Genomic DNA, 70075 nt, shown 5'->3' on the forward strand with positions numbered 1-70075 from the left:
AACAGGCTGATAAGAACACTCTCTCTTTGTTGTCTGTGAAACTGTCCTTGAACATGGGTACATGGAGTACAGTTAGTGTCTTTTGGGTGCTGACTGTTATACCATTAATAAAAACGTCGATAGAATTAACTACATACATTAATGTTCAAAAATTAGGCAATTGGACACAACAAGGTTTTGAGGAGGTGCATGGCCAGTTGGCTGCAACCTCTCTCATGGCTTTCCAAAATCGTATTGCTGTCGACATGCTCCTGGTTGAAAAAGGAGGAGTATGTGCTATGTTTGGTGAACAATGTTGTACCTTTATTCCCAACAATACAGCCTCAGATGGCAGCTTGACTGTCGCCCTGGAAGGGTTACGAACTCTTAATGGCAAAATGAAGAGCCACTCAGGGGTGGATACTTCAATGTGGGACTCTTGGATGGATGCGTTTAGTAAATATAAAACGCTTGTTCTATACTTGTATCCATCTCTGTTTTTGCTGCAATTCTAGTGCTTTGTGGATGCTGTTGCATTCCATGCATACGGACGCTGACAACCAGGATTATAACCACCGCTATTGATCCAAATCCTGCAGATAACGGTCAGATGTTTCCTTTGCTTGCTATTGACGATGCTGACCAAGGATATCTGGATGATGAATAGCATTTAAGCTTTTTTGTCACGTCTCTTGTGAGACGTGAAGAGGGGGAATGTAAAACTTTATCTTCTGATAAAGTTTTCCCTATTTTGCCAATTGCAGCATTTAAGCTTTTTGTCACGTCTCTTGTGAGACGTGAAGAGGGGGAATGTAAAACTTTATCTTCTGATAAAGTTTTCCCTATTTTGCCAATTGCAGCATTTAAGCTTTTTTGTCACGTCTCTTGTGAGACGTGAAGAGGGGGAATGTAAAACTTTATCTTCTGATAAAGTTTTCCCTATTTTGCCAATTGCACTATTAGCTTGTGTCACGTCTCTTGTGAGACGTGAAGAGGGGGGAATTAAAACTTTATCTTCTGATAAAGTTTTCCCTATTTTGCCAAATTGCAGCATTTAAGCTTTTTGGTCACGTCTCTTGTGAGACGTGAAGAGGGGGAATCAAAACTTTATCTTCTGATAAAGTTTTCCCTATTTTGCCAATTACACTGTTAGCTTGTGTCACGTCTTAAGTTTTCCTTCTTTACTGTTACTTGGTCACGTCTCTGGGGAGACGTGAAGAGAGGGATTTGTCGTAGTAAATATATAATGTTATAGCTTGGTCTGACTAAAATCTTGTGCATGACCCATTTTGTGTTGGGCCTTTGTATTCAATACAATGGACAAAAGAGTCCTATCTTGTCAGCCTTGTCAGCAGGTGGCTAAGGACAACACCCACGCCATAGGTCTCTCAGTTCTTCCAACTCACGAGTTCTTGCTCTGAGGACACACACACACACACCCACACACACACACACACACACACACACACATCATCACTGATAAACACACACACACACACACACACATCATCACTGATAACACACACACACACACACACACACACACATCATCACTGTTAAACACACACACACACACACACACACACACAAATCCCCTTCTCTTAGGCTGAACATCTGAAGACAGAGAACCCGACTCAGAGCCAATGCAACAGTGATACTAACCTGGAGGGGACCTCGCCCAACTCATCAGGACCAATCAGAAGATCAGAACTACTAGATTCAACCTACTTCATTTTATTGTATAAAATGTCAGCACACAATGTTTCGGGGCTCTCTCAGATATCTCCCTACGAGATTGACGAACGGGTCCGTGCACGCGATTCCAGATATCTTTACCTCTGAATAAACTGCCTTTATTATACCATATCCACCCTGTCCAAAGTCTCTACTTGGTCTCAGTTCTCCAGTAAACTTGTTTTATCAACACGCTGACCATAGCTCAAATAAACCTTAGCTCGACGATCAAAATACTAAATATAGAGATGTTAAATGCACATGTTTAGTATTAGTTGATTGAATACATCTCTTTGCTTAGATTTACTTCCTAAAGTGTTTCCATTCCCCTTTAAGTGAGAGGAGAATGTTCTGTGGGTGAGCTGAGCTGACTGCTGGAAAGACATCTCCTGCATTGGCGAGAAGCACATCCTTTTAGGAGTTAACAAATCCTGAGAAAGAGAACAAAAGAAAGACGGTGAGAACAACCCCGTGTATTTTAGAGTTATGTCCGTTCTACTTAACCTTTGAGCTAAACCCATCCGACGTCATCACTCAAATAAACCCTATTGGGGAGAGCTGAGGCAGGGAGTTCTGGCACTCCATCCATACCCCACTTCAGTAGTCATGGATTAAATAGGTCACCATGGCTGTGGGTTGGAGCCCTTCATATGTCACTCTGGATGGGTAAAAGTGTCTGCTAAATGACCATATTATGAACATATACTATAATTATTATCATATTAGTAATGGGGGGACGACGCCGTCACCCACTGGTTTATATCTGTGAATCATGAGGCCCACCATTCTAAAGGACAGTTTCATTTGTTTGGTTTGAAGCTGAGACAAAGTAACACTTCACTATACCACCCCTATTACTAACACACACACACACACACACACACACACACACACACACACACACACACACACACACACACACACACACACACACACACACACACACACACACACACACACACACACACACACACACACACACACACACACACACACAGGATTATCTATTATAGTTCCTTGGTGTCCACATCACCAACGAACTATCATGGTCCAAACACACCAAGACAGTCGTGAAGAGGGCACGACAAAGCCTATTCCCCCTCAGGAGACTAAAAAGATTTGGCATGGGTCCTCAGATCCTCAAAAATTCTACAGCTGCACCATCGAGAGCATCCTGACTGGTTGCATCACCGCCTGGTATGGCAACTGCTTGGCCTCCGACCGCAAGGCACTACAGAGGGTAGTGCGTACGGCCCAGTACATCACTGGGGCAAAGCTTCCTGCCATCCAGGACCTCTATACCAGGCGGTGTCAGAGGAAGGCCCTCAAAATTGTCAAAGACTCCAGCCACCCTAGTCATAGACTGTTCTCTCTGCTACCGCACGGCAAGCGGTACCGGAGTGCCAAGTCTAGGTCCAAAAGACTTCTCAACAGCTTCTACCCCCAAGCCATAAGACTCCTGAACAGCTAATCATGGCTAACCGGACTATTTGCACTGCCCCCCACCCCATCCTTTTTACGCTGCTGCTACTCTGTTAAGTATTTATGCATAGTCACTTTAACTCTACCCACATGTACATATTACCTCAACTACCTCAACTAGTCGGTGCCCCCGCACATTGACTCTGCAACGGTACCCCCCTGTATATATAGCCTCCCTACTGTCACTTTATTTTACTTCTGCTCTTTTTTTCTCAACACTTTTTTGTTGTTGTTTTATTTTTACTTTTTTTGTTTAAAATAAATGCACTGTTGGTTAAGGGCTGTAAGTAAGCATTTCACTGTAATGTCTGCACCTGTTGTATTCGGCGCATGTGACCAATACAATTTGATTTGATTTGATTTGATCTATGGAGAGTGTACTGACCCCACTAAAGCTGATGTTCTCTTTCTCCTGCCTGTCTAATGTGTTTCTGGGTCCTGGAGTCACCAGTCTACTGCTGCTACCCTATCAGTTGACCTACACATTTTGTTTGTGCAGTTCTACAGATAATTTCCTGCAATTCTACACATTTTGCCATGACTCATGCCACATTAATAATAATTTCTGAGTGAGAGTGACTAACAAAATAAATGGGGGCCTCATGGAGGTCAGGGCAGGGAGGGGGGACTCAGATATTTTTGCTCATTTTATATCTACATTACATTTACTGCATTTCTATACAATTTAAAAACTTGAAAATACTATATGGAGAACAGCAAAATCTACTTAAAAAGACCCAGCCATTATCACATTGGTTGCTGTAGCTTCATTCACCTCAGTCGATCTACAAATGTTTCCCCTTAAACCACTTCAGTGTTGCTTTAGCAGTATGCTTAGGGTCATTGTACTGCTGGAAGTTGAACCTCTGTCCCAGTCTCAAATCTCTGGAAGACTGAAACAGGTTTCCCTCAAGAATTTCCCTGTATTTAGAGCCGTCCATCAATCCTTCAATTCTGACCAGTTTCCCAGTCCCTGCCGATGAAAAACATTTCACAGCATGATGCTGCAACCACCATGGGATGGTGTTCTCAGGGTGATGAGAGGTGTTGGGTTTTCCTTGATGGCCAAAAAGCTCAATTTTGGTCTCATCTGACCAGAGTATCTTCTTCCATATGTTTGGGGAGTCTCCCACATGGGTTTTGGCGAACACCAAATGTGTTTGCTTATTTTGTTCTTTAAGCGATGGCTTTTTTCTGGCCACTCTTCCATAAAGCCCAGCTCTGTGGAGTGTACGGCTTAAAGTGGTCCTATGGACAGATACTCCAATCTCCGCTGTGGAGCTTTGCAGCTCCTTCAGGGTTATATTTGGTCTCTTTGTTGCCTCTCTGATTAATGCCCTCCTTACCTGGTCCGTGAGTTTTGGTGGGCGGCCCTCTCTTTGAAGGTTTGTTGTGGTGCCATATTTTTTCAATTTTTTAATAATGGATTTAATGGTGGAATGTTCAAAGTTTTTTATAACTCAACTCTGATATGTACGTCTCCACAACTTTGTCCCTGACCTGTTTGGCGAGCTCCTTGGTCTTCATGGTGCCACTTGCTTGGTGGTGTTGCAGACTTATATACTGAGATCATGTGACAGATCATTTGACACTTAGATTGCACACAGGTGGACTTTATTTGACTAATTATGTGACTTCTGAAGGTAATTGGTTGCACCAGATCTTATTTAGGGGCTTCATAGCAAAGGGGGTGAATACATATGCAATCACCACTTTTCTGTTATTTATTTTTAAATATTGTTTTACATTTCACTTCACCAATTTGGACTATTTTGTGTATGTCCATTATATGAAATAAAAATAAAAATCCATTTAAATTACAGGTTAAATTGCAACATAATAGGAAAAACGCCAATGGGGATGAATACTTTTGCAAGGCAATGTAACTATAGAGATCATACAAAAATGATATGGTAATACAAAATGTAAGTTTACACACTCCCAGGAATGTCATACATGATGGATCATTAGCTTATACAATAACTTTCACACATCTAGATGGCCGGGCAGGATGAGTGTGGAACCAGAGACAGCAGGGGTTCAAACTGTGGAACCCAGTTCCTACATTTGAATATAAAAAGGGATTTTATCAAACAAAACTATGCTACATTTTATCTCTGGGACCCTTAGGATGATAAATCAGAGCAAGATTACTGAATGTAAGTATATTATTTACCTTCAGAGGTGAATGTATCAAGCCAGTTGCCGTGATACGTTTTTTGTTGTTGTGCACTCCACTCAAACAATAGCATGTTTTTTTTCATGGTAATAGCTACTGTAAATTGAACAGTGCAATTAGATTGACAATAATTTAAGCTTTCTGCCCATATAAGACATGTCTATGTCCTGGAAAGTTTGCTGTTACTTACAACAGCCATGCTAATCACATTAGCGCACGTTAGCTCAACCGTCCCGTATACGGGACACTGCTCCAGTAGATGTTAACTAAGCACTGGGATTAAAAACTAAAATTGAATACGTACAGAGGGATCTGTTAACAGAAAATGTTTTTTATTAACAAAAAGAAAACATAAGTTTGCTTTACAAAACAATTATTTTGTAGTTTTACAGCTAATTTCCTGCAACTCTACACATTTTGCCATGGGATGGGGAGACATTTTGGTAGTTTAAAGCACATTTCCTGCAATTCTACACATTTAGCGATGAATTATTCAATGTTAATATGATATCTGAGTGAAAGTGACTGCAAAATCAATTGGGGCCCCCTGTAGGACAGGGCCCCTGGGCATGTGCACTGCATACCCGGTCAGCAAGTCGGCCAAGATGTCAACAAGTTTAGATAGCTGACGAGACTAAGTAGACTAATTTACCAATCAAAACATTTTTAACTGACACGGGCTAATTGAGTGACTGTCAGTGAGTGACATATAACAGGATGAAAACTGCTGATGCACAACTACAGTACGTATCTAAATGTCACCTTGTGTATTCTACTATTCTAACTCTCAACAGTAAGTTGAGACCCCAAAAGTTTTTTCATTAGAAAAAATGACAGAGGTCCGGACCTAGGTGTCCTCATATGTAGTTACGGCCCTGTCCATATTAGTTTATCACTGACTAGATGGTGAGCCCTGGGGAGGGACAGAGAATTTGTGGAAAAAGGCTGCAAGTTGCTGATGAGGCACATTTAGAATAAAAAGTATGAGTATAGTTGACTAATGTTTCTCTCTCTCGGTCTCACACACACACACAGAGAGAGAGAGAGAGAGACACAGACACACACACACACAACTTCATTGGGATGACTTCACTGTCAGAAACACCTCTGATTGGCAGATCTGTACACCAGTGCTTTTGGCATCACCAGATGATCCAATAGAGAAGTATGGGTAGAGCGTCTCAGTGAATGTGTCTTTATGAGTGTAGATGAGTGTCATGTCTTTGGAGTCGTAGAAGGACACCTCCCCCCGGTCGTAGTCCAGCTGCACTCTGATCCTCTGGGGTATCCTCTTCAGGAGGAGGGTCTCTCCCATTACATTACTATACTCACCACTCCTTTTCACTATAACCCAGATTCCATACTCTGGTGATGCATTCTGCTCCCCTTTCTTGTCAACTGACTCTTTAGCCACGCCCATAACCCAGAAAGGATGGTCCCACACCTTCACCTCCCAGCTGTGTTTACCTGAGCTGAACCCCTTAGAGCCCAGAATAGATGTGTACATTGTGAATCTTTCTGGGTTTTCAGGGAGCTGCTGCTTTGGGCCAGTCTTACTCACACTTGTCAGATCATCAGACGGAGAGAGCCAGGGGGATGCAGTGTTGGGGTCCAGAATCACAGGAGCTTCAGAACAAATGCAGAGATATTCCACACATTATACCATGTATTCTTTTTTCATATACACTAAGAATACTACTTAAAATAGCCTACTTAATTAAAATCTATATTACATTATTCTCAATCATGTCCTCTCCTATCCAGTACTCACTGTGTTTGACGATGCCCTGCATCTTCTCCCAGACTCTGAACTTCAGGTTGCCCAGGTGTTTGGCCACGTCTATCAGCGCCCCTGACTCCAGTTGTGGATCCGGCATTGTGCACTGGGCTCTGGAATAACATTCAGGAGTCAGCACTTCTGTGGGGTTGGGTTCACAACCACAGAGAAGCAAGAGACGAGAAGCAGATCACTTACCTTTCCTTCATGGTCTTGAAGTTCTGGAAAGTAGAGTATATAGTCATCAATATAATTGATTAATAGATACATCTTTGAGTTAATTTATAATCTATGTTTGAGAGAGAGCAGTCCTTACCTGCAGGAATGAGATGTCTTCATCTTTCAGCTCCCCCTCTATGGCTCTGATTGTGTCTGAAAGTGATGAAATCTCTCTGTTCATCTGCTCAATCTTCTCCTTCATCTTCTGACTCTTCTGTTTCTCTTCCTCTTTCAGAGCAGCTATCCTGGCCTCCTCTTCCTCTCGTAGAAACTGGTGAAGTTTCTCAAACTCCTTCTTAATCTGCTTCTCTGTGTGCTGGGCCTGGCTCTGGAGACAGTGAGAAGAATATCTCATTCTATAATTATTGTCAGAATAAAATCCTACATGTAGGCTACAATTTATACAATATATGCTGTACTATTGCAACTTAGCATGGTTTATACTAACCTTAATGTGCACTGCTGTTTGATCACAGGTTTGTTTGACTTCATTAAAGACCTTCAGCTTCTCCTGTAAGGGCTTCAGGTCAGTCTGGAGTTCCTCCTGGAATGAGACAGAACCTCACTGAGGAGACAACCTCTGGACTCACTTCATAGGAGAGAGTTTGTCTGTACAACACATCTCTATCACTGCAGATACTTTTTATACTTGTTTTAAGATTCAATGACAGAGATACCTATTTTTCACTCAGGATCTCTAAAACTACACTGCTCAAAAAAATAAACGGAACACTTAAACAACACAATGTAACTCCAAGTCAATCACACTTCTGTGAAATCAAACTGTCCACTTAGGAAGCAACACTGATTGACAATAAATGTCACATGCTGTTGTGCAAATGGAATAGACAACAGGTGGAAATTATAGGCAATTAGCAAGACACCCCCAATAAAGGACTGGTTTTGCAGGTGGTGACCACAGACCACTTCTCAGTTCCTATGCTTCCTGGCTGATGTTTTGGTCACTTTTGAATGTTGGCAGTGCTTTCACTCTAGTGGTAGAATGAGATGAAGTCTACAACCCACACAAGTGGCTCAGGTAGTGCAGCTCATCCAGGATGGCACATCAATGCGAGCTGTGGCAAGAAGGTTTGCTGCTGTCAGCGTAGTGTCCAGAGCATGGAGGCGCTACCAGGAGACAGGCCAGTACATCAGGAGACGTGGAGGAGGCCGTAGGAGGGCAACAACCCAGCAGCAGGACTGCTACCTCCGCCTTTGTGCAAGGAGGAGCAGGAGGAGCACTGCCAGAGCCCTGCAAAATGACCTCCAGCAGGCCACAAATGTGCATGTGTCTGCTCAAACGGTCAGAAACAGACTCCATGAGGGTGGTATGAGGGCCCGATGTCCACAGGTGGGGGTTGTGTTTACAGCCCAACACCGTGCAGGACGTTTGGCATTTGCCAGAGACCACCAAGATTGGCAAATTCGCCACTGGCGCCCTGTGCTCTTCACAGATGAAAGCAGGTTCACACTGAGCACGTGACAGACGTGACAGAGTCTGCAGACGCCGTGGAGAACGTTCGGCTGCCTGCAACATCCTCCAGCATGACCGGTTTGGCGGTGGGTCAGTCATGGTGTGGGGTGGCATTTTTTGGGGGGCCGCACTGCCCTCCATGTGCTCGCCAGAGGTAGCCTGACTGCCATTAGGTACCGAGATGAGATCCTCAGACCCCTTGTGAGACCATATGCTGGTGCGGTTGGACCTGGGTTCCTCCTAATGCAAGACAATGCTAGACCTCATGTGGCTGGAGTGTGTCAGCAGTTCCTGCAAGAGGAAGGCATTGATGCTATGGACTGGCCCGCCCATTCCCCAGACCTGAATCCAATTGAGCACATCTGGGACATCATGTCTCGCTCCATCCACCAACGCCACGTTGCACCACAGACTGTCCAGGAGTTGGCGGATGCTTTAGTCCAGGTCTGGGAGGAGATCCCTCAGGAGACCATCCGCCACCTCATCAGGAGCATGCCCAGGCGTTGTAGGGAGGTCATACAGGCACGTGGAGGCCACACACACTACTGAGCCTAATTTGGACTTGTTTTAAGGACATTACATCAAAGTTGGATCAGCCTGTAGTGTGGTTTTCCACTTTAATTTTGAGGGTGACTCCAAATCCAGACCTCCATGGGTTGATAAATTTGATTTCCATTGATAATTTTTGTGTGATTTTGTTGTCAGCACATTCAACTATGTAAAGAAAAAAGTATTTAATAAGATTTCATTCATTCAGATCTAGGATGTGTTATTTTAGTGTTCCCTTTATTTTTTTGAGCAGTGTACTTAAAATGTATCAGAAAATGAAATTCACAATCATTCAGTCAACACAATGTGTAGAAAATCAATCTATTATCTAAATGAGGCAGACTCATAAAGAAAACATTGATAACTTCACGTTCCATAGTTTTTTAGTATTGATCTATCACCTATTTTCTATCAAAACCTTTCTCCTACCTTGTGATCCTGTACAGCCTCATCTACAGGGATGCAGTCATGAGCTTTATGTTTCTTTGAGACCTGACACACCAAACAGATGGGCTCTTTATCCTCCAGACAGAACAGCCTGAATTTCTCACTGTGCAGACTGCAGAGCACCTTGGACTCTGTGGTTGGACTTTTCGGATCTGTCTGTGTCCTTTCCCGTAAGGCCTCACACAGGTTCTTTAGAGAGAGGTTTGAATGGGGATGATCCTTAGACGATCTTCTCCTGCAAAATGGACATTCCCGAGATTCCTTGTCTTTCCAGCATTCCTTTAGACAGGCTTGGCAGAAGCTGTGGCTGCATGACAAGATGACAGGATCCTTAAAGATGTCAAGGCACACCGTACAGGAGAAATCCTCCTCTGGGAGAGACGAACTAGAAGCCATTTTCTCACACGGTGTCACTTGTTTTTTTGTCTAGAAGGGATACAGCTTTTGTAAAAATTGACTTTTCATAGCAGGTTTAGGATAACTTATGCAGCAGGTTAGGAAAATTAACGTAGCAGGTTAGGTTAATTAGGTTAAGGTTAGGAAAAGGGTTAGGATTAGCTAAAATGCAAAAACATCTACTTTTGATGTAAATTGGACAAAAGCTATATCCCATCTAGACGTGACTGTGTCACTTCCTGTCATGGAATGATATCTGAAAGTTAGTCTTATAGAGGCACTTGTTTTTAAAAAAAGTCTAATTGCACGTAAAGGTCACAGTTTTGATGATATTACCTTATATTGGTTGGTTTAACACCCTGATATTTCAGAACAATCTAAATAAAATCCCAGTGTTCCGTTGTGTCAGACAGACATGAGTCCTGGAGAGTTATTAAAGTTATAGCACTGAGATGCACTTTAGTCATCAGGTGACTCGTGGGTGGAGTTTACTGTGAACCTGGGTCAGAGTTCAATAGTCTCTGGTCCTGTTTGAATACTTAACATGGACCCCACCCTTGTGAAGACATGCGGAAATGTATTCAAACAGGGCCAATGACAGTGGATTTGCACAATGTGCACTTATTCCCTGTATGTTTTATTCTCTCTAAAGCATTATTATTGACCTGCATAGCAGTTTTACCCGCTACAAAATTACAAAAAAACATCTTAATATTTGTAGACCATGGCACAACATAGCAAATGGTAACATCAACCATTTAAAATGACTTTCAAGTCCACTTTTATTTAAAAACAGAAAAGTCTAAACAGCACTAGTTTTAAATAGTTTGTCACCTGAACAAGTACAGATCATTTTTTCCTTAGTGTGGAGTAGGAAAAAAGGGCCACGTGTGAACAAAACAATCATTGACAGGGTGAGGAGATTTATAGGGGTAGTTCACAAAAAAATCACAACTGATCATTGATGTAACAGAGTCCATATTATAGAGGAGTCCATTATGACATCTTTAGTGTAAATCATTCTGTATGCCTCAATACCAAATGAATGGGAAATAGACAAGCATCATATCAACTTGAGTTACAGTACTTGGTGGCTAGCTTCTATTCCATTCATTTGGGATTGAGGCCTGATTCAGATGGGTTGGGTTAAATGTGGAAGACACATTTCAGTTGAATGCATTCAGATGTGCAACTGACTAGGTATCCCCTTTCCCTATCCTGTAGATCTTTTCCAAATGTATACAATGTTACCTACAAAACAGATGGCATAAAATATGAGCTCTCCACTAGTCAGTCAGTTTTTACAAACAATAACGCCTGACAAAACTTGTTGCAGCAAACTATCCCTTTAACATACGAGGAATGTAGTGCTGGTTTCTCATTCGTTCATATCTGGGAGAACCACCAGTGCAAAACAAAATGTCACACCAATGACGGTTCTACTTGACAACCTCATCCATCGATAGAGTAATGATCCTGTACAAAACCTCGGCTTGGATTGATGATAGCTCTCCTTATACAGCAGACTACTCTGAATTCTCCCACCTCAGACGTGCTCACTGGATCTCATTCGGGTTCTTCTGGCACAAAATGGCTGCTGTCGTTTAGCACCATAGATAGAGCACTCATCATGGCTATAACCCACTTTAGCATGGGCATTGCAATCATCCACCATTTTAAAATAGTCAAGTAGTCAACTGGGTGGGGATTCCTATGGGTTGTAGCCTCCATGGAGCTGCCCATGCTGTCAGACGCTATAATGGTATAGATAAACAATCAGAGCCTCGATCTATCTCTATGCTTAGCGCCTATGTGGATGGTCCATGTTAGCAGAGACACCAAAACACAATGTAAGCTAAATATGTTGTGCTAGTGAGGATTTGAGCTGTATAGATGCAATGTTTTCTTACCATTTACAACCTGCAGGGTTTATGTCAACAGCCATGTCCTCTTTAAGGACAATAACCATCATCTTCACCACCATCATCGTCTTCAGACATATTGTTCCATATTTCTGATCAAGGCAAACAGACCCTCACATTATTTGGATAAATATTTATGACCAGTTAGCAGGGTTCAGTCCATGACAGAATATTCTGATTCCCTTTGTCCACAGTTTGTAGAGTCCATTCATCCTACTGTTGATCAATAGGATAGAGACGTCATACCCTTGGTGAGCATATCCTTCAGGAGCAAAATTACACTGGAGGGGAAAAAGTGTGTGTGTGTGTGTTAGTCCAGTCAAAGTCCTGTAACAGCTGATTGTAGTGTGTGTATGTGTGTGTGTGTGTGTTAGTCCAGTCTGAGGGCCTCTCTGTGCTGCTATGTTCTCCTAGATGTTGTCCCGTGTTGGGGAGAAGAGAGCTGCTAGTGCTCCACTCTCACTGGGCTCCACAATGTCTCTTTTCTCTGGCTTGGGCTTCTTAAAGAGAGACGGAAGATTTCGGATATGTACCTCCTTTTTAAACTGCTGGCCAAGAGCTTTCTGTGGAGAGGAGAGATCAAAAACAGTTTACAATCTGTTTTGGATTTAATGGTTGTCTTATAATAATTTGAGTGTGCAGGCCCTATTTAATTCAACTTATATGAAAAATACTGCCAGAACTCACCAATAAAGTATAACCATTTCAACAGTCACAATCAACACATTTCAGACATTATTTCCTTTTTAAATTATTCTAGGTCTTCTATGCAGGTCTTTTTAACAGATAAACATAGTAGTAGAACACCCCCAACTAGTGGCAGGAGGTGGTATTACCCCCACGGTGCCGGAGATGAGCTTCTTGAACTGGTCCTTCCTCTTCTTCTCTCCCACCTTCCCACCCCAGCCGCTGGTCGTACTGGTCCAGAGCCTCCAGATTAATGCTGGGGATCTGAGTCATCACACTCCTTAGCTCCAGGTACCGCGGCCGCTGACCCAGAGAGGGAGGAAAGGAAGAGTTAGGAGGAAGAAAAAGGGGGAGGGATGGAGGAAGGGAGAATGAATGTGTGAGAGTGAGCGTGTAACTCACCAGGTTCTCGTATATAATCAGGGCCAGTTGTGTGAGGGCCGAGTTAGAGACCTCATGCTGCCCGTGCATCTGCAGACCCTTCAGAACACTGGCATAGAACCATGTGACCGCCTCTGGCAAAAGGTTCCCCCCTACAACCTGAAGAGAAGAACATTGTCAGAGAGAGAGGAAGGGAGACAGGGTCAGACGGTGACAAGAGGGAGGGAGAGGAGAGGGACGGTAAAGAGGGAGGGAGAGAGACAGACAGTGAAGAGAGAGAGGGAGGGAGAGAGACAGACAGTGGAGAGAGAGAGAGAGAGGGAGGGAGAGAGAGAGACAGTGAAGAGAGAGGGGGAGGGAGACAGGGTCAGACGGTGACAAGAGTGAGGGAAAGAGACAGACAGTGAAGAGAGAGAGAGAGAGAGAGAGAGAGAGAGGGAGAGAGAGACAGTGAAGAGAGAGGGGGAGGGAGAGAGAGAGGGAAGAGAGAGAGGGAGGGAGAGAGACAGACAGTGAAGAGAGAGAGAGGGAGAGAGACAGACAGTGAAGAGAGAGAGGGAGGGAGAGAGACAGACAGTGAGAGAGGGAGGGAGAGAAAGTGAAGAGAGAGAGGGAGGGAGAGACAGACAGTGAAAAGAGGGAGGGAGAGAGAGAGACAGACAGTGAAGAGAGAGGGAGGGAGAGAGACAGAGTGAAGAGAGAGTGGGAGGGAGAGAGACAGACAGTGGAGAGAGAGGAAGGGAGAGAGACAGACAGTGAAGAGAGAGAGGGAGGGAGAGACAGTGAAGAGAGAGAGAGAGGGAGGGAGAGACAGTGAAGAGAGCGAGGGAGAGAGAGAGACAGTGAAGAGAGAGAGAGAGGGAGGGAGAGAGACAGAAAGTGAGAGAGAGAGGGAGAGAAGGTGAAGAGAGAGAGGGAGGGAAAGAGAGAGACAGACAGTGAAAGAGAGAGAGGGAGAGAGAGACAGTGAAGAGAGAGGGGGAGGGAGAGAGAGAGGCTAGAGAGAGAGGGAGGGAGAGAGACACAGTGAAGAGAGAGAGAGAGGGAGAGAGACAGACAGTGAGAGAGGGAGGGAGAGAAAGTGAGTGAGAGAGGGAGAGGGAGAGACAGACAGTGAAGAGAGGGAGGGAGAGAGAGAGACAGACAGTGAAGAGAGAGAGAGAGAGGGAGAGAGAGACAGTGAAGAGAGAGGGGGAGGGAGAGAGAGAGGGAAGAGAGAGAGGGAGGGAGAGAGACAGTGAGAGGGGGAGGGAGAGAGAGGGAAGAGAGAGAGGGAGGGAGAGAGACAGTGAAGAGAGGGAGGGAGAGAGAGAGACAGACAGTGAAGAGAGAGAGGGAGGGAGAGAGACAGAGTGAAGAGAGTGGGAGGGAGAGAGACAGACAGTGAAGAGAGGGAGGGAGAGAGGCAGACAGTGAAGAGAGAGAGGGAGGGAGAGAGGCAGACAGTGAAGAGAGAGAGGGAGGGAGAGAGACAGACAGTGAAGAGAGAGAGGGAGGGAGAGAGACAGACAGTGAAGAGAGAGAGGGAGGGAGAGAGACAGAGTGAAGAGAGAGTGGGAGGGAGAGAGAGACAGTGAAGAGAGAGAGGGGAGAGAGAGGGAGAGAAACTGTGGAGAGAGAGAGGGAGGGAGGGAGAGAGACAGACCGTGAAGAGAGAGAGAGAGAGGGAGAAAGAGAGACAGACAGTGAAGAGAGAGAGAGGGAGAGAGACAGACAGTGAAGAGAGAGAGGGAGGGAGAGAGACAGACAGTGAAGAGAGAGGGAGGGAGAGAGGCAGACAGTGAAGAGAGAGGGGGAGGGAGAGACACAGACAGTGAAGAGAGAGAGGGAGGGAGAGAGGCAGACAGTAAAGAGAGAGAGGGGAGAGAAACAGTGGAGAGAGAGAGAGAGAGCTGAGTGAAGAGAGAGGCAGACAGTGAAGAGAGAGAGGGAGGGAGGGAGACAGACAGTGAAGAGAGAGAGAGGCAGACAGTGAAGAGAGAGAGGGAGGGAGAGAGGCAGACAGTGAAGAGAGAGAGGGAGGGAGAGAGGCAGACAGTGAAGATAGAGAGGGAGGGAGAGAGACAGACAGTGAAGAGAGAGAGGGAGGGAGAGAGACAGACAGTGAAGAGAGAGAGGGAGGGAGAGAGGCAGACAGTGAAGAGAGAGAGGGAGGGAGAGAGGCAGACAGTGAAGAGAGAGAGGGAAGGAGAGAGGCAGACAGTGAAGAGAGAGAGGGAAGGAGAGAGGCAGACATTGACGAGAGAGAGGGAGAGAGAGAGACAGACGGTGAAGAGGGAGAGGGAGAGACAGTGGAGAGAGAGTGGGAGGGAGAGAGACAGACAGTGAAGATAGAGTGGGAGAGAGAGGGAGGGAGAGGAAGGGAGAGATACAGACACTGAAGAGAGAGAGAGAGGGAGAGAGAGACAGTGAAGCGCGAGAGAGAGGGAGGGAGAGACAGTGAAGAGCGAGAGGGGGGGGAGAGAGACAGACAGTGAAGAGAGAGAGAGAGGGAGGGAGAGAGACAGACAGTGAGAGAGAGAGGGAGAGAAGGTGAAGAGAGAGAGGGAGATAGAGAAAGTGAAGAGAGAGGGAGGGAAAGAGAGAGACAGACAGTGAAAGAGAGAGAGGGAGAGAGAGACAGTGAAGAGAGAGGGGGAAGAGAGAGAGGGAGGGAGAGAGACAGACAGTGAAGGGAGAGAGAGGGAGAGAGACAGACAGTGAGAGAGGGAGGGAGAGAAAGTGAAGAGCGAGAGGGGGGGAGAGAGACAGACAGTGAAGAGAGAGAGGGAGGGAGAGGAAGGGAGAGAGATAGACAGTGAAGAGAGAGAGAGAGGGAGGAAGAGAGACCGACAGTGAGAGAGGGAGGGAGAGAGACAGACAGTGAAGAGAGAGAGAGAGGGGGAGAGAGACAGACAGTGAGAGAGGGAGGGAGAGACAGTGAAGAGAGGGAGGGAGAGAGAGAGACAGACAGTGAAGAGAGGGAGGGAGAGAGAGACAGACAGTGAAGAGAGAGAGAGAGAGGGAGAGAGAGACAGTGAAGAGAGAGGGGGAGGGAGAGAGAGAGGCTAGAGAGAGAGGGAGGGAGAGAGACACAGTGAAGAGAGAGAGAGAGGGAGAGAGACAGACAGTGAGAGAGGGAGGGAGAGAAAGTGAGTGAGAGAGGGAGAGGGAGAGACAGACAGTGAAGAGAGGGAGGGAGAGAGAGAGACAGACAGTGAAGAGAGAGAGAGAGGGGGAGAGAGAGACAGTGAAGAGAGAGGGGGAGGGAGAGAGAGAGGGAAGAGAGAGAGGGAGGGAGAGAGACAGTGAGAGGGGGAGGGAGAGAGAGGGAAGAGAGAGAGGGAGGGAGAGAGACAGTGAAGAGAGGGAGGGAGAGAGAGAGACAGACAGTGAAGAGAGAGAGGGAGGGAGAGAGACAGAGTGAAGAGAGTGGGAGGGAGAGAGACAGACAGTGAAGAGAGAGAGAGGGAGGAGAGAGGCAGACAGTGAAGAGAGAGAGAGGGAGGGAGAGAGGCAGACAGTGAAGAGAGAGAGGGAGGGAGAGAGACAGACAGTGAAGAGAGAGAGGGAGGGAGAGAGACAGACAGTGAAGAGAGAGAGGGAGGGAGAGAGACAGAGTGAAGAGAGAGTGGGAGGGAGAGAGAGACAGTGAAGAGAGAGAGGGGAGAGAGAGGGAGAGAAACTGTGGAGAGAGAGAGGGAGGGAGGGAGAGAGACAGACCGTGAAGAGAGAGAGAGAGAGGGAGAAAGAGAGACAGACAGTGAAGAGAGAGAGAGGGAGAGAGACAGACAGTGAAGAGAGAGGGAGGGAGAGAGGCAGACAGTGAAGAGAGAGGGGGAGGGAGAGAGACAGACAGTGAAGAGAGAGAGGGAGGGAGAGAGGCAGACAGTAAAGAGAGAGAGGGGAGAGAAACAGTGGAGAGAGAGAGAGACTGAGTGAAGAGAGAGGCAGACAGTGAAGAGAGAGAGGGAGGGAGGGAGACAGACAGTGAAGAGAGAGAGGCAGACAGTGAAGAGAGAGAGGGAGGGAGAGAGGCAGACAGTGAAGAGAGAGAGGGAGGGAGAGAGGCAGACAGTGAAGATAGAGAGGGAGGGAGAGAGACAGACAGTGAAGAGAGAGAGGGAGGGAGAGAGACAGACAGTGAAGAGAGAGAGGGAGGGAGAGAGGCAGACAGTGAAGAGAGAGAGGGAGGGAGAGAGGCAGACAGTGAAGAGAGAGAGAGGGAAGGAGAGAGGCAGACAGTGAAGAGAGAGAGGGAAGGAGAGAGGCAGACAGTGACGAGAGAGAGAGAGAGAGAGACAGACGGTGAAGAGGGAGAGGAGAGAGAGAGACAGTGGAGAGAGAGTGGGAGGAGAGAGACAGACAGTGAAGATACAGTGGAGAGAGAGGGAGGGAGAGGAAGGGAGAGATACAGACACTGAAGAGAGAGAGAGAGGGAGAGAGAGACAGTGAAGCGCGAGAGAGAGGGAGGGAGAGACAGTGAAGAGCGTAGAGGGGGGAGAGAGACAGACAGTGAAGAGAGAGAGAGAGAGGAGGGAGAGAGACAGACAGTGAGAGAGAGAGAGGGAGAGAAGGTGAAGAGAGAGAGGGAGATAGAGAAAGTGAAGAGAGAGGGAGGGAAAGAGAGAGACAGACAGTGAAAGAGAGAGAGGGAGAGAGAGACAGTGAAGAGAGAGGGGGAAGAGAGAGAGGGAGGGAAAGAGACAGACAGTGAAGGGAGGGAGGGAGAGAGAGAGACAGTGAGAGAGGGAGGGAGAGAAAGTGAAGAGAGAGAGGGGGAGAGAGACAGACAGTGAAGAGAGAGAGGGAGGGAGAGGAAGGGAGAGAGATAGACAGTGAAGAGAGAGAGAGAGGGAGGAAGAGAGACCGACAGTGAGAGAGGGAGGGAGAGAGACAGACAGTGAAGAGAGAGAGAGAGGGGGAGAGAGACAGACAGTGAGAGAGGGAGGGAGAGACAGTGAAGAGAGGGAGGGAGAGAGAGAGACAGACAGTGAAGAGAGGGAGGGAGAGAGAGACAGACAGTGAAGAGAGAGAGAGAGAGGGAGAGAGAGACAGTGAAGAGAGAGGGGAAGGGAGAGAGAGAGGCTAGAGAGAGAGGGGAGGGAGAGAGACACAGTGAAGAGAGAGAGAGAGGGAGAGAGACAGACAGTGAGAGAGGGAGGGAGAGAAAGTGAGTGAGAGAGGGAGGGAGAGACAGACAGTGAAGAGAGGGAGGGAGAGAGAGAGACAGACAGTGAAGTGAGAGAGAGAGGGGGAGAGAGAGACAGTGAAGAGAGAGGGGGAGGGAGAGAGAGAGGGAAGAGAGAGAGGGAGGGAGAGAGACAGTGAGAGGGAGGAGGGAGAGAGAGGAAGAGAGAGAGGGAGGGAGAGAGACAGTGAAGAGAGGGAGGGAGAGAGAGAGACAGACAGTGAAGAGAGAGAGGGAGGGAGAGAGACAGAGTGAAGAGAGTGGGAGGGAGAGAGACAGACAGTGAAGAGAGAGAGGGAGGGAGAGAGGCAGACAGTGAAGAGAGAGAGGGAGGGAGAGAGGCAGACAGTGAAGAGAGAGAGGGAGGGAGAGAGACAGACAGTGAAGAGAGAGAGGGAGGGAGAGAGACAGACAGTGAAGAGAGAGAGGGAGGGAGAGAGACAGAGTGAAGAGAGAGAGGGAGGGAGAGAGAGACAGTGAAGAGAGAGAGGGGAGAGAGAGGGAGAGAAACTGTGGAGAGAGAGAGGGAGGGAGGGAGAGAGACAGTGAAGAGAGAGAGAGGGAGAGAGACAGACAGTGAAGAGAGAGAGGGAGGGAGAGAGACAGACAGTGAAGAGAGAGGGAGGGAGAGAGGCAGACAGTGAAGAGAGAGGGGGAGGGAGAGAGACAGACAGTGAAGAGAGAGAGGAGGGAGAGAGGCAGACAGTAAAGAGAGAGAGAGGGGAGAGAAACAGTGAGAGAGAGAGAGACTGAGTGAAGAGAGAGGCAGACAGTAAGAGAGAGAGGGAGGGAGGGAGACAGACAGTGAAGAGAGAGAGGCAGACAGTGAAGAGAGAGAGGGAGGGGAGAGAGGCAGACAGTGAAGAGAGAGAGGGAGGGAGAGAGGCAGACAGTGAAGATAGAGAGGAGGGAGAGAGACAGACAGTGAAGAGAGAGGGAGGAGAGAGACAGACAGTGAAGAGAGAGAGGGAGGGAGAGAGGCAGACAGTGAAGAGAGAGAGGGAGGGAGAGAGGCAGACAGTGAAGAGAGAGAGGGAAGGAGAGAGGCAGACAGTGAAGAGAGAGAGGGAAGGAGAGAGGCAGACAGTGACGAGAGAGAGGGAGAGAGAGAGACAGACGGTGAAGAGGGAGAGGGAGAGAGAGAGACAGTGGAGAGAGAGTGGGAGGGAGAGAGACAGACAGTGAAGATACAGTGGGAGAGAGAGGGAGGGAGAGGAAGGGAGAGATACAGACACTGAAGAGAGAGAGAGAGGGAGAGAGAGACAGTGAAGCGCGAGAGAGAGGGAGGGAGAGACAGTGAAGAGCGAGAGGGGGGGGAGAGAGACAGACAGTGAAGAGAGAGAGAGAGGGAGGGAGAGAGACAGACAGTGAGAGAGGGAGGGAGAGAGAGAAAGTGAAGAGAGGGAGGGAGGGAGAGAGAGAAAGTGAAGAGAGAGTGGGAGGGAGAGAGAGAAAGGGAAGAGAGAGAGACAGGGAGAGAGAGAGAGAGACAGTGGAGAGAGAGATAAAGTAAAGAGAGGGGGGGAGAGAGAGAAAGTGAAGAGAGAGAGGGAGGGAGGGAGAGAGAGAAAGGGAAGAGAGAGGGAGGGAGAGAGGCAGACAATGAAGATAGAGGGAGGGAGAGAGGCAGACAGTGAAGAGAGAGGGAGGGAGAGAGGCAGACAGTGAAGAGAGAGAGGGAGGGAGAGACAGACAGTAAAGAGAGAGAGGGAGGGAGAGAGACAGACAGTGAAGAGAGAGAGGAGAGAGAGAGAGTGGCATACAGTGAAGAGAGAGAGGGAGGGAGGGAGAGAGACAGACAGTGGATAGAGAGTGGGAGGGAGAGAGAGGGAGAGAAACAGTGGAGAGAAGGAGGGAGGGAGAGAGGCAGACAGTGGATAGAGAGTGGGAGGGAGAGAGAGGGAGAGAAACAGTGGAGAGAGAGAGGGAGGGAGAGAGGCAGACAGTGGATAGAGTGGGAGGGAGAGAGAGAGGGAGAGAGGGAGGGAGAGAGACAGTGGAGAGAGAGAGGGAGAGGGAAGGAGAGAGACAGACGGTGAAGAGCGAGAGGGAGAGAGTGATACAGACAGTGAATAGAGAGAGGGAGGGAGAGGAAGGGAGAGAGACAGACAGTGAAGAGCGAGAGGGAGAGAGTGATACAGACAGTGAAGAGAGAGAGGGAGGGAGAGAGACAGAGTGAAGAGAGAGTGGGAGGGAGAGAGACAGACAGTGGAGAGAGAGGGAGGGAGAGAGACAGACAGTGAAGAGAGAGAGGGAGGGAGAGACAGTGAAGAGAGAGAGAGAGGGAGAGACAGAGGGGGGGCGAGACAGACAGTGAAGAGAGAGAGGGAGGGAGAGAGACAGACAGTGAGAGAGGGAGGGAGAGAGAGACAGTGAAAAGAGAGGGGGAGGGAGAGAGAGGGAAGAGAGAGAGGGAGGGAGAGAGACAGACAGTGAAGAGAGAGAGAGAGGGAGAGAAAGTGAAGAGAGAGGGGGAGAGAAAGTGAAGAGAGAGATGGAGGGAGAGAGGCAGACAGTGAAGATAGAGAGGGAGGGAGAGAGACAGACAGTGAAGAGAGAGAGGGAGGGAGAGAGACAGACAGTGAAGAGAGAGAGGGAGGGAGAGAGGCAGACAGTGAAGAGAGAGAGGGAGGGAGAGAGGCAGACAGTGAAGAGAGAGAGGGAAGGAGAGAGGCAGACAGTGAAGAGAGAGAGGGAAGGAGAGAGGCAGACAGTGACGAGAGAGGGGAGAGAGAGAGACAGACGGTGAAGAGGGAGAGGGAGAGAGAGAGACAGTGGAGAGAGAGTGGGAGGGAGAGAGACAGACAGTGAAGATAGAGTGGGAGAGAGAGGGAGGGAGAGGAAGGGAGAGAGACAGACACTGAAGAGAGAGAGAGAGGGAGAGAGAGACAGTGAAGCGCGAGAGAGAGGGAGGGAGAGACAGTGAAGAGCGAGAGGAGGGGGAGAGAGACAGACAGTGAAGAGAGAGAGAGAGGGAGGGAGAGAGACAGACAGTGAGAGAGGGAGGGAGAGAGAGAAAGTGAAGAGAGGGAGGGAGGGAGAGAGAGAAAGTGAAGAGAGAGTGGGATTTAGAGAGAGAAAGGGAAGAGAGAGAGACAGGGAGAGAGAGAGAGAGACAGTGGAGAGAGAGAGAAAGTGAAGAGAGAGGGAAGGAGAGAGAAAGTAAAGAGAGGGGGGAGAGAGAGAAAGTGAAGAGAGAGAGGGAGGGAGGGAGAGAGAGAAAGGGAAGAGAGAGGGAGGGAGAGAGGCAGACAGTGAAGAGAGAGGGAGGGAGAGAAGCAGACAGTGAAGAGAGAGGGAGGGAGAGAGGCAGACAGTGAAGAGAGAGAGGGAGGGAGAGACAGACAGTGAAGAGAGAGAGGGAGGGAGAGAGACAGACAGACAGTGAAGAGAGAGAGGGGAGAGAGAGAGAGTGGCATACATTGAAGAGAGAGAGGGAGGGAGGGAGAGAGACAGACAGTGGATAGAGAGTGGGAGGGAGAGAGAGGGAGAGAAACAGTGGAGAGAAGGAGGGAGGGAGAGAGGCAGACAGTGGATAGAGAGTGGAGGGAGAGAGAGGGAGAGAAACAGTGGAGAGAGAGAGGGAGGGAGAGAGCAGACAGTGGATAGAGTGGAGGGAGAGAGAGAGGGAGAGAGGGAGGGAGAGAGACAGTGAGAAGAGAGGGAGAGGGAAGGAGAGAGACAGACAGTGAAGAGCGAGAGGGAGAGAGTGATAAGACAGTGAATAGAGAGAGGGAGGGAGAGGAAGGGAGAGAGACAGACAGTGAAGTAGCTGAGAGGGAGAGAGAGATACAGACAGTGAAGAGAGAGAGGGATGGAGAGAGACAGAGTGAAGAGAGAGTGGAGGGAGAGAGACAGACAGTGGAGAGAGGGAGGAGAGAGACAGACAGTGAAGAGAGAGAGGGAGGGAGAGACAGTGAAGAGAGAGAGAGAGGGAGAGACAGAGGGGGGAGAGACAGACAGTGAAGAGAGAGAGGGAGGGAGAAAGAGACAGACAGTGGGAGAGGGAGGGAGAGAGAGACAGTGAAAAGAGAGGGGGAGGGAGAGAGAGGGAAGAGAGAGAGGGAGGGAGAGAGACAGACAGTGAAGAGAGAGAGAGAGAGGGAGAGAAAGTGAAGAGAGAGGGGGAGAGAAAGTGAAGAGAGAGATGGAGGGAGAGAGACAGTGAAGAGAGGGAGGGAGAGAGACAGACAGTGAAGAGAGAGAGAGAGATAGAGAGAGAGACAGTGAAGAGAGAGAGAGGAGGGAGAGAGAGAGGGAAGAGAGAGGGAGGGAGAGAGAGAGAGGGAAGAGAGAGAAGGAGGGAGAGAGACAGACAGTGAAGAGAGAGAGAGGGAGAGAGACAGACAGTGAGAGAGGGAGGGAGAGAAAGTGAAGAGAGAGAGGGAGGGAGAGACAGACAGTGAAGATAGGGAGGGGGAGAGAGAGACAGACAGTGAAGAGAGAGAGAGAGAGAGGGAGAGAGAGACAGTGAAGAGAGAGAGGGAAGAGAGAGAGGGAGGGAGAGAGACAGACAGTGAAGAGAGAGGGAGGGAGAGAGACAGAGTGAAGAGAGAGTGGGAGGGAGAGAGACAGAGTGAAGAGAGAGTGGGAGGGAGAGAGGCAGACAGTGAAGAGAGAGAGGGAGGGAGAGAGGCACACAGTGAAGAGAGAGAGGGAGGGAGAGAGGCAGACAGTGAAGGGAGAGAGGGAGAGAGAGACAGTGAAGAGAGAGAGGGAGGGAGAGAGGCAGACAGTGAAGAGAGAGGGAGGGAGAGAGGCAGACAGTGAAGAGAGAGGGAGGGAGAGAGGCACACAGTGAAGAGAGAGGGAGGGAGAGAGGCAGACAGTGAAGAGAGAGAGGGAGGGAGAGAGGCAGACAGTGAAGAGAGAGAGGGAGGGAGAGAGACAGACAGTGAAGAGAGAGAGGGAGGGAGAGAGGCAGACAGTGAAGAGAGAGGGAGGGAGAGAGGCAGACAGTGAAGAGAGAGAGGGAGGGAGAGAGGCAGACAGTGAAGGGAGAGAGGGAGAGAGAGACAGTGAAGAGAGAGAGGGAGGGAGAGAGGCAGACAGTGAAGAGAGAGGGAGGGAGAGAGGCAGACAGTGAAGAGAGAGGGAGGGAGAGAGGCACACAGGGAAGAGAGAGAGGGAGGGAGAGAGGCAGACAGGAAGAGAGAGAGGGAGGGAGAGAGGCAGACAGTGAAGAGAGAGAGGGAGGGAGAGAGACAGACAGTGAAGAGAGAGAGGGAGGGAGAGAGGCAGACAGTGAAGAGAGAGGGAGGGAGAGAGGCAGACAGTGAAGAGAAAGAGGGAGGGAGAGAGGCAGACAGTGAAGGGAGAGAGGGAGAGAGAGACAGTGAAGAGAGAGAGGGAGGGAGAGAGGCAGACAGTGAAGAGAGAGAGGGAGGGAGAGAGGCAGACAGTGAAGAGAGAGGGAGGGAGAGAGGCACACAGTGAAGAGAGAGGGAGGGAGAGAGGCAGACAGTGAAGAGAGAGAGGGAGGGAGAGAGGCAGACAGTGAAGAGAGAGAGGGAGGGAGAGAGGCAGACAGTGAAGAGAGAGAGGGAGGGAGAGAGAGAGGAAGACAGTGAAGTGAGAGAGGGAGGGAGAGAGACAGACAGTGAAGAGAGAGGGAAGGAGAGAGACAGACAGTGAAGAGAGAGGGAGGGAGAGAGACAGACAGTGAAGAGAGAGGGAGGGAGAGAGACAGAGTGAAGAGAGGCAGACAGTGAAGAGAGAGAGGGAGGGAGGGAGAGAGACAGACAGTGAAGAGAGAGAGAGAGGGAGAGAGACAGACAGTGAAGAGATAGAGGGAGGGAGGGAGAGAGACAGACAGTGAAGAGAGAGAGAGGGAGAGAGGCAGACAGTGAAGAGAGAGAGGGAAGGAGAGAGGCAGACAGTGAAGAGAGAGAGGGAAGGAGAGAGGCAGACAGTGACGAGAGAGAGGGAGAGAGAGACAGACGGTGAAGAGGGAGAGGGAGAGAGAGAGACAGTGGAGAGAGAGTGGGAGGGAGGGAGACAGACAGACAGTGAAGATAGAGTGGGAGAGAGAGGGAGGGAGAGGAACGGAGAGAGACAGACACTGAAGAGAGAGAGAGAGGGAGAGAGAGACAGTGAAGCGCGAGAGAGAGGGAGGGAGAGACAGTGAAGAGCGAGAGGGGGGGAGAGAGACAGACAGTGAAGAGAGAGAGAGAGGGAGGGAGAGAGACAGACAGTGAGAGAGGGAGGGAGAGAGAGAAAGTGAAGAGAGGGATGGAGGGAGAGAGAGAAAGTGAAGAGAGAGTGGGAGGGAGAGAGAGAAAGGGAAGAGAGAGAGACAGGGAGAGAGAGAGAGAGACAGTGGAGAGAGAGATAAAGTGAAGAGAGAGGGAGGGAGAGAGAAAGTAAAGAGAGCGGGGGAGAGAGAGAAAGTAAAGAGAGCGGGGGAGAGAGAGAAAGTGAAGAGAGAGAGGGAGGGAGGGAGAGAGAGAAAGGGAAGAGAGAGGGAGGGAGAGAGGCAGACAGTGAAGATAGAGGGAGGGAGAGAGGCAGACAGTGAAGAGAGAGGGAGGGAGAGAGGCAGAAAGTGAAGAGAGAGAGGGAGGGAGAGACAGACAGTGAAGAGAGAGAGGGAGGGAGAGAGACAGACAGTGAAGAGAGAGAGGGGAGAGAGAGAGAGTGGCATACAGTGAAGAGAGAGAGAGGGAGGGAGGGAGAGAGACAGACAGTGGATAGAGAGTGGGAGGGAGAGAGAGGGAGAGAAACAGTGGAGAGAAGGAGGGAGGGAGAGAGGCAAACAGTGGATAGAGAGTGGTAGGGAGAGAGAGGGAGAGAAACATTGGAGAGAGAGAGGGAGGGAGAGAGGCAGACAGTGGATAGAGTGGGAGGGAGAGAGAGAGGGAGAGAGGGAGGGAGAGAGACAGTGGAGAGAGAGAGGGAGAGGGAAGGAGAGAGACAGACAGTGAAGAGCGAGAGGGAGAGAGTGATACAGACAGTGAATAGAGAGAGGGAGGGAGAGGAAGGGAGAGAGACAGACAGTGAAGAGCGAGAGGGAGAGAGTGATACAGACAGTGAAGAGAGAGAGGGAGGGAGAGAGACAGAGTGAAGAGAGAGTGGGAGGGAGAGAGACAGACAGTGGAGAGAGAGGGAGGGAGAGAGACAGACAGTGAAGAGAGAGAGGGAGGGAGAGACTGTGAAGAGAGAGAGAGAGGGAGAGACAGAGGGGGGGGCGAGACAGACAGTGAAGAGAGAGAGGGAGGGAGAGAGACAGACAGTGAGAGAGGGAGGGAGAGAGAGACAGTGAAAAGAGAGGGGGAGGGAGAGAGAGGGAAGAGAGAGAGGGAGGGAGAGAGACAGACAGTGAAGAGAGAGAGAGAGGGAGAGAAAGTGAAGAGAGAGGGGGAGGGAAAGTGAAGAGAGAGATGGAGGGAGAGAGAGGCAGACAGTGAAGATAGAGAGGAGGGAGAGAGACAGACAGTGAAGAGAGAGAGGGAGGGAGAGAGACAGACAGTGAAGAGAGAGAGGGAGGGAGAGAGGCAGACAGTGAAGAGAGAGAGGGAGGGAGAGAGGCAGACAGTGAAGAGAGAGAGGGAAGGAGAGAGGCAGACAGTGAAGAGAGAGAGGGAAGGAGAGAGGCAGACAGTACGAGAGAGGGGGAGAGAGAGAGACAGACGGTGAAGAGGGAGAGGGAGAGAGAGAGACAGGAGAGAGAGTGGGAGGGAGAGAGACAGACAGTGAAGATAGAGGGAGAGAGAGAGGGAGGGAGAGGAAGGGAGAGAGACAGACACTGAAGAGAGAGAGAGAGGGAGAGAGAGACAGTGAAGCGCGAGAGAGAGGGAGGGAGAGACAGTGAAGAGCTAGAGGGGGGGAGAGAGACAGACAGTGAAGAGAGAGAGAGAGAGGGAGGGAGAGAGACAGACAGTGAGAGAGGGAGGGAGAGAGAGAAAGTGAAGAGAGGGAGGGAGGGAGAGAGAGAAAGTGAAGAGAGAGTGGGATGGAGAGAGAGAAAGGGAAGAGAGAGAGACAGGGAGAGAGAGAGAGAGAGACAGTGGAGAGAGAGAGAAAGTGAAGAGAGAGGGAGGGAGAGAGGCAGACAGTGAAGAGAGAGGGAGGGAGAGAGGCAGACAGTGAAGAGAGAGGGAGGGAGAGAGGCAGACAGTGAAGAGAGGGAGGGAGGGAGAGACAGACAGTGAAGAGAGAGAGGGAGGGAGAGAGACAGACAGACAGTGAAGAGAGAGAGGGGAGAGAGAGAGAGAGAGTGGCATACAGTGAAGAGAGAGAGGGAGGGAGGGAGAGAGACAGACAGTGGATAGAGAGTGGGAGGGAGAGAGAGGGAGAGAAACAGTGGAGAGAAGGAGGGAGGGAGAGAGGCAGACAGTGGATAGAGAGTGGGAGGGAGAGAGAGGGAGAGAAACAGTGGAGAGAGAGAGGGAGGGAGAGAGGCAGACAGTGGATAGAGTGGGAGGGAGAGAGAGGGAGAGAGGGAGGGAGAGAGACAGTGGAGAGAGAGAGGGAGAGGGAAGGAGAGAGACAGACAGTGAAGAGCGAGAGGGAGAGAGTGATACAGACAGTGAATAGAGAGAGGGAGGGAGAGGAAGGGAGAGAGACAGACAGTGAAGAGCGAGAGGGAGAGAGTGATACATACAGTGAAGAGAGAGAGGGAGGGAGAGAGACAGAGTGAAGAGAGAGTGGGAGGGAGAGAGACAGACAGTGGAGAGAGAGGGAGGGAGAGAGACAGACAGTGAAGAGAGAGAGGGAGGGAGAGACAGTGAAGAGAGAGAGAGAGGGAGAGACAGAGGGGGGGGAGAGACAGACAGTGAAGAGAGAGAGGGAGGGAGAGAGACAGACAGTGAGAGAGGGAGGGAGAGAGAGACAGTGAAAAGAGAGGGGGAGGGAGAGAGAGGGAAGAGAGAGAGGGAGGGAGAGAGACAGACAGTGAAGAGAGAGAGAGAGAGGGAGAGAAAGTGAAGAGAGAGGGGGAGAGAAAGTGAAGAGAGAGATGGAGGGAGAGAGACAGACAGTGAAGAGAGAGAGAGAGATAGAGAGAGAGACAGTGAAGAGAGAGGAGGAGGGAGAGAGAGAGGGAAGAGAGAGGGAGGGAGAGAGAGAGAGGGAAGAGAGAGAGGGAGGGAGAGAGACAGACAGTGAAGAGAGAGAGAGGGAGAGAGACAGACAGTGAGAGAGGGAGGGAGAGAAAGTGAAGAGAGAGAGGGAGGGAGAGACAGACAGTGAAGATAGGGAGGGAGAGAGAGAGACAGACAGTGAAGAGAGAGAGAGAGAGGGAGAGAGAGACAGTGAAGAGATAGGGGGAAGAGAGAGAGGGAGGGAGAGAGACAGACAGTGAAGAGAGAGGGAGGGAGAGAGACAGAGTGAAGAGAGAGTGGGAGGGAGAGAGACAGAGTGAAGAGAGAGTGGGAGGGAGAGAGGCAGACAGTGAAGAGAGAGAGGGAGGGAGAGAGGCACACAGTGAAGAGAGAGAGGGAGGGAGAGAGGCAGACAGTGAAGAGAGAGGGAGGGAGAGAGGCAGACAGTGAAGAGAGAGGGAGAGAGAGAGGCAGACAGTGAAGAGAGAGAGGGAGGGAGAGAGGCAGACAGTAAAGTGAGAGAGGGAGGGAGAGAGACAGACAGTGAAGAGAGAGGGAGGGAGAGAGACAGACAGTGAAGAGAGAGGGAGGGAGAGAGACAGAGTGAAGAGAGGCAGACAGTGAAGAGAGAGAGGGAGGGAGGGAGAGAGACAGACAGTGAAAAGAGGGAGAGAGGGAGAGAGACAGACAGTGAAGAGAGAGAGGGAGGGAGGGAGAGAGACAGACAGTGAAGAGAGAGAGAGAGGGAGAGAGAGGCAGACAGTGAAGAGAGAGGGGGAGGGAGAGAGACAGACAGTGAAGAGAGAGAGGGAGGGAGAGAGAGACAGTGAAGCGCGAGAGAGAGGGAGGGAGAGACAGTGAAGAGCGAGAGGGGGGGAGAGAGACAGACAGTGAAGAGAGAGAGGGGAGAGAGAGGGAGAGAAACTGTGGAGAGAGAGAGGGAGGGAGGGAGAGAGACAGACCGTGAAGAGAGAGAGAGAGGGAGAGAGACAGACAGACAGTGAAGAGAGAGAGAGGGAGAGAGACAGACAGTGAAGAGAGAGAGGGAGGGAAATAGACAGACAGTGAAGAGAGAGAGGGAGGGAGAGAGGCAGACAGTGAAGAGAGAGAGGGAGGGAGAGAGGCAGACAGTGAAGAAAGAGAGGGAAGGAGAGAGGCAGACAGTGAAGAGAGAGAGGGAAGGAGAGAGGCAGACAGTGACGAGAGAGAGGTAGAGAGAGAGACAGACGGTGAAGAGGGAGAGGGAGAGAGACAGTGGAGAGAGAGTGGGAGGGAGAGAGACAGACAGTGAAGAGAGAGGGAGGGAGAGAGGCAGACAGTGAAGAGAGAGGGGGAGGGAGAGAGACAGACAGTGAAGAGAGAGAGGGAGGGAGAGAGGCAGACAGTAAAGAGAGAGAGGGGAGAGAAACAGTGGAGACAGAGAGAGACTGAGTGAAGAGAGAGGCAGACAGTGAAGAGAGAGTGGGAGGGAGGGAGACAGACAGTGAAGAGAGAGAGAGGCAGACAGTGAAGAGAGAGAGGGAGGGAGAGAGGCAGACAGTGAAGAGAGAGAGGGAGGGAGAGAGGCAGACAGTGAAGATAGAGAGGGAGGGAGAGAGACAGACAGTGAAAAGAGAGAGGGAGGGAGAGAGACAGACAGTGAAGAGAGAGAGGGAGGGAGAGAGGCAGACAGTGAAGAGAGAGAGGGAGGAGAGAGGCAGACAGTGAAGAGAGAGAGGGAAGGAGAGAGGCAGACAGTGAAGAGAGCGAGGAAGGAGAGAGGCAGACAGTGACGAGAGAGAGGGAGAGAGAGAGACAGACGGTGAAGAGGGAGAGGGAGAGAGAGAGACAGTGGAGAGAGAGTGGGAGGGAGAGAGACAGACAGTGAAGATAGAGTGGGAGAGAGAGGGAGGGAGAGGAAGGGAGAGAGACAGACACTGAAGAGAGAGAGAGAGGGAGAGAGAGACAGTGAAGCGCGAGAGAGAGGGAGGGAGAGACAGTGAAGAGCGAGGGGGAGAGAGACAGACAGTGAAGAGAGAGAGAGAGGGAGGGAGAGAGACAGACAGTGAGAGAGGGAGGGAGAGAGAGAAAGTGAAGAGAGGGAGGGAGGGAGAGAGAAAGGGAAGAGAGAGAGACAGGGAGAGAGAGAGAGAGACAGTGGAGAGAGAGAGAAAGTGAAGAGAGAGGGAGGGAGAGAGAAAGTAAAGAGAGGGGGGGAGAGAGAGAAAGTGAAGAGAGAGAGGGAGGGAGGGAAAGAGATAAAGGGAAGAGAGAGGGAGGGAGAGAGGCAGACAGTGAAGAGAGAGGGAGGGAGAGAGGCAGACAGTGAAGAGAGAGGGAGGGAGAGAGGCAGACAGTGAAGAGAGAGAGGGAGGGAGAGAGGCAGACAGTGAAGTGAGAGAGGGAGGGAGAGAGACAGACAGTGAAGAGAGAGGGAGGGAGAGAGACAGACAGTGAAGAGAGAGGGAGGGAGAGAGACAGACAGTGAAGAGAGAGGGAGGGAGAGAGACAGAGTGAAGAGAGGCAGACAGTGAAGAGAGAGAGGGAGGGAGGGAGAGAGACAGACAGTGAAGAGAGAGAGGGAGAGAGAGAGACAGACAGTGAAGAGAGAGGGAGGGAGAGAGAGACAGTGAAGAGAGAGAGGGAGGAGAGAGGGAGAGAAACAGTGGAGAGAGAGAGGGAGGTAGGGAGACAGACAGACAGTGAAGAGAGAGAGAGAGGGAGTCAGGCAGACAGTGAAGAGAGAGAGGGATGGAGAGAGACAGACAGTGAAGAGAGAGAGGGAGGGAGAGAGACAGACAGTGAAGAGAGAGAGGGAGGGAGAGAGACAGACAGTGAAGAGAGAGAGGGAGGGAGGGAGACAGACAGTGAAGAGAGAGAGGGAGAGAAACAGTGGAGAGAGAGAGACAGAGTGAAGAGAGAGGCAGACAGTGAAGAGAGAGAGGGAGGGAGGGGGACAGACAGTGAAGAGAGAGAGAGGCAGACAGTGAAGAGAGAGAGGGAGGGAGAGAGGCAGACAGTGAAGAGAGAGAGGGAGGGAGAGAGACAGACAGTGAAGAGAGAGAGGGAGGGAGAGAGGCAGACAGTGAAGAGAGAGATGGAGGGAGAGAGGCAGACAGTGAAGAGAGAGAGGGAAGGAGAGAGGCAGACAGTGAAGAGAGAGGGAAGGAGAGAGGCAGACAGTGAAGAGAGAGAGGGAGAGAGAGAGACAGACGGTGAAGAGTGAGATAGAGAGAGAGAGAGACAGTGAAAGAGAGGGAGGGAGAGAGACAGACAGTGGAGAGAGAGTGGGAGGGAGAGAGACAGACAGTGAAGAGAGAGTGGGAGACCATATTTGAACATATACTATAATTATTATCATATTAGTAATGGGGAGGACGACGCCGTCACCCACTGGTTTATATCTGTGAATCATGAGGCCCACCATTCTAAAGGACAGTTTTATTTGTTTTAAGTTGAGACAAAGTAACACTTCACTATACCACCCCTATTACTAACACACACACACACACACAGGATTATCTATGGAGAGTGTACTGACCCCTCTAAAGCTGATGTTCTCTTTCTCCTGCCTGTCCAATGTGTTTCTGGGTCCTGGAGTCACCAGTCTACTGCTGCTGCTGCCCTATCAGTTGACCTACACATTTTATTTGTGCAGTTTTACAGATAATTTCCTGCAATTCTACACATTTTGCCATGACTTATATCACGTTAATAATTATATCTGAGTGAGAGTGACTAACAAAATCAATGTGGGCCTCCTGGAGGTCAGGGCAGGGAGGGGTCTCACTGATTTGTTTTATCTCATTTACTGAATTTCTATACAATTTTAAAACATTAAAATGCTTTTTGGAGAAGAGTACAAACAGGCAGAAATTACCCAAGCCATTATCACATTGGTTGCTGTACAATTAGCTGCTACACATTAACTCACATTAACTCAGCACCGGGATTAAAAACTATAATTTAATACGTACAGAGGGATATGTTAGCAGAACAATTATTTTATGAACAAAAAGTAAACATATGAGTTTGCGTTACAGAACAATTATTTTGTAGTTTCACAGCTAATTTCCTGCATTCTACACATTTTGACATGACTAATGCAATGTTAATATGATATCTGAGTGAAAGTGACTAACAAAATCAATTGGGGCCCCCTGGAGCTCAGGGCCTCTTGGCAAGTGCCCTGCATGCCCGTTCAGTAATTCAGCCATTATGTCAACATGTTTAGACAGCTGGCTAGAGTAACTAAACTAATTTCCCAATCAAAACATTTTTAACTGACATGGGCTAATTGAGTGACTGTCAGTGAGTGACTTAAGAGGAGAACAGCTGATGAACAACTAAGTTTCTAAATGTCACCTTATGTTTACTGCTATTCTCTCAACAGTAAGTTGAGACCCCACTGAGTTTTTTAATTAGGAAAAATGACAGAAGTATGAGTATAGTTGACTCATGTTTCTCTCTCTCTGTCTCACACACACACACAAACACACACACAACCTCATTGGGATGACATCACTGTCAGAGACACCTCTGATTGGCAGATCTGTACACCAGTGCTTTTGGCATCACCAGATGATCCAATATAGAAGTATGGGTAGAGCGTCTCAGTGAATGTGTCTTTATGAGTGTAGATGAGTGTCATGTCTTTGGAGTCGTAGAAGGACACCTCCCCCCGGTCGTAGTCCAGCTGTACTCTGATCCTCTGGGGTATCCTCTTCAGGAGGAGGGTCTTTCCCATTCCATTACTATACTTACCACTCCTCTGCACTAGAGCCCAGATTCCATTCTTTGGTGATACAGTCTGCTCCCTTTTCTTGTCAACTGACTCTTTAGCCACGCCCATAAACCAGATAGGACGGTCCCCCACCTCCACCTCCCAGCAGTGTTTACCTGAGCTGAACCCCTTAGAGCCCAGAATAGATGGGTACTTTGTGAATCTCTCAGGGTTTTCAGGGAGCTGCTGCTTTGGGCCAGTCTGACTCACACTGGTCAGATCATCAGACAGAGAGAGACAGGGGGATGCAGTGTTGGGGTCCAGAATCACAGGAGCTTCAGAACAAAGGCAGAGATATTCCACACATTATACCATGTATTTTTTTTCATATACACTAAGAATACTACTTAAAAAAGCCTACTTAATTCAAATCTATATTACAATATTCTCAATCATGTTCTCTCCTATCCAGTACTCACTGTGTTTGACGATCCCCTGCATCTTCTCCCAGACTCTGAACTTCAGGTTGCCCAGGTGTTTGGTCACGTCTATCAGCGCCCCTGACAACAGCTGTGGATCCGGCATTGTGCACTGGGATCTAGAATAACATTCAGGAGTCAGCACTTCTGTGGGGTTGGGTTCACAACCTCAGAGAAGCGAGAGACGAGAAGCAGATCACATACCTTTCCTTCATGGTCTTGAAGTTCTGGAAAGTAGAGTATATTGTCATCAATATCATTGATTCATCTATCAATCTTTTAGTTAATTTATAATCTATGTCTGAGAGAGAGCAGTCCTTACCTGCAGGAATGAGATGTCTTCATCTTTCAGCTCCTCCTCTATGGCTCTGATTGTGTCTGAAAGTGATGAAATCTCTCTGTTCATCTGCTCAATCTTCACCTTCATCTTCTGACTCTTCTGCTTCTCTTCCTCTTTCAGAGCAGCTATCCTGGCCTCCTCTTCCTCTCGTAGAAACTGGTGAAGTTTCTCAAACTCCTTCTTGATCTGCTTCTCCGTGTGCTGGGCCTGGCTCTGGAGAAAGTGAGAAGAATATCTCATTCTATAATTATTGTCAGAATAAAATCCTACATGTAGGCTACAATTCAAACAATACATGCTGTACTATTGCAACTTAGCATGGTTTATACTAACCTTAATGTGCCCTGCTGTTTGATCACAGGTTTGTTTAACTTCATTAAACACCTTCAGCTTCTCCTGTAAGGGCTTCAGGTCAGTCTGGAGTTCCTCCTGGAATGAAACAGAACCTCACTGAGGAGACAACCTCTGGACTCACTTTATAGGAGAGAGCATGTCTGTACAACACATCTCTATCACTGCAGAGACTTTTTATCCTTGTTTTAAGATTCAATGTCAGAGATACCTATGTTTTCACTCAGGATCTTGTCGTGTATTGAGATTATGACGTTGTTAATGTTTTAAGTGGAACCAGAGAGGACGTTAATTTTAGTATCAAGAGGGAATGTTTTAGTGTAACGCCACATACAACAGACAGGAAGTGTGTTGTAGACAGGGGAGACTGGTGATTGGCCAGAAGAGGGAGCCCATCTTTTTGCATTGTTTATAAGTAGGGGTTAAACGAATAAGAAGTTAGAGCGGCCATTCTGAGGCGTCGCTCTCCGGGTGGGCATGTCACCTGTAACTTATGCTGAAGCTTGTGATCTGAATAAACCTTATGATCAAAGTTCAGTATGAGCGGACTCCTTTGTTTATCAGCAATAATTGCCACCATTCACCCGATACGACAATCTCTAAGACTATTTAGAATGTATCAGAAAATGAAATTCACAATCATTCAGTCAACACAATGTGCAGAAAATCAATCTATTATCTAAATGAGGAGGACTCATAAAGAAAACATTTATAACTTCATGTTCCATAGTTTTTTAGTATTGATCTATCACCTATTTTCTATCAAAACCTTTCTCCTACCTTGTGATCCTGTACAGCCTCAGCTACAGGGATGCAGTCATGAGCTTTATGTTTCTTTGAGACCTGACACACCAAACAGATGGGCTCTTTATCCTCCAGACAGAACAGCCTGAGTTTCTCACTGTGCAGACTGCAGAGCACCTTGGACCCTGTGGTTGGACTTTTCGGATCTGTCTGTCTCCTTTCCTGTAAGGCCTCACACAGGTTCTTTAGAGAGAGGTTTGTAAGAGGATGATCCTTAGACGATCTTCTCCTGCAAACTGGACATTCCCGAGATTCCTTGTCTTTCCAGCATTCCTTTAGACAGGCTTGGCAGAAGCTGTGGCTGCATGACAAGATGTCAAGGCACACCGTACAGGAGAAATCCTCCTCTGGGAGAGACGAACTAGAAGCCATTTTCTCACACGATGTCACTTGTTTTCTTTGTCTAGAAGGGATACAGCTTTTGTCAAAATTGACTTTTCATAGCAGGTTTAGGATAACTTACGCAGCAGGTTAGGACAATTAACATAGCAAGTTAGGATAATTAGGTTAAGGTTAGGGAAAGGGTTAGGATTAGCTAAAATGCAAAAACATCTACTTTTGATGTAAATTTGACAAAAGCTATATCCCATCTAGACGTGACCGTGTCACTTCCTGTCATGGAATGATATCTGAAAGTTACTTTCACTTTTAACGTTAGTCACTTTTTAAGTTAGTCTTAAAGAGGCACTTGTTTTAAAAAAAAAGTCTAATTGCACGTAAAGGTCACAGTTTTGATGATATTACCTTGTATTGGTTGGTTTAACACCCTGATATTTCAGAACAATCCAAATAAAATCCCAGAGTTGTGTTGTGTCAGACAGACATGAGTCCTGGAGAGTTATTAAAGTTACAGCACTGAGATGCACATTAGTCGTCAGGTGACTCGGGGGTGGAGTTTACTGTGAACCTGGGTCAGATTTCAATAGTCTCTGGTCCTGTTTGAATACTTAACATGGACCCCACCCTTGTGAATACATGCGGAAATGTATTCAAACAGGGCCAATGACAGTGGATTTGCACAATGTGCACTTATTCCCTGTATGTTTTATTCTCTCTAAAGCATTATTATTGACCTGCATAGCAGTTTTACCCACTACAAAATTCCAACAACCATCTTTATATTTGTAGACCATGGCACAACATAGCAAATGGTAACATCAACCATTTAAAATGACTTTCAAGTCCACTTTTATTTAAAAACAGAAAAGTCTAAACAGCACTAGTTTTAAATAGTTTGTCACCTGAACAAGTACAGATCATTATTTCCTTAGTGTGGAGTAGGAAAAAAGGGCCACGTGTGAACAAAACAATCATTGACAGGGTGAGGAGATTTATAGGGGTAGTTCACAAAAAAATCACAACTGATCATTGATGTAACAGAGTCCATATTATAGAGGAGTCCATTATGACATCTTTAGTGTAAATCATTCTGTATGCCTTAATACCAAATGAATGGGAAATAGACAGGCACCATATGAACTTGAGTTATAGTAGTTGGTGGCTAGCTTCTATTCCATTCATTTGGGATTGAGGACTGATTCAGATGGGTTGGGTTAAATGTGGAAGACACATTTCAGTTGAATGCATTCAGATGTGCAACTGACTAGGTATACTCTTTCCCTTTCCCTATCCTGTAGATCTTTTCCAAATGTATACAATGTTACCTACAAAACAGATGGCATAAAATATGAGCTCTCCACTAGTCAGTCAGTTTTTACAAACAATAACGCCTGACAAAACTTGTTGCAGCAAACTATCCCTTTAACATACGAGGAATGTAGTGCTGGTTTCTCATTCGTTCATATCTGGGAGAACCACCAGTGCAAAACAAAATGTCACACCAATGACGGTTCTACTTGACAACCTCATCCATCGATAGAGTAATGATCCTGTACAAAACCTTGGCTTGGATTGATGATAGCTCTCCTTATACAGCAGACTACTCTGAATTCTCCCACCTCAGACGTGCTCACTGGATCTCATTCGGGTTCTTCTGGCACAAAATGGCTGCTGTCGTTTAGCACCATAGATAGAGCACTCATCATGGCTATAACCCACTTTAGCATGGGCATTGCAATCATCCACCATTTTAAAATAGTCAAGTAGTCAACTGGGTGGGGATTCCTATGGGTTGTAGCCTCCATGGCGCTGCCCATAATGTCAGACGCTATAATGGTATAGATAAACAATCAGAGCCTCGATCTATCTCTATGCTTAGCGCCTATGTGGATGGTCCATGTTAGCGGAGACACCAAAACACAATGTAAGCTAAATATGTTGTGCTAGTGAGGATATGAGCTGTATAGATGCAATGTGTTGTTACCATGTACAACCTGCAGGGTTTATGGCAACAGCCATGTCCTCTTTAAGAACAATAACCCTCTTCTTCATCACCATCATGGTCTTCAGACATATTGTTCCATATTTCTGATCAAGGCAAACAGACCCTCACATTATTTGGATAAATATTTATGACAGGTTAGCAGGGTTCAGTCCATGACAGAATATTCTGATTCCCTTTGTCCACAGTTTGTAGAGTCCATTCATCCTACTGTTGATCAATAGGATAGAGACGTCATACCCTTGGTGAGCATATCCTTCAGGAGCAAAATTACACTGGAGGGGAAAAAAGTGTGTGTGTGTTAGTCCAGTCAAAGTCCTGTAACAGCTGATTGTAGTGTGTGTATGTGTGTGTGTGTGTGTGTTAGTCCAGTCTGAGGGCCTCTCTGTGCTGCTATGTTCTCCTAGATGTTGTCCCGTGTTGGGGAGAAGAGAGCTGCTAGTGCTCCACTCTCACTGGGCTCCACAATGTCTCTTTTCTCTGGCTTGGGCTTCTTAAAGAGAGACGGAAGATTTCGGATATGTACCTCCTTTTTAAACTGCTGGCCAAGAGCTTTCTGTGGAGAGGAGAGATCAAAAACAGTTTACAATCTGTTTTGGATTTAATGGTTGTCTTATAATAATTTGAGTGTGCAGGCCCTATTTAATTCAACTTATATGAAAAATACTGCCAGAACTCGCCAATAAAGTATAACCATTTCAGCAGTCACAATCGACACATTTCAGACATTATTTCCTTTTTAAATTATTCTAGGTCTTCTATGCAGGTCTTTTTAACAGAAAAACATAGTAATAGAACACCCCATCTAGTGGCGGGAGGTGGTATTACCCCCACGGTGCCGGAGATGAGCTTCTTGAACTGGTCCTTCCTCTTCTTCTCTCCCACCTTCTGGGCGGAGCTGGGCTCCAGCAGCCGCTGGTCGTACTGGTCCAGAGCCTCCAGATTAATGCTGGGGATCTGAGTCATCACACTCCTTAGCTCCAGGTACCGCGGCCGCTGACCCAGAGAGGGAGGAAAGGAAGAGTTAGGAGGAAGAAAAAAGAGAGAGGGAGGGAGGGAGGAAGGGAGAATGAATGTGTGAGAGTGAGCGTGTAACTCACCAGGTTCTCGTATATAACCAGGGCCAGTTGTGTGAGGGCCGAGTTACAGACCTCGTGCTGCCCGTGCATCTGCAGACCCTTCAGAACACTGGCATAGAACCATGTGACCGCCTCTGGCAAAAGGTTCCCCCCTACAACCTGAAGAGAAGAACATTGTCAGAGAGAGAGGAAGGGAGACAGGGTCAGACGGTGACAAGAGGGAGGGAGAGGAGAGGGACGGTAAAGAGGGAGGGAGAGAGACAGACAGTGAAGAGGGAGAGGGAGGGAGAGACAGACAGTGGAGAGAGAGAGAGAGAGAGAGAGGGAGGGAGAGAGACAGACAGTAAAGAGAGAGAGGGAGGGAGAGAGACAGACAGTGGAGAGAGAGAGAGAGGGAGGGAGAGAGAGAGACAGTGAAGAGAGAGAGAGGGAGGGAGAGAGACAGACAGTGAAGGGAGAGAGGGAGAGAAAGAGGCAGACAGTGGAGAGAGAGAGGGAGGGAGAGAGAGAGACAGACAGTGGAGAGAGAGTGGGAGAGAGAGGGGGGAGAGGGAGGGAGAGAGGCAGACAGTGAAGAGAGAGAGGGAGGGAGAGAGACAGACAGTGAAGAGAGAGAGGGAGGGAGAGAGACAGACAGTGAAGAGAGAGAGGGAGGGAGAGAGAGAGACAGTGAAGAGAGAGAGGGAGGGAGAGAGACAGACAGTGGAGAGAGAAAGAGAGAGGGAGGGAGAGAGAGAGACAGACAGTGGAGAGAGAGTGGGAGAGAGAGGGGGGAGAGGGAGGGAGAGAGGCAGACAGTGAAGAGAGAGAGGGAGGGAGAGAGGCAGACAGTGAAGAGAGAGAGGGAGGGAGAGAGACAGACAGTGAAGAGAGAGAGGGAGGGAGAGAGACAGACAGTGAAGAGAGAGAGGGAGGGAGAGAGAGAGACAGTGAAGAGAGAGCGGGAGGGAGAGAGACAGACAGTGGAGAGAGAGAGAGAGAGGGAGGGAGAGAGAGAGACAGTGAAGAGAGAGAGGGAGGGAGAGAGGCAGACCGTGAAGAGAGAGAGGGAGGGAGAGAGGCAGACAGTGAAGAGAGAGAGGGAGGGAGAGAGGCAGACAGTGAAGAGAGAGAGGGAGGGAGAGAGGCAGACAGTGAAGAGAGAGAGGGAGGGAGAGAGGCAGACAGTGAAGAGAGAGAGGGAGGGAGAGAGGCAGACAGTGAAGAGAGAGAGGGAGGGATAGAGGCAGACAGTGAAGAGAGAGAGGGAGGGAGAGAGGCAGACAGTGAAGAGAGAGAGGGAGGGAGAGAGGCAGACAGTGAAGAGAGAGAGGGAGGGAGAGAGGCAGACAGTGAAGAGAGAGAGGGAGGGAGAGAGGCAGACAGTGGAGGGAGAGAGGCAGACAGTGAAGAGAGAGAGGGAGGGAGAGAGACAGACAGACAGTGAAGAGAGAGGGAGAGAGACAGACAGTGAAGAGAGAGGGAGGGAGAGAGACAGTGAAGAGAGCACAAAAGTAGGAGCCAAAGTCAGACAGACACACAGAGATTAGACAAACAGAGCGAGAAACAGAAATGGGTTGGGAGTGCTTAAAATGGAAAGTTGCTGTCCGTCTGCCTTGTATGTGTCAGTCCTGTCCTGTCGTAGCAGGGTAACAGCCTACCTGTCCTGTCGTAGCAGGGTTACAGCCTACCTGTCGTAGCAGGGTTCCAGCCTACCTGTCCTGTCGAAGCAGGGTAACAGCCTACCTTTCCTGTCGTAGCAGGGTAACAGCCTACCTGTCCTGTCGAAGCAGGGTAACAGCCTACCTGTCCTGTCGTAGCAGGGTAACAGCCTACCTGTCCTGTCGTAGCAGGGTAACAGCCTACCTGTCCTGTCGTAGCAGGGTAACAGCCTACCTGTCCTGTCGTAGCAGGGTAACAGCCTACCTGTCCTGTCGTAGCAGGGTAACAGCCTACCTGTCCTGTCGTAGCAGGGTTCCAGCCTACCTGTCCTGTCGAAGCAGGGTAACAGCCTACCTGTCCTGTCGTAGCAGGGTAACAGCCTACCTGTCCTGTCGTAGCAGGGTAACAGCCTACCTGTCCTGTCGTAGCAGGGTAACAGCCTACCTTTCCTGTCGTAGCAGGGTAACAGCCTTCCTGTCCTGTCGTAGCAGGGTAACAGCCTACCTGTCCTGTCGTAGCAGGGTAACAGCCTACCTGTCCTGTCGTAGCAGGGTAACAGCCTACCTGTCCTGTCGTAGCAGGGTAACAGCCTACCTGTCCTGTCATAGCAGGGTAACAGCCTACCTGTCCTGTCGTAGCAGGGTAACAGCTTACCTGTCGTAGCAGGGTCCAGCAGACCATGGAGGCGGTGCGGTGACAGTTACTGGTGTCCTTCCAGGACAGAGAGGTGAACGAGATAGTCAACAAGGTCATATAGATGTCCTGCAGAGGGAGAAAGAGACCTGTCACATGGGTCGATGCTGTAGATCAGGAGTGTCAAACTCATTCCACAGAGGACCTAGTGTCTGCGGGTTTTTCATTTAGGTTTTTCCTTTCAATTAAGACCTAGACAACCAGGTAAAGGGAGTTCCTTACTAATTAGTGACTTTTAGTCATCCATCAGGTACAAGGGAGGAGTGAAAACCAGCAGACACTAGTTCCTCCATGGAGTGAGTTAAACACCCCTGCTGCAAATGCTCTGGTGTGTGTGTGTGTGTGTGTGTGTGTGTGTGTGTGTGTGTGTGTGTGTGTGTGTGTGTGGTGCTGACCTCGTGTTTGAGGAGACACTTCCCCAGCTCAGTCATTTCGCCTGTTGGCTGGGCTGGATTGGCTGTGACTGCCTGGGACTCAGTGGACATCATCTCCTCATCTACACACAATAGGACATAAAAGGAAGAATGAGAAGGGGGTGGACCCTGAATGACGCTTTTCTTCCCTTGAAAACAAGGGAACAAGAAGGGATCAGGGAACAAGTAGGGATCAGGGAACAAGTAGGGATCTGGGAACAAGTAGGGATCAGGGAACAAGTAGGGATCAGGGAACAAGAAGGGATCTGGGAACAAGTAGGGATCAGGGAACAAGAAGGGATCTGGGAACAAGAAGGGATCAGGGAACAAGTAGGGATCAGGGAACACTTACCATCCACATCCTCCTTATTCCCTGCTGGCTCAGGCACTTTTTTCAGTATGCAGGCATGAGCTGAGGGGAAAGGATAAATGTTAGGAAATATGGCCACACTGAAATCGACCCCACATACCCCAAACTTAATCCACCCCACGTACCCCAAACCTAATCCACCGAACATACCCCAAACCTAATCCACCGAACATACAACAAACCTAATCCACCCCACATACCCCAAAACTAATCTACTCCATATACACCAAACCTAATCTACTCCACATACCCCAAACCTATCAAATCTGGATGTGCATCAGAACTAAATTCATAGAACCAGATTCTTTCTCCTGGACAAAAAAACACGCTCAATGTAGAAACTATATATAAAGTGCTACTTAGTTGCTCCCTACATTCCAATAAGATGTCCTTTCTCCCAAAGTCTGGACTTACTGAGCAGGTCCAGAACCTCTCTGGTGACCAGACGAACCAGCTGTTCCTCCAGCATCTCCTGGGTCACGTGTTTCTCCTCACACACCTCGTCCTCGTCCTCCTCCATACTACACACACAGAGGGAGAGGGAGGGAGATTGTCAACATACCACCAGCAAAGAAAGAAAGAAAACCTATACATTCAAAGTGACCACATCAAATCTCATTTTATTTGTCACATGCTTGCTAAACAACAGGTGTTGCTTACGAAGTGAAATGCTTACTTACGGTCCCTTCCCAACAATGCAGAGAAAAAAAATAGAGAAATAGCAGAAAAATAATAACGGAATAAATAGAAAAAGAATTCCAAGGTATAAATACACAATGAGTAACGATAACTTGGCTATATACATGGGGTACCAGTACCGAGTCTATGTGCAGGGGTATGGGGTAGATATGTACATATAGGTAGGGATAAAGTGACTAGGCAACGGGATAGATAATAAACAGTAACTGCAGTGTATGTGATGAGGCAAAATAGTTCAATGCAGATATTCCAGGTAGCAATTTGTTAACTCTTTAGCAGTCTTATAGCTTGGGGGTAGAAGCTGTTCAGGGTTCTGTTTGTTCCAGACTTGATGCATCGGTCCTGCTTTCCGTGCGGTAGCAGAGAGAACATCCTATGACTTGGGTGGCTGTTGTCTTTGAAAATGTTTAGGGCCTTCCTCTGAATCCGCCTGGTACAAAGGTCCTGGATGGCAGGGAGCTCAGCCCCAGTGATGTACTGGGCCGTATGCATTACCCTCTGTAGCGCCTTGCAGTCGGATGACAAGCAGTTGCCATACCAAGCGGTGATGCAGCCAGTCAAGATGCTCTCAATGGTGCAGCTGTAGAACTTTTTGAGGGCCCATGACGTATCTTTTCAGCCTCCTGAGGGGGAAGGGGCGTTGTCGTGCCCTCTTCGGGACTGTGTTGATGTGTGGACCATGACAGTTCCTTAGTGATGTGGACACCGAGGAACTTGAAGCTCTCGACCTGCTACACAACAGCCCCGTCGATGTGGATGGGGGTGTGCTCGGCCTTCCGTTTCTTGTAGTCCACGATCAGCTCCTTCGTCTTGCTGACGTTGAGGCTGTTGTCCTGGCACCACACTGCCAGGTCTCTGACCTCCTCCCTATAGGCTGTCTCATTGTCGTCGGTGATCAGGCCTACCACCGTCGTGTCGTGTGCAAACTTAATGGTGTTGGTGTCATGGGCGGCCACGGAGTGAACGGAGTACAGGAGGGGACTAAGCATGCACCCCTGAGGGGCCTCCGTGTTGAGGGTCAGTGTGGCGGAGGTGCTTACCCTCAAATGCATTCATAGGGATGCACGCTTGAGCTCTGCTACCCGACCCACCCCGTCACTATCCATCAGGTTAGGACAGGGTAGGGCCAGTTTTATCATCAATTATTAGGGTACGGGTAGGGCTCGGGCATCAGTAACATTTTGAAGCTGAGCCATTTGCTCGTGCTCTGCTGCGCAGTAGTCTACAGTCATCAATCAAATGTATTTATAAAGCCCTTTTACATCAGCAGATGTCACAAACTGCTATACAGAAACCCAGCCTAAAACCCCAAACAGCAAGCAATGCAGATGTAGAAGCACGGTGGCTAGGAAAAACTCCCTAGAAAGGCAGGAACCTTGGAAGAAACCTAGAGAGGAATCAGGCTCTGAGGGGTGGCAAGTCCTCTTCTGGCTGTGCCCGGTGGAGATTATAAGAGTACATGGCCATTAAGGTGGTCCTCTGTAGCTCAATTGGTAGAGCATTGCGCTTGTAACGCCAGGGTTGTGGGTTCGATCCCCGGGACCACCCATACGTAAAAATGTATGCGCACATGACTGTAAGTCACTTTGGATAAAAGCGTCTGCTAAATGGCATATTATTATTATATTATTAAGGCTAGATCGTTCTTCAAGATGTTCAAACGTTCATAGATGCCAGCAAGGTCAAATAATAATCACAGTGGTTATAGAGGGTGCAACAGGTCAGCACCTCAGGAGTAAATGTCAGTTGGCTTTTCATAGCCGAGGTCAAGACAGCAGGTGCGATAGAGAGAGGCAGAGAGGATCGAAACAGCAGGTCCGGAATAAGGTAGCACGTCTGGTGAACAGGTCAGGGTTCCATAGCCGCAGGCAGAACATCAGAAACTGGAGCAGCAGCACGATCCTGTGGACTGGGGACGGGGACAGCCAGGAGTCATCAGGCCAGGTAGCCCTGAGGTATAGTCCTAGGACTCAGGTCATATCTTACTAAGATCATAACATGGTGTTAGAAGTGCTTCAACCTCATCAAATATAAGACCAAAACATTGTCCGAGTCGACGGGAGAGATTATTTCACAGAAATTAATAATGTTCTGGAGTTTAGAGTGGTGAAAAGTAGCTAGCTAACAGCTAACTGCTCTCTCGCATCTCGTCATCGAGCAGCCCAAGGCGGAGCCATTGCTATGGATACTCACACAGGCAGACTAGCATACAGAACGCATGCAGCGCAGGGAGAAGGAGGACAGGCAGAGACCAGCAGCTAATGGATACTAACGAAGGAAGTTATTTCTGATTTTGGGCAGAAGCAATCAGTAGGGTAGGGTCTGAACATCACGGGAATGGGTGGGACTCAGACTTAAAATTCATGACCGTGCAGGGCTCTAATGTACGGACGGACGCATCTTACCTGACAGTACTCCTCTGGTTGATGATCTGCCACCTGATGTTGAGTCTCTGTACAAATAAACACAAAGAGAGACAATGTCATATGATCCGTCCTATTATTTCTTATCATCTCTATGGTAACTGATTACTAGTAACTATGTTGATCAAAAAGACTGATCATCCAAAATAAGCACGCTCCGAGTTTTTGATCAGCCTCCGAGTTTGGTATATTTATTTGGAAGTTGTTCCACAGTTAACCTTTTTCGTTACGCAAGTACTTTACTTAATGTTTTTTTTTTATACGCAAAGAAGCTCTCCTTTTTGGTATATTGCTTCACAAGAGCAAGGAGATAAGTGTGTGAGCTCTGACCTGAAGCATGTAGGCGAACAGAGGGCCCAGCAGGGGGCAGAGCAGACTGTCGTAGTACTCCGGAGGACACGACAGCACCAACTGCTTCAGGAACACCCGTACACACACACACATTAAGGAGCACAGATTGATTGAATAGATATGTAATATCAGTGGCTTTACCAGATGGGTAATATGTTTTTCATGGCCATGACTACGCCCCAGTGTGTGCTTGATTACATGTATTTTACTCCATTCTCTATGTTCAATAGGTGGAAAATGTGGTTGTATTTGATCACCCAAAAAACCTGCAAGAGGGATACTTGTTTCACTAGAAATGACATTAGATTCCTTTTTTGGTTGAAGAAAATTAAGATTGATTGAATTAGTCAAGAGCTTCTATGCGATTGGTAGCTCTGATGGGTCGATTGGACAGAAGGATATGGAGCATGGGGCGGAGTCTGTGGTCAGGCACGTTGTCGAGGGAGATTAAGGCGGAACCAACGATCTGTTCAGCCAATCCCTCGATGGTGTAGAAGTCCTGCTGCAATGATAGGCCTGCATTCCCCAGGATATGGTAACTAGAGAGAGAGAAAAATCAAAGATGGTGGATAAATGAAGATGGTTCACTTAGGTCATTTACCATTTAAAAAAATAGTCAGTTCCGGTCTGCTTAACGGGGTGGCTCTCCCATAGACACCAATGCGATAGCAGCTGAGTCTGGTCTGCTTAGTTCATTGACTTCCATTGAACCAGAAAAAAATGGAGTGGGATGTATCGATTCCTCTTCCATCTCTGGGGTCATGTCTTGAGAGCATACATCTTATGTCAAATTGACGTTAAAATGTGCTTTTCTTTGGCATTTTAGCTAATCCTAACCCTTTTCCTAATGTTAACCTAATTCTCCTAACCTGATACGTTGATTCTCCTAACCTGCTGCGCAAATTATTTTACCTGCTACGAAAAGTCAATTTTGACATAAGCTGTATACCATCTAGTCAAAACTGAGAAAGAGCGAGGGGGTTGGTAAGCAAGACATTTTTTACATTTTTTGTCATTTAGCAGACGCTCTTATCCAGAGCGACTTACAGTTAGTGAGTGCATACATTTTAATTTTTCATACTGGCCCCCCGTGGGAAACGAACCCACAACCCTGGCGTTGCAAACGCCATGCTCTACCAACTGAGCTACATCCCTGCCGGCCATTCCCTCCCCTACCCTGGACGACGCTGGGCCAATTGTGATTTTTGGCCAGCTACGACAGAGCCTGGATTCGAACCAGGATCTCTAGTGGCACAGCTAGCACTGCGATGCAGTGCCTTAGACCACTGCGCCACTCGGGAGATAAGAGAGAGTGAGATTGTGTGGTTGTGTGCGTGTGTAGAGAAGGGGAGGAAGCAGAAGCCTGTCCACAGTGAAGAACTCACCAGTTGTCATAGAGGGTACAGAAGAAACCCTGCATGCGCTCTAGATGAGTCTTATAAACGGGAGAGTCATAGATGTCCAGGACTGGCTGTGGCAGGCCTACAGTTCAAGACACACAATAATAATGGTTTATTATCCTTCAGAGGTGTATACTAAAAGAAGAATCAATGAGTTAGCCAGCTAACTTTGATGAACAACCAGAAATAACTATAGATTTTCTTGTTCAGTAAGTAAGCTAAACTTAGATCTGTGCTTCCGAACATTTAGGCAAGTTAGCTGGCTAACTCATTGATCCTGCTTTGTAGTATATGGTATTTTATTAGGATCCCCATTAGCTGTTGCAAAAGCAGCAGCTACTCTTCCTGGGGTCCACACAAAACATGAAATAATACAGAACATTAATAGACAACAGCTCAAGGACAGAACTACATACATTTCTTTTTTTTCTGTTTTTTTTCTTCACAAAAGGCACACGTAGCTACATATCAATACATACACACAAACTATCTAGGTATAACCCTCAGGGGGGGAATTATAACCACAGGTTAACACCACAGACACCACAGGTTACCAACTTGTGGTATAGGGTTTCTAAATCAGTACTGTGAAGAACCAGTGTGGTTCCTCTTACCTAGAACCACGTTCCTCTCCACCTCGATCACCTCGTAGGCCCTGGAGAACGTCTCACTCAGACGACACATGTTCTCCGGCAGGAACAGATTGTTGTGTGTTCTACAGAGAGACAACATCATCATCATTCTCTTTATCATCATCCCAAACACTATCATCATGTCTCCGGACATACACATTGCCACAGTCATACCCTGGATCTAGTTTTGTCCCGTGGAATAAATATTGTGGATCTAAATGTTTTTCCTCATAATCCTGGACTATCAGACCACCATCTTATTGGGTTTCAAAACGCAAACAAATAATCTGCTCAGACCCCAACCAAGGATTGTCAAAAGCCGCGCTATAAATTCTATGACAACTCAAAGATTCCTAGATGCCCTTCCAGACTCCCTCCACCTACCCAAGGACATCGGAGTACAAAAATCAGTTAACCACCTAACCGAGGATCTACATTTAACCTTGGGTAATACCCTAGATGCAGTTGCACCTCTAAAAACAAAAAATATTTTTCACAAGAAGTTAGCTCCCCTGTATACAGAAAATACCAGCCCTGAAGCAAGCTTCCAGAAAATTGGAACGGAAATGGTCTTCTGACTAGCTGGTACCGTGCAATATGGAAGAGCCCTCACTGCTGCTCGATCAGCTACTTTTCCAACCTGATTGAGGAGAATAAAAACAAATAGAAAATGTATTTTTCATACTGTCAAAAAGCTAACTAAAAAGCTGCATTCCCCAGGTGAGGATGTCCTTCACTTCAGCAGTGATGAATTCAAAGATCATAATCATTAGAAATCAAATTAGACACTTTGAATGTGCGTATTTCTCCAAAACTCAGTTGTCCCGAGTCTGCACAGAACTGCCAGGACCTATTAATCCTGTATCTCTCGACACATTCACGAAAATAGCCATGGCCTGTAAACCTTCCAGCTGCCTACTGGACCCTATTCAAACTAAACTACTGAATGAGCTAATTCCTGTGCTCGGCCCTTCTATTTTGAACATAATAAACTTCTCCCTATCCTCCGGATGTGTACCAAACTCACTAAAAGTGGCAGTAATAAAGCCTCTCCTGAAAAAGCCAAACCTTGACCTGGAAAATCTCCCATTCCTCTCAATTGTTTTTGAAAAAGCTGTTGCGCAGCAACTCACTGCCTTCCTGAAGACAAAATGTATACGAAACGCTCCAGTCTGGTTTTAGACCCCATCATGGTACTGAGACTGCACTCTTGAAGGTGGTAAATTACCTTTTAATGGCATTAGACCAAGGCTCTGCATCTGTCCTCGTGCTCCTAGACCTTAATGCCGCTTTTGACACCATCGATCACCACATTATTTTGGAGAGATTGGAAACCCTAATTGGTCTACATGGACAAGTTCTTGCCTGGTTTAGATCTTATCTGTCGGAAAGATATCAGTTAGTCTCTGTAGATAGTTCGTCCTCTGACAAATCAATGGTAAGTTTCGGCGTTCCTCAAGGTTACATTTAAGGACCACTATTGTTTTCACTATATACTCTACCTCTTAATGATGTCATTCGGAAACACAATGTCAACTTTCACTGCTATACGGACGACACACAGCTGTACATTTCGATGACACATGGTGAAGTCCCAGAATTGCCTACCCTGGAAGCCTGCGTTTCAGAAATAAGGAAGTGGGTGAAAGCACATTTTTTTATTTTAAACTGACAAAACAGAGATGCTAGTTCTAGGTCCCAAGAAACAAAGAGATCAGCTGTTTGATCTGACAATTAATCTTGATGGTTGTACAGTAGTCTCAAATAAAACTGAAGGACCTCGGTGTTACTCTGGGCTCTCTTCTGACGAACATATAACAAATATTTCAAGAGCAGCCTTTCCCCCCCCATCTTCGTACCATTGCATAAATCAGAAACGTTTTGTCAAAAAATTATGCAGAAAAGTTAATCCATGCTTTTATCACTTCTAGATTAGACTACTGCAATGCTCTACTCTCCGGCTACCAGGATAAAGCACTAAATAAACTTCAGTTACTGCCAAATACGGCTGCAAGAATCTTGACTAGAACCAAAAATAATTATCATATTACTGGCTTGCTGTTATGGCTAGGGCTGATTTCAAGATTTTACTGCTAACATACAAAGGACTTGCTCCTACCCATCTCTCCAATTTGGTTCTGCCGTACATACCTACATGTACGCTACGGTCACAAGACGCAGGCCTCCTTATTGTCCCTAGAATTTCTAAGCAAACAGCTGGAGGCAGGGCTTTCTCCTATAGAGCTCAATTTTTATGGAATGGTCTGCCTTTCCATGTGAGAGATGCAGACTCGGTCTCGACCTTTAAGTCATTACTGAAGACTCATCTCTTCAGTAGTTCCTATGATTGAGTGTAGTCTGGCCCAGGGGTGTGAAGGTGAACGGCAAGGCACTAGAGTGACAAACCACCCTTGCTGTCTCTACCTGGCCGGCTCCCCTCTCTCCACTGGGATTCTCTGCCTCTGACCCTATTACGGGAGCTGAGTCACTGGCTTACTGGTGCTCTTCCATGCCGTCCCTAGGAGGGGTGCGTCACGTCGTGCCAGGCTTTTCCCCCGCTATACTCGACTTGAGTGGGTTGAGTCACTGATGTGATCTTCCTGTCCAGTTTTGCGCCCCCCCCCCCTTAAACGGCCATGTACTCTTATAATTTCCACCCGACACAGCCAGAAAAGGATTGGCCACCCCTCAGAGCCTGGTTCCTCTAGGTTTCTAGGGAGTTTTTCCTAGCCACTGTGCTTCTACATCTGCATTGCTTGCTGTTTGGAGTTTTAGGCTGGGTTTCTGTATAAGCACTTTGTGACATCTGATGATGTAAAAAGGGCTTTATAAATACAGTTGATTGATTACCATCACAAACATGATCATAAACACTTATCTTCACAAATACACACTGTCTCTCTCCAACACCCCCTCTACACATCCCCTAACCTGATGAGGGCGAGCAGGTTGGGCAGCATGGCCAGGACCTGGGAGGTGCAGGGATTTCTGTAGATTGGGGCTCCAGTAGGGGTGTAGCCCACCACGAAGCCCCCCGCCTTAGCCTCCTCCAGGTCAGCCGGCCAGCGGGCCCTCTTCACCACCCCCAGGATGGTGTACACACAGAAACTCAACTGGAGGGAAGGAGGGCAGGGTGGGGGAGAGACAAACAAGGAATAGGACACTTTTAGTTGATGTTTTGGCAGAATTGGTAGAACTGGCAAGCCTGATATCACATAGAACGTTATAGCACTTAGCCATGAACACATGCATGCGAACACAACACACACACCTACCTACCCGTGACCTGTTGATGCCTGTTGTGTGGTCTGTGCCTTCAGCCACCAGCTGATCAGCACCAACGAAGGCCAGGAACAGAGCAGGATCCCACAGCACACTGATACACACAGAGAGAGAACAACCATTTATATTATATATTGTGTGTGTGTGTGCGGTTTAGTGTGTGTGTGTACGCATGTCGTTTAGGCGTGTTACGGACATCACGTTGCTTGCTTAGCGAATTCCCCCCGATTCGGCTCATACCTGGCTGGAACTCGGGACCTCTGCTCCACTAACACACGTGACCGCACTCCTTGACAACGTTCTAACAGGTACCAATTGGATGGCTCCATCCGTGACATTTCAAGCTAGCTGTGGAGTGAGCGTACATTCTTAACTCCGGTACGCGCACGTGTGTCTGCATTGCGTGTGTGTATACAGTGTGCGTGTGTGTACATACTGCCTCATCTCGTCGGAGGTCCAGCGAGCGGACACGGTGGCCATGAGCTCCTCCAGGAAGGCCTTCTGCTTGGTGTAGTCTTTGAACTGGTTACTGATGAGAACCAAGGCCTCTATCAGAGCACACTTCTCCATCTGGGTCAACAGGGCCTCGTTGGAGAACAGCTTCTTCACCTGATTATACAGTATGTCAAAACATGGCTGCATAGAGAGAGAGAGAGAGAGAGATGTACATTATGAAACACACAGACACATCCATCCCCCCATACACACTTGTAAGATGCAATAGATTTAAGTAATAGTCAACTGTGTTTCATCAGTATCTACTTAAAGCATCTGTTCCTTTTCACTGCACAGCGCTGGGTGAGCCTCTTCTAGGAGTGGGAGGAACTTGACCGCAGACACATACCAGAATGAACCATGGGTAGTCTCGAGACATTTTGATGATGGAGGAGCATGCGTGTCTTCTGACATTCTTCACTGCACGCGTCCGTGGCGCCTGAAAATGACATCACAGATCAGATTGATGATTGGACGGACTACTTGGCCTCACAGCCATCACTTTGATATAATCCCAAAGAAGACATCCGTCGTCCCTCCTAAGAATATTTAAGACGGCTCACCTTGCTCTCCTCTACCACCTCAAATGTGATGGAGGCAAACAGCTGGGAAGGAAAACAACAACAGTTTAACATGATCCACATAAAGACTTTGCGAGATTATAGATTGGTGTGTGTGTGTGTGTGTGTTCACCTTGTAGAGGACCTGAGGCAGGAAGTGAGGTCGGTGTGTGACGAAGGGGAAGAGGGAGGAGAGGTTGGTGAGGACACAGGACAGGATGAGAGGGTCTTGGGTGTTGTAGTTTAACACAGCCTGCAGCAGCTCAATGCCCTGGTCTACTGGCAACTTCTACAGAAAGGACAGAGGGGACACCACAGTTAGGGTTGCATCATCACCATCACATTCATAACACTTGTTTATGTTCTTCAGCCATGGGGAAAAAAAGTATGAATCAATGGTTTTGTCTTTCAACAAGTTGTACCTAGTTGTAGCTGTTGCATTGTTGCCATCTAGAGCGTTCACTTAGCCACTTTAGATACTGTATCATCCTCTCTACCCCTCTAACTCTCCTCATCTCTCTGCTGTGGGTATCCATTAGCATTTGGCCTGTTTTGCTTCCTCTTACCTCAACCTCTACGTTCTTGAACATCTGTCCCACAACACTCTCTGTGAAGAAGGTCATAGCATCCCACTGGACCGCTGACGGAGACAGGATAGAGCACAGCCCCTCAGCCATCTTAGCTGGATAGGGGGAAGAGAGAGAGAGAGAGAGAGAGAGAGAGAGAGAGAGAGAGAGAGAGAGAGAGAGAGAGAGAGAGAGAGAGAGAGAGAGAGAGAGAGAGAGAGAGAGAGAGAGAGAGAGAGAGAGAGAGAGAAGAGAGAGAGAGAGAGAGAGAGAGAGAGAGAGAGAGAGAGAGAGAGAGAGAGAGAGAGAGAGAGAGAGAGAGAGAGAGAGAGAGAGAGAGAGAGAGAGAGAAATAAAGACAGAGTTAATAACGCAAATTAATTCATTAATTAACAGGCACCACCAGTATCACTTGACCTACAATTGTCTGTCACTTGGCGCCCTTTCAGAGAGTTGTTACGAGAATTCATCTAAATGTGTGTGTTACGAGTGAGCAAGAGTGAGAATTCATCTCATACATATAAAGAAGCATTTCCTTTATAAGAATCTCAACTCTCTACTTCCTCTTGATACGGGTTAACTCTTGATTTGAGCAGTCAGCTCAGATGACCTAGAAACTTACTAATGGTCATAGTCCCACAACCTCTCCAGTTATTAACCCTACAGCTACTCTTGTGGCAGTCTGACTGCTGTGGCTGGCTGGCAGTGTGTTAATCCCTCAGGGACTCCTCCAAGACACATTTACCATCACACACACGAGACCCCCCCATTCCCAGATCTTCAGTATGAGCCACAGTCAAGAAGCAGCACGTACACACAGTGGTCCCGATGTCAATGGGTGTACTGATCTGATACTGCAGCCACTCTGCTGCAATCTGGAAGCCCTCCAAGGGAACGATACGACACGCGTTCCGGACCGCCTCCCCCTGCTGCGCTCGGAACGCTGGAACACATTAGAACACAAGCATCAGGGTCGTGATCAGTAGGAACAAACTGGGGAGAACATTCTTTGATAGCAAATAAATAAATTAGATTATATATTAAGATTGCATAAATCCAAATAAAATAGGAGTCACATTGCTTACAGTTGAAGAAGGAGTTGAAGTCTTCGTCACTGTCGAAGTCATGACGGGAGTACTCACAGCTGGGACTGTCGTTCCTGGAAGGAAAACCAGTCTAACAGGCAGAACACAAGAACATAAAGTCATAGAATTAAAGAACCTTGTCATAGCAGATCGGTGACCCCATCCTGTAGGTTCATGCTCTACAACATTGGCAGAATACGACCCTGCCTTACACAGGAAGCGGCACAGGTCCTAATCCAGGCACTTGTCATCTCCAGCCCACCCTTACCCCACCCCAAAGAAAAAAATTAATCAAAATTGTAAAGTGGTTGTCCCACTGGCTATCATAAGGTGAATGCACCAATTTGTAAGTCGCTCTTGATAAGAGCGTCTGCTAAATGACGTAAATGTAATAGCATGTAGAGACAAACAGTATCAATGGTGGAGAAGCTCAACCTTCTGGTGTAGTTGTCAGTATTTATATTTATAATTTGTCCCTTTGTGTGTAACTCAATGAGAGTCCTATAGTTGCTCATTTGTTCTAATGAACATTTTGATACTTTAATGTGCACCTGCACAAAGTCTTGGATGCACATACAGTGGGGAGAACAAGTATTTGATACACCGCCGATTTTGCAGGTTTTCCTACTTACAAAGCATGTAGAGGTCTGTCATTTTTATCATAGGTACACTTCAACTGTGAGAGACGGAACCTAAAACAAAAATCCAGAAAATCACATTGTATGATTTTAAGTAATTAATTTGCATTTTATTGAATGACATAAGTATTTTATACATCAGAAAAGCAGAACTTAATATTTGGTACAGAAACCTTTGTTTGCAATTACAGAGATCGTACGTTTCCTGTAGGTCTTGACCACATTTGCACACACTGCAGCAGGGATTTTGGCCCACTCCTCCATACAGACCTTCTCCAGATCCTTCAGGTTTCGGGGCTGTCGCTGGGCAATATGGACTTTCAGCTCCCTCCAAAGATTTTCTATTGGGTTCAGGTCTGGAGACTGGCTAGGCCACTCCAGGACCTTGAGATGCTTCTTACGGAGCCACTCCTTAGTTGCCCTGGCTGTATGTTTCGGGTCGTTGTCATGCTGGAAGACCCAGCCACGACCCATCTTCAATGCTCTTACTGAGGGAAGGAGGTTGTTGGCCAAGATCTCGCGATACATGGCCCCATCCATCCTCCCCTCAATACGTGGCAGTCGTCCTGTCCCCTTTGCAGAAAAGCATCCCCAAAGAATGATGTTTCCACCTCCATGCTTCACGGTTGGGATGGTGTTCTTGGGGTTGTACTCATCCTTCTTCTTCCTCCAAACACGGCGAGTGGAGTTTAGACCAAAAAGCTCTATTTTTGTCTCATCAGACCACATGACCTTCTCCCATTCCTCCTCTGGATCATCCAGATGGTCACTGGCAAACTTCAGACGGGCCTGGACATGCGCTGGCTTGAGCAGGTGGACCTTGTGTGCGCTGCAGGATTTTAATCCATGACGGCGTAGTGTGTTACTAATGGTTTTCTTTGAGACTGTGGTCCCAGCTCTCTTTAGGTCATTGACCAGGTCCTGCCGTGTAGTTCTGGGCTGATCCCTCACCTTCCTCATGATCATTGATGCCCCACGAGGTGAGATCTTGCATGGAGCCCCAGACCGAGGGTGATTGACCGTCATCTTGAACTTCTTCCATTTTCTAATAATTGCGCCAACAGTTGTTGCCTTCTCACCAAGCTGCTTGCCTATTGTCCTGTAGCCCATCCCAGCCTTGTGCAGGTCTACAATTTTATCCCTGATGTCTTTACACAGCTCTCTGGTCTTGGCCATTGTGGAGAGGTTGGAGTCTGTTTGATTGAGTGTGTGGACAGGTGTCTTTTATACAGGTAACGAGTTCAAACAGGTGCAGTTAATACAGGTAATGAGTGGAGAACAGGAGGGCTTCTTAAAGAAAAACTAACAGGTCTGTGAGAGCCGGAATTCTTACTGGTTGGTAGGTGATCAAATACTTATGTCATGCAATAAAATGCAAATTAATTACTTAAAAATCATACAAATGTGATTTTCTGGATTTTCTAGATTCAGTCTCTCACAGTTGAAGTGTACCTATGATAAAAATTACAGACCTCTACATGCTTTGTAAGTAGGAAAACCTGCAAAATCGGCAGTGTGTGTTGTAGCCTGTCTCACCTTGACTAGGTTGGTCATGGTGGCTCTAAAGTACTTGATTATCATCTGGATGATGACAGGATCCTTGGAGAGAATCTCATGTCTGAACAGGGTTCCCCACATGATCTGGGTGGAAGACCTTAGGAACTGTTGGGGAATGACACAAAAATACTTCAGTTCAGAGTAGAATAGATAATCAGAACAGATTGAAAAATGAAAGAATAAACCTGTCTCAACGTTCAGTGCTCGACGCCCAGAATCGACAAAGGGGGATATGGAGAAACAATAGTATTAGCTAGCTGTATGGGATTTGTATCGAGAGGCTGTGGCTGGTACTTTACTGTAACAGTTGGTAACCCACCTGGCTGGTACTTTACTGTAACAGTTGGTAACCCACCTGGCTGGTACTTTACTGTAAAGAGTTGGTAACCCACCTGGCTGGTACTTTACTGTAACAGTTGGTAACCCACCTGGCTGGTACTTTACTGTAACAGTTGGTAACCCACCTGGCTGGTACTTTACTGTAACAGTTGGTAACCCACCTGGCTGGTACTTTACTGTAACAGTTGGTAACCCACCTGGCTGGTACTTTACTGTAACAGTTGGTAACCCACCTGGCTGGTACTTTACTGTAAAGAGTTGGTAACCCACCTGGCTGGTACTTTACTGTAACAGTTGGTAACCCACCTGGCTGGTACTTTACTGTAAAGAGTTGGTAACCCACCTGGCTGGTACTTTACTGTAAAGAGTTGGTAACCCACCTGGCTGGTACTTTACTGTAAAGAGTTGGTAACCCACCTGGCTGGTACTTTACTGTAAAGAGTTGGTAACCCACCTGGCTGGTACTTTACTGTAAAGAGTTGGTAACCCACCTGGCTGGTACTTTACTGTAAAGAGTTGGTAACCCACCTGGCTGGTACTTTACTGTAAAGAGTTGGTAACCCACCTGGCTGGTACTTTACTGTAACAGTTGGTAACCCACCTGGCTGGTACTTTACTGTAACAGTTGGTAACCCACCTGGCTGGTACTTTACTGTAACAGTTGGTAACCCACCTGGCTGGTACTTTACTGTAACAGTTGGTAACCCACCTGGCTGGTACTTTACTGTAACAGTTGGTAACCCACCTGGCTGGTACTTTACTGTGACAGCAGGTAACTCACCTGGCTTGGGTGAGTGGTGAAGGCCAGGAATGCTTCTGTATACTTGCTGAGATTTGCAGGTACCTCTACCTCCACATCTGAACCCTGCATTAGAAACACATAGGACAGAATCATCAAGACGCCCATGTGTACTATAAATAAATACATAAAACAATATAGTTAATAGATTATTGTAATCAAAGACAGTGCAGCCAGACTCACCACTAAGAAGCATAGTTGGCTGCCCAGGGAACACAGGACCTGACATAGCCTCTTCAGGAATGTGTAGTGTCTCTCCACCAACCCCGCCACTGGCCTGGGGGGAAATCAAAGCAAACTTTATTTAAAAGTGAATTTTTAAACATCACAGCACACTTCCCAGAAATAAAAAAGAACAGGCCGTATGAGCTCCAATGCTAATGCTAAATATCAACCCTGTTCTAGAGCAAAAAACATAAGACCGCTGGGTAGGCACACCAAAATGTGTAGGCTACTCACTGTGTTGGAGACGATTTGTTGCATGTTGCTGCTCCATCTGCAGACCTGCAACCACAAACCAATGAGAATTAGAAGCCAGAATGAGCTAGTAATGCTTCTGTGTAAGGTCTTATGGGTGGTGAGGGGACTGGTACTCACTGTGCTGCAGACAGGATGTAGTGCATGGCGACATCATCAAACAGCACCATCAGTGGTTTCCTGTCCTCCAGCTTCCCCTGTGGAGACACCAGGCACATTAAGATGACACAGCCCTGTGACGTACCTGACTAGTACTAGCCATTCAGTAGCTGTAGACTTCAATTTCAATAATGTCTTCAAAAAATATCTGGTCCTGTCCTAGAAAGGGGCGTGCCTGTCGAAAGGGGCGTGCCTGTCGAAAGGGGCGTGCCTGTCGAAAGGGGCGTGCCTGTAGACAGGGTGAGTGTCTGGACATAAAGGGGCATGTCAGGTCCTATAGAGCCTGTCTGCAGTAAGGGGAGTGTCTAGTACTGTGTAGTAACCTTGCGGCTGATGGCGATGAGCAGGCACTCAGCAGCCTCCAGCTGCAGCTCGGTCTCACTGAGCAGCAGACACAATATCTCCAGCAGGCGACAGTTGTCGTTGGTGAGGTGGGCCAGGGCCACCCAGTCTATGTAGCCTGCCAGGGTGTTCAGCGCAGCCACGCCTACACGACAGTGGGCCTTGGCCTGACCGGGGGGAGAGGGGGCAGGAAGTAGAAGGAGTGAAGAGGAAGGAAGGAGAAGGGTGGGGAGAGATGAGAGAGAGCCGGTTGAGGGGCAGAAAACAGAACAGAGAAGTCTCTTTAGCTGGGTGTCTAAATGTGAATATAATATATTTGAAAGTGAATATATTGTACTACATAAAAAACTATTTCCTACCTGCAATTCTTGGCCTGGTATTTTTTTCTGGAAGAGATACAAAAAGGTCGAAAATCATATCAATAAAAGAGGTCAAAAACACTGCTGCAAAAAAATCTACAGCATGAGAGACAGATGTAACCATTTTCTGTTTACCAGTTTGCGGTACTCGTCGACGTGGAGCTGCAGGATGGTGAGCAGGAAGCTAAAGATGCTCTCCATGTTCTGGGTGAGGGTCTGCTGGATGTCCCTACGGCGTTGGGTGGGCAGGGTCTGGAAGGTGATCACGTCCTCTGCCAGCCGCAGCAGGATCAACATCACCAGCTCTGTCTGGGCCTCCTGGGGGTGGGGAGGGAGTTGTCATTATTCGGATCGCAAACAAAACTTTATTTGTATCCTGTAATGTACTCTGCAATTGAATCCATTGATGTTTTAAGCCCTGAAAGTTGCTCCGGGGGGGCCTTGGCAGTTGGCACCCTGCCAACAGAACCTAGGGGAAACACTGAAATGGAAAGTGCTGACTCACCCCTATGCTGGTGAGTGCCTCCATCTCCTTGAGCATGTCAGGCCAGTGCTGAGGCCATTCTCTCTTGATCATCTCCACTATGATCCGTGCGAGAACGTCCTTGATGTGGCTCTCCTCCTCCAGGATAGGATAGGTGCCCTGCAGAGGGAGGCAGTGAGCCAGTCAGGGAACGGACTAGTGTCAGTATATTCATACATGTACATCTAACAGATCACGCAACAATGCGGAATTTGTTGGTTTATTTTTTTGTACTATATTTGTTATTTCGGAGGACAGACCACCATTAATTTCCTTCATCATCTCGTCTGCCACATACCTTTTCTAGAAGAATAGAGACACTAACAGGGTGTTTATCACCCAGACAGACTTACAGTTGACAACAGCCCCATGGCACAGTTCTTCAGCTGGACTTTCTCCTGCTGTGGCATGTTGTTCCATCTGAACCTATTCTCAACATGAAGAAAAACAAGGTTTTGGGGAACATATTGGTAATACGTGTCCAGTCTTGATGACAATGATGGGGTGGCAGGTAGTCTAGTGGTTAAGAGCGTTGGGCCAGTAACCGAAAGGTCGCTGGTTCGAATCCCCGAACCAACTAGGGAAAATCTGCTGATGTGCCCTTGAGCAAGGCACTCCTGTAAATCGCTCTGGATAAGAGTGTCTGCTAAATGACTTAAATGTAAATGAGGAGAACTGAATTAATCATATAATGCCTCATGAACTCACTTGATGACATGCTCCAGTATCTGTAGACCAAAGTGCCTCACCACTGCTGTTTGGGCTTTATCTGCTAACTGTAGCCCACATGGAACACAGAAGGGACACTTCTCTTTGAATTCTTCACAAAACTGAAGAGAAAAAATGAGATACGATGGACAAGTTAATAATATACACTCACTCAGTTACCTAGCGGTAGCCAGCTAGAACAAACTCATTCACATCAATGACGTTTGAAACATCAGAACGGTCAACTTGCAATGATACCCGTCATAGTTATCAATGTAATTTATGGAGCTTTACAAATAAGTGACTTAGGAGTCAAAGATTGCCAGCTGCTACTTACTAACTACAGTAGCAAGACGCTCTCAAAACAATGAATAACTCAGTTTACTCAACGCAATCAATATAACTAGGCTACATTTTTGGCATAAGTGATCTTGCATTCAGTTTGTGTGCATCAGCAGCAGTACTGGTTCTGCACAGCTATGTAGGTTGCTACCGGTGTGCAATGAATGAAATCCGCAGCTGGCAACGTGATGGGAATGGTATGTTAGCCTTCTGACGTTAGCTATCTAGCTAGCTGGTTAAATGGCTAGCAAGCTACGCCCATTGATTAATCCATGCAATAGACGTGGGAAAATGCCACGATCGACGTCTATAATGCTAAGTTATAGTTAGCTAGCTATGTATTTATATAAACACAGCCCATTCTCAGTCAAGTAACCACATCGCAACTGGGAAAGCTAGCTAGCTGGCCCCTTACCAGCTAACATTAGCTAACTAGCATCTAGCTTTCAAGATACCTTTAGGGCCTCCAGACGATATATTTGGCTAGATTCCGCGTCCATCATCACGTTAACAGCTTTGATGAGATGATCACACATTTCAGACACTGGTTCACCCATGACTTTGAGTAGCGTCTTCAGAAAGTGAGATGAATGCTAGCGGTACTTCACTACGCAAAACACCTACAATGGGTAAACTGCACGCGCTTCGATAATTCACAGCATGTACACAGGCGCAACGTGCTGCGCATGAACGTTCCACAAGATAAATGTTGAACTTTGGGACTTGTAGTTTTCTCGCCTCAAGGCGGGAGGCCAGAGCACAGAGGGACAAATGTCACTGTGTGTGATACAAAATACACATGCAAATACTTCATTTCATTTAAAGGATTGTGTCAGCACAAAGAAAATGCATTAATTTGGTATTTTTAAATGTGGCTTTTGGGCCAGCCTCCATTCCCGCCATCTCCTGTGCGTTTCCTTTACCTGGCAGAGGCACATTTTTTTTTAAACATTTAAGTCATTTAGCAGACACTCTTATCCAGAGCGACTTACACATTGCGGTCTATTCAGTTTCTGGATGCTCACGGTCACACACCTGCAGCTGGACCTGCTTGTTCATGGTAACAATCTCATTACTTTTGTTTTAATTTCAACAAACTGAATATTATATCTGCCTATCCAATTTCGGTAGGCCTATGTGGTTGTTGCATAGACAGGTTTCTTGACAACGTTTCATTCTGTAACTTTGCAAGTAGGCATAAGGTCCGTTTTGATGCAGTGATTTTAAAAATGTAATAATAAGGTATTTTATGTTGTAACTACTTCAGAGGTTTGCAAATGCCTAACATCTGTAACTATTTGGTTGTTTGGTAAAGTATTCTAAAACTTTTGTTTTGAAGAGAACATGTGCTTGCTTCAGTTGTTTAAAGTAAAGGATGGATTCTGTATTTTACTGTAATCGACTGTTTGTTTCATTTGATTTGGTCTTCCACACAACATCAAGCTATGTAGGCCTACGCCATTCAATTGTTTTAAACCGCCATGTAAAACCGCTCTTGGTAGGCCTATGCAGTGTATCGATCATCTTTGGCCTAGGCCTAATTTGTCACATGGAGCTGGGGGGCGACCATATTGGAAAACTGCAATGGGTGAAATCTGCCATGGGTTTCCAAACCTGTTTATTGAGAATTCTGCTGGCTTTCTGTAATGTCATATGATTATTCACTTATATTGAGTAGTGTCGTATCGAGTGAGTGGTGGCAATTATTGCTGATAAACAAAGGAGTCCGCTCATACTGAATCCTCGATCATAAGTTTATTCAGATCACAAGCTTCAGCATAAGTGACAGGTGACATGACACCCGGAGAGCGACGCCTCAGAATGGCCGCTCTGCCCTTTCTGTAGTCTAGCCCCTATTTATAAACAATGCAAAAAGATGCTCCCTCTTCTGGCCAATCACCAGTCTCCCCTGTCTACAACACACTTCCTGTCTGTTGTATGTGGCGTTACACTAAAACATTCCCTCTTGATACTAAAATCAACATTCTTTCAGTTCCACTTAAAAAACATTTAACACCATCATAATCTCAATACACTACAGTAGCATTTGGGGTTTATGTGTATTCTATTTAAACCAGGTGTTCCCAAACTTTTTTGACACATGACCACATTTTGATATAAAAAATTTTTCATGACCCCACCATGTAAAAAAAAAACGCCACTGTTTACTTTTTTATTTGGGTTCCTGACAGTCTATAACAAATCAGTCTGACAGTACTTTCAAAGTATTTCAATCTGAAGGAAGTGTGGTTTGAAGTGAATAAAATGCATCAGGCAATAATTGTGTATGATCATCTGTGTAGAACATATCATTGTTGCTTTCAATTATGACGTTCTTGCATTCAAAAGTTAGGGCCACATTTGTCACAACCGCATATCGGATACCGGAGGTTACTCGCGTAACTGCGGTAAAACTGTGATTTTTTTTATCTCTCCAGAGTTTCTCTTGTGACCCCATTTTCAAATCAGATGTGAAAATAATGAATGACGTAGAAGTTGTGTTTGACCTTCCACAGATTTGCATTATATTCCAGAGAACGCATAGAGCCCCGAGTTGATTATCCCTTTTATACCATGGCTATAATTTAACACATGTCACTAGAAATGTGTTAATTTGCTGGTAGAAATGTGTTCAACATCCACTGAAGTAGCTAGCAAGTTTACTAGATAGCTACAATAGTTGCCATTGGAAACCAAACAAACAGACTTGCTAGTTTAGCTAACGAACCATCAGTCCTAGCTTGCTATTATTAAAATCGAATTCAACAATACCAATATTGTTTTCAATTCAACTTTTGCTCTTTCAAAAGCAGCTCAAACAAAGCATGTAAAAATGAAATATAGCTATTGAATTAGACCGTGCAAATATACTGTCCATTATAGGGAAATAATGCACTCTCTAGAATGCCCTTCAAGCCAATCAGAAAAGAGTATTCAACAATGCCATGGTATAATGTCTGATATATACACGTCTGATCAAATGCAGAAGTGTGCAACCCCTAGTTTGGGAAACACTGATTTAAGCAAAAACGCCCATATATTGGCCATATGCCACAAACCCCCGAGGTATACCATAAACCCTGAGGTGCCTTGTTGCTATTATAAACCAGTTAGTTACCAACAAAAATAGAACAGTAAACAAGTATTTTTGCGTCATACCCGACATGTATTGTCTGATATACACGTCTGATCAGATGCGGTTTCAGCCAATCAGCATCCAGGACCCGAACTACCCCGTTTATAATAGTTTACGACTACCATGTATGTTCTTTCCCTTGTTTGTAGATCAACCATCCAGAACCTTGTAACATCCAATATACACATCTTTCTATATCATCCCTTCCATTCCTATCAAATAAACCCACAATATCGCTTAACACTGTTCCTCCATCTCCTCCTGTGTTATTTTCGATACACCAGAACAATAGCCCACACCCAAACCAAATTCACCGCAAAATTATTTTAACTGCAGTCATTTCAAGTCAACCACAACCCTGATTAGTACACTACTGTTATTTCATACATGCAGCTAACTTTTCTGTTCTTTCATTCAGAAGTTTCTTTCGCACTGTTTTTGGTCCTTTCATGTGATGCGATAGATTGAAGATGAACTGCTTTTCGGAATTTATAAAGTAGGCGTACTTCAATTACAGTATCCGACCATTGGAGGGCATCATATGCAAAGAAATTGTATGGGGGAGCAAAGCACTAGAGGGCTTACCATCATTGGATTCAGTATCATAACAAAATACAAAAAAATTACCCAATATAGAGACAATCTAAATTCAATGCAATTTGCTGGCGCAGCAGGTTGGTAATTCTGAGGTGGTTGTATGTTTAATTTCCTCTTTCAATCTATCTACCAGTAGCTTATGAATTTTACACTGAGTGACAGGTTGAATATTGAATATTCATCATGTCGTTTTCCATTACTATGTTGGATGCTTCAGGTACAACAAATGTAATAACATGGCATTAGCAAGAGCTTGAAAGGAATTCCTTGTGAGAGATACTAAAGGCCTACTTTGCACATTTAAAGTGATGGCCTATTTTAATTGTATTTCAAATAACAAGAGAACATAAAATCCCAAGTTTATCCATATCTGAGAAACATAAGACAACCATTTGCTAGATGTGGATGTGGCAGTGAGTGTTTAGGCCTGGTCATCTCCATGTGAGCACCAACATGTCAAGTTCATTGGAGCATGTTAAATTGGGTGTCAAATGCAAGCTAAGAGTCTTTATTTTTCTACAATTTTCCATCCTAATAATTTGGAACAAGCAAAGGCATTTATTTCTGGTAAAACAGATGGAAAAGGGGTCTTACTTAGAAAACATCTACCAGGAAAAAGTCTACCAGGAAAAAGGTATTAAAAATACATCAAAACACAATGTTGAAGTGAAGACCCCTGCCAACTAACATCAACACTTATATTTTGTTTTTGGAGAAAATGTTCTGCCTTCTGTAAACATTGCCTTGTGCCTTGAAATTCCGTTATAGTGTTTTTACTGATATCAATTTTATTTTTGAATTTTGAAATGATTAAAACTTGAAATTCCGTTACCAAACCAGTAACGGAATTTCCTAAAAATCGGTAACGGAATTTCTGCTATTGAATTGGCTACAATGGGAAATCAAAGTAGTCACAAACCACAGTTGGATTCACAAGTCTGGACAGCACAGTACAGTACAGTAAATAAAAGTATAGTACAGTACTGTACTGAACTATAGTCTACTGTACTGTACTGAACTCTATTGTACTGAACTCTACTCTACTGTTCTGTGCTGTACTGTACTCTACTGAGCTATACTGTGCTTTACTTTGACGTCCAGACTTGTGAAACATTAGACGTCTGTGATTGGTTCAGATTTGGTCCGGTCCAGACCAACCAATTTGGGTCTTGTTTGGGGGCAGAGCACATTAAAGTAATAGCCAATCTGTAGAATAATACTCAAATATGCATAGGAGGCTATTGCATATTTATACCTTTGTGTACATAATTAGGATACATCACTATGAAGAGAAGGACATTTAATATGCATAATTATGCATTTATGTGTAGTACAGATGAGGGACCAATGATGAAATTCCGTTACCGGGTGTAAACCCACTTCACTTACTGTAGTTCAATAACCAAAATAGATTTTTTTCTAAGTCAATGTGTCATGTCATAGCTGACACCCCATTCCTTCTACAGACATCTTGAATTTTAATTTGGAGCAGATATTTAAGACTATCAGAAAAAAACACCACATTGACAAATTATTCTATGGGATTTTAGTTTGGGTCCAATGTGAAAAGGGCTTAGAAAGATGGAATAGTGAACAACTCTTTCTAACATCAGAATTGTGTTGTTTTTGACCCACTTATGAATCCCGCAGTGCAATCTCGCTCTTCTTTGTTTAATAATGTACAGTAGGTTTATCTCTGACTTTGTTTTTGTTTTTGTTTTTGTTTTGTTTTTGCCCTATCAGATGTCTTCTTAGAGGATGTTCTCAAATTTACACTAGTCTGTCTCCATGCATCCAGATCAAATAGTACAACATATTAATTGAGGCAACACTCAATGGGGGGTGGTTCATTAAAAACAATAAACATATTTTTTTAACCATAAGACACCATGGAGACAGACAGATTTGTTTACAAAGGAATAAAAATAGTTTTATATTGTACCTTAATGAGAAAAAAAACGCCCCCCACATATACTTCTTATTTAACACATTTACGTTAACTAGACACAGCCTACTTATGTGGCCATCAAAGTGTCGTAGAATTACAACATTATGTTAATCACATTACTTTTATATTAGAATATATTAGATATATTAGTACATTCACATTGTCTGTTCTTCTGAGAGGCAACATAATAGGGTTTTTAGAACTCTCCTATGTCTGTGTGGAACTGAGATGAGCCTCAGAGATTTAACCGCTGACAGTTGATTTGCGATGACTTGGTGATAAGACAACATTCCATTCCACGATTAGTGTCTGTGTGCCTGTGTGTCGGCCAGGGAGACCCAATCTCCAGTTGATTTATCCTATATGGAAGATGAACACTGGACTTAATCATTTGAGGGAATGACCGAGTGTTCTAGGTTACATTAGTATTTCTGTATAAACAAGCAGTAAATTAACTTGAGACAGATATTTGGCTCCATGAAAATCTTGATGTCTGTTGCATGAGAGCACAATGTACCTTTTGACCCATTCCACACATCTGCTGTTTGTCATGTGTTCAGAAGGATGTGTCTTTGCTATAAAGAGCTGTAACCTCAGTTCTGCTCTTCTGAGTTCTCAGTGATCACCTCCAAGGCGGTTACCCACTAACTCCATTACTGCAGTAATTAATCAATAATAAAGTTCAATTGTTTTGAGGAAATCTAAAAGTCTCTCCTTTTGATGAGAATAATTACCACGACAAAAGTAATACATGATTATCACAGTTGCAGTCACTGTTCGCCAATTGAAGACATCCAAGGTACGTAAAAAATTAACATATTTGGGTGATTGAATTATCCCATTAAAAGTTTCCTTGAGAGTTGTCTAAATGTGGTATAAGCAGAAGAGTTCTGCTGCAGAACTTATGTTTATTTCCAGAAGATGTGACCATAATCTATTCACATTTTCTGGCAATACTATTGCAATTATAGTCCAATATAATTGTTGGACAGTGCTTTAGGGCATTTACATTTCAATCTCTTACTAGCCAAGATCAAATGTGAAATTATGGATTTGAGATTCATGTATATTTGATCAAATGCCGTATGAGCTGACAAGTCTTAAAAATCCTGCCTTGAAGCGTTCATCACACTGCGGGAAAAAAATCCTTGTGAATGGTTTTAATGCTATAAAAATATACCTTTTAATGAAACAATGAATAAGAATTCTGTAAAGGACCGTTTGTTTCATATCCAGCATTTCTTCTTTACTTCTGATCAAATAGATACATTGTATTATTCTTGAAGAACAATCTGGCCTTAATGGCCATTTACTCTTATAGTCTCCACACGGCACAGCCAGAAGAGGACTGGCACCCCTCAGAGCCTGGTTCTTCTCTAGGTTTCTTCCTAGGTTCCTGCCTTTCTAGGGAGTTTTTCATAGCCACCGTGCTTCTACATCTGCATTGCTTGCTGTTTTGGGTTTTAGGCTGGGTTTCTGTATAGCACGTTGTGACATCTGCTGATGAAAAATGGCTTTATAAATACATTTGATTGATATTACAAATCGCATCAATATGATGAAATGATTGCAGCAGAACAACATCAATAAATACAGTAAACATTCAAAACAGCATTTACTTTCAACTTCCCAACTATATCACCATACACAGAAAATGCAAAGATAAATGCATAATGCACATGTTGTCAATCCATTGTAATAGTTGTTCTGACTGAGTAACCTACGATTAAACAGTTTCAGGTTGGGAGGTAAACTGTGACTCACAAAAGCTCTCAGCCTTCCCTGGCAAGACATCAGACTGTGATTTCAACAGTAACGCATAAAGAGATGATGGTTATGATATGGCAAGCCCTGAAAGGATAGAGGTAGGTACGTTATCACACAAACACTGTGCTTAGCTCTTCCACCACCTCAGGCCATGCCTTCAGTGAGATTACTGATAACCTACAGCAGTCTGGGGCCCACTCTCTCTGTTTACATTTGCACCTTTATTTTCCCCATGATCTGGCCAGGTGGAACAACAATGAAAGCCTTTATTTATTTATTTATATACTTTACTTTGGCTCTGCACAGCTGCCATGTCCTGGGGACCAGTAACAGCAGTGGTTGATATCACAGTCGGGAGAACGGGTGCCAAGTGCCTTGAAGACCGTAGCTAGGGAGAGATAGGTATCAGTTATTAGGGGGGTGCCGATGGGTGGCTGACAGAAGAGACAGACAGCAGTAGACATCAGTCACCAAGGGTGTTGGGGATGGGTGGCCAAGAGGGGAGACAGACAGCAGTAGACATATTAAAGCACTTACATTACATATAAAACAAAATATAAAACATTATTACACCACTACCTATCTACAATACAAAATGTTTAATACCACCATACAACAATATCACAATGTGTGTGTATGCATGTGTCTATACCCTTGTGTGTGTCTTTTCACAGTCCCTGTTGTTCCATAAGGTGTATTTTTACCTGTTTTTAAAATCTGATTCTACTGCTTGCATCAGTTACCTGATGTGGAATAGAGTTTCATGTAGTCATGGCTCTATGTAGTACTGTGCGCCTCCCATAGTCTGTTCTTGACTTGGGGACTGTGAAGAGACCTCTGGTGGCATGTCTTGTGGGGTATGCATGGCTGTCCGAGCTGTGTGCCAGTATTTCAAACATACAGCACGGTACATTCAGCTTGTCAACACCTCTTACAAAAACAAGCAGTGATGAAGTCAATCTCTCTTCCACTCTGAGCCAGGAGAGACTGACATGCATGTCATTAATGTTAGCTCTCCGTGTACTTTTAAGTGCCAGCCGTGCTGCCCTGTTCGGAGCAAACTGCAATTTTCCTCAGTCCCTCTTTGTGGCACCTGACCACACTACTGAACAGTAGTCTAGGTGCGATAAAACTAGGGCCTGTAGGACCTGCCTTGTTGATAGTGTTGTTAAGAAGGCAGAGCAGTGCTTAATTATGGACATACTTCTCCCCATCTTAGCTACTGTTGTATCAATATGCTTTGACCATGACAGTCTACAATCCAGGGTTACTCCAAGCAGTTTAGTCACCTCAACTTGCTTAATTTCCACATCATTCATTACGAGATGTAGTTGAGGTTTAGGGTTTAGTGAATGATTTGACCCAAATACAATGCTTTTAGTTTAGGAAATATTAAGGACTAACTTATTCCTTGCCACCCATTCTGAAACTAACTGCAACTCTTTGTTAAGTTATTTCAGTTGCTGTAGTAGCTGACGTGTATAGTGTTGAGTCATCCGCATACATAGACACACTGGCTTTACTCAAAGCCAGTGGCATGTCGTTAGTAAATATGGAAAAAAGCAAGGGGCCTAGACAGCTGCCATGGGGAATTCCTGATTCTACCTGGATTATGTTTGAGAGGCTTCCATTAAAGAACACTCTCTGTGTTCTGTTAGATAAGTAACTCTTCATCCACATTATAGCAGGGGGTGTAAAGCCATAACACATACGTTTTTCCAGCAGCGACTATGATCGATAATGTCAAAAGCAGCACTGAAGTCTAACAAAACAGCCCCCACAATCTTTTTATCATCAATTTCTCTCAGCCAATCATCAGTCATTTGTGTAAGTGCTGTGCTTGTTGAATGTCCTTCTCTATAAGCATGCTGAAAGTTTATTATCAATTTGTTTACAGTAAAATAGCATTGTATCTGGTCAAACACAATTTTCCCCAATAGTTTACCAGGGGTTGGTAACAGGCTAATTGGACGGCTATTTGAGCCAGTAAAGGGTGCTTTACTATTCTTAGGTAGCAGAATTACTTTTGCTTCTCTCCAATCCTGGGGGCACAAACATTCCAGTAGGCTTAAATTGAAAATATGGCAAGTAGGAGTGGCAATATCGTCCGCTATTATCCTCAGCAATTTTCCATCCAAGTTGTCAGACCCCGGTGGCTTGTCATTGTTAATAGACAACAATAATTTTTTCACCTATTCCAAACTCACTTTACGGAATTCAAAATTACAGTGCTTGTCTTTCATAATTTTGTCAGATATACTTGGATGTGGAGTGTCAGCAATTGCTGCTGGCATGTCATGCCTAAATTTGCTAATCTTGCCAATGAAAAAATTATTAAAGTAGTTGCCAATATCAGTTGGTTTTGTGATGAATGAGCCATCTGATTCAATGAATGATGGAGCAGAGTTTGCCTCTTTTCCCAAAATTTCATTTAAGGTGCTCCAAAGCTTTTTACTATCATTCTTTATGTCATTTATTCTTTACATTTGCCAATCGGTTGTGCAGCCAGACTTATTTGCCATTCCTTTTGCCTCATCCCTCTCAACCAAACAATTTTTCAATTCCTCGTCAATCCACGGGGATTTAACAGTTTTTACAGTCATTTTCTTAATGGGTGCATGCTTATTAGTAACTGGAATAAGCAATTTCATAAATTCTCATGTAGGTGAATGGGGGCGTGCTCGGCTCTCCGTTTACTGTAGTCCACGATCATCTCCTTTGTCTTGCTGATGTTGAGGGAGGGGTTGTTGTCCTGGCACCACACTGCCAGGTCTCTGACCTCCTTCCTATAGGCTTTCTTATCATCGTTGGTGACCAGGCCTACCACCGTTGTGTCATCTGCAAACTTAATCATGGTGTTTGGAGTTGTGAGCGGTCATGCAGTCGTGGGTGAACAAGGAGTACAGGACGGGACTAAGCACGCACACCTGAGGACCCCGTGTTGAGGGTCAGAGTGACGGATGTGTTGTTGCCTACCCTTACCAACTGGGAGCGGCCCGTAAGGAACTCCAGGATCCAGTTGCAGAGGGAGGTGTTCAGTCCCAGGGTCCTCAGCTATGTGATGAGGTTGAAGGGCACTATGGTGTTGAACGCTGAGCTGTAAATGAACAGCATTCTCATGTAGGTGTTCCTTTTGTCCAGGTGAGAAAGGGCAGTGTGGAGTGCAATAGAGATTGCATCATACGTGGATCTGTTGGGGAGGTATGTGAATTGGAGTGGGTTCAGGGTGTCTGGGGTGATGGTGATGATGTGAGCCATGACCAGCCTTTCAAAGCATTTCGTGGAATCAGATGATAGTCAGGTGATAGTCATTTAGACAGGTTACCTTGGCGTTCTTGGGCACAGGGATTATGGTGGTCTGCTTGAAACATGTAGATATTACAGACGGGGTCAGGAAGAGGTTGAAAATGTCATTGAAGACATTTGCCAGCTGGTCAGCGCATGATCTGAGTATACGTCCTGGTAATCTGTCTAGCCCTGCGTCCTTATGAATGTTAACCTTTTTTTAGGTCTTACTCACATTGACTACGGAGAGCGTAATCACACAGTCTTCCGGAACAGCTGGTGCTCTCATGCATGGTTCGGTGTTGCTTGCCTTGAAGCGAGCATAGAAGGCATTTAGCTTATCTGGTAGACTTGCGTTGCTGGGCAGCTCGCGGCTGAGTTTCCCTTTGTATCCGTGATAGTTTGCAAACCCTGCCACATACGACGAGCGTCAGAGCCGGTGTAGTAGGATTCGATCTTAGTCCTGTATTGACGCGTTGCCTGTTTTGTTGTTCATCGGAGGGCGGAGCGGGATTTCTTAGAAGTGTCCAGATTAGTGTCCCGCTCCTTGAAAGTGGCAGCTCTAGCCTTTAGCTTAGTGCGGATGTTTCATCTGACCACTTCCGTATTGAGCGTGTCACTGGTACTTCCTGTTTGAGTTTTAGCTTGTAAGCAGGAATCAGGAGGATCGAGTTATGGTCAGATTTGACAAATGGAGGGCGAGGGAGAGCTTTGCATGCATTTCTGTGTGTGGAGTAAATGAGGTAAAACTGATTTCAGTTCTCCTGCATTAAAATCACCGGCCACTAGGAGCGCCGCCTCTGGGTGAGCATTTTCTTGTTTGCTAATGGCCCTATACAGTTCGTTTAGTGCAGTCTTAGTGCCAGCGTCGGTTTGTGGTGGCAAATAGACATCTACGAAATATAGATGAAAACTCTCTTGGTAAATAGCATGGTCTACAGCTTATTATGAGGTAT

The 70075-nt window shown here is 46.5% G+C and overlaps 3 protein-coding genes across 3 annotated transcripts; all 3 read right to left on the reverse strand.

Moving 5' to 3' along the window:
• Window positions 1-5685: 5685 nt before the first annotated feature.
• Window positions 5686-10669, reverse strand: LOC121547096 (E3 ubiquitin-protein ligase TRIM35-like). Its single transcript, XM_041858204.2, has 7 exons — window positions 10573-10669; window positions 9823-10266; window positions 7819-7914; window positions 7468-7698; window positions 7350-7372; window positions 7146-7264; window positions 5686-7000 (listed from the first exon to the last, which is right to left on the reverse strand). Exons 2-7 carry the CDS (start codon window positions 10234-10236, stop codon window positions 6450-6452), a joined length of 1434 nt encoding a protein of 477 aa, XP_041714138.2. The 5' UTR covers window positions 10237-10266; window positions 10573-10669; the 3' UTR covers window positions 5686-6449.
• Window positions 10670-30842: 20173 nt separating this feature from the next.
• Window positions 30843-35088, reverse strand: LOC121547097 (E3 ubiquitin-protein ligase TRIM35-like). The gene is made up of 7 exons (XM_041858205.2): window positions 34858-35088; window positions 34090-34516; window positions 33292-33387; window positions 32941-33171; window positions 32823-32845; window positions 32619-32737; window positions 30843-32474 (listed from the first exon to the last, which is right to left on the reverse strand). Exons 2-7 carry the CDS (start codon window positions 34483-34485, stop codon window positions 31924-31926), a joined length of 1416 nt encoding a protein of 471 aa, XP_041714139.1. The 5' UTR covers window positions 34486-34516; window positions 34858-35088; the 3' UTR covers window positions 30843-31923.
• Window positions 35089-35272: 184 nt separating this feature from the next.
• Window positions 35273-59056, reverse strand: LOC121547098 (exportin-5). Its single transcript, XM_041858206.2, has 33 exons — window positions 58842-59056; window positions 58045-58166; window positions 57690-57762; window positions 57319-57456; window positions 56949-57131; window positions 56814-56840; window positions 56436-56621; window positions 56074-56150; window positions 55936-55980; window positions 55660-55753; window positions 55459-55542; window positions 54318-54443; window positions 52144-52234; window positions 51873-52001; window positions 51059-51174; window positions 50626-50781; window positions 50496-50537; window positions 50282-50371; window positions 49874-50073; window positions 49435-49531; window positions 49087-49268; window positions 46138-46238; window positions 45509-45605; window positions 44526-44662; window positions 44103-44200; window positions 43755-43801; window positions 41065-41171; window positions 40633-40692; window positions 40263-40363; window positions 39829-39936; window positions 37555-37692; window positions 37283-37450; window positions 35273-37010 (listed from the first exon to the last, which is right to left on the reverse strand). Exons 1-33 carry the CDS (start codon window positions 58941-58943, stop codon window positions 36858-36860), a joined length of 3675 nt encoding a protein of 1224 aa, XP_041714140.1. The 5' UTR covers window positions 58944-59056; the 3' UTR covers window positions 35273-36857.
• Between the last annotated feature and the right edge of the window lie 11019 nt (window positions 59057-70075).

This window comes from Coregonus clupeaformis, chromosome 31, assembly GCF_020615455.1.
Source record: "Coregonus clupeaformis isolate EN_2021a chromosome 31, ASM2061545v1, whole genome shotgun sequence".
Classification (NCBI taxonomy): domain Eukaryota; kingdom Metazoa; phylum Chordata; class Actinopteri; order Salmoniformes; family Salmonidae; genus Coregonus; species Coregonus clupeaformis.

Bases quoted from the DNA above. Each gene is read 5' to 3' on its own strand.
- LOC121547096 (XM_041858204.2), bottom strand. From the start codon at position 10,236: ATGGCTTCTAGTTCGTCTCTCCCAGAGGAGGATTTCTCCTGTACGGTG. The intron at 7,915-9,822 runs GTAGGAGAAAGG...GTCTCATTCCAG, and splicing joins AGGCTGTACAGGATCACAAG to GAGGAACTCCAGACTGACCT. The intron at 7,001-7,145 runs GTGAGTACTGGA...TTTGTTCTGAAG, and splicing joins GCAGGGCATCGTCAAACACA to CTCCTGTGATTCTGGACCCC.
- LOC121547098 (XM_041858206.2), bottom strand. From the start codon at position 58,943: ATGGGTGAACCAGTGTCTGAAATGTGTGATCATCTCATCAAAGCTGTT. The intron at 46,239-49,086 runs GTTAGGGGATGT...GTCTCTCTGTAG, and splicing joins AACCTGCTCGCCCTCATCAG to AACACACAACAATCTGTTCC. The intron at 41,172-43,754 runs GTAAGATGCGTC...CTGTGTGTGTAG, and splicing joins AACCAGAGGAGTACTGTCAG to TATGGAGGAGGACGAGGACG.
- LOC121547097 (XM_041858205.2), bottom strand. From the start codon at position 34,485: ATGGCTTCTAGTTCGTCTCTCCCAGAGGAGGATTTCTCCTGTACGGTG. The intron at 33,388-34,089 runs GTAGGAGAAAGG...GTTTCATTCCAG, and splicing joins AGGCTGTACAGGATCACAAG to GAGGAACTCCAGACTGACCT. The intron at 32,475-32,618 runs GTGAGTACTGGA...TTTGTTCTGAAG, and splicing joins GCAGGGGATCGTCAAACACA to CTCCTGTGATTCTGGACCCC.